Source organism: Ruditapes philippinarum, unplaced genomic scaffold (assembly GCF_026571515.1).
Source record: "Ruditapes philippinarum isolate M1 unplaced genomic scaffold, ASM2657151v2 ctg4402_1_1_1_1, whole genome shotgun sequence".
Taxonomy (NCBI): domain Eukaryota; kingdom Metazoa; phylum Mollusca; class Bivalvia; order Venerida; family Veneridae; genus Ruditapes; species Ruditapes philippinarum.
The window spans coordinates 1,920-64,248 of record NW_026862654.1 but is presented as its reverse complement, the minus strand read 5'-3'; the positions used below and the strand labels follow the sequence as shown (position 1 = coordinate 64,248).

The window sequence follows — 62,329 nt, the reverse complement described above, 5'->3', positions numbered from 1 at the left end:
AAATTATCACCAACGATCGTTAGATATACTGCAGTTGCAAGTAAAACAGTTATACTGTACGATATCCTTTCACCACATTCAGCAGGAATGACAAAAACAACGTTGCTTAGATACGCCAAAAATATAATCGGAAGAATGACGTTTACGATGGCGTACCGTGGCTTTCTTTCTATAGTTATGTATACAGTAAGCTCTGAAAAGAACGTAAACAAAGACACATTGATATGTGAATCAACCAATTTCCAGCCCCCATTTTCTAAGAAAAAATCTTGACCTACTTTCGTGTTTTCCACTTTTACAAGGACTTCGTCTGGTCTATGGCCGTTCGGTGTAAAACTTAATTGACAGGTATGAATATCATAAGGGTAAAATGTAACGTCGACATCGCACGCGCTTGAAAATAACTTCCCTGGATTATAGCTAACATACCCGTTGGATAAAAAGCGTATTTTCTGTTCGTCGGCTGCGATAGGTTCTATTCCACCGACACTGTTGGCTAAAGTAAGATCCGGTTTCCAGAAAGGACCAGACGCCGTAAGGAGAGAGTCTAACCCCCCGTATTCAGCCGGATTCCATCTCATTTCTTCATCTATCCAAGTAAGCGTAGGAAGACCAATAAACGAAAATTTCTGTTTTACTTCATCAAACTCTTGAATGTAAATGATTTCTAAAGTATAGCTCACTACCGTTGGTTTTGATTGGTCGAACGTTGGTCTCGTATTTTTATTATAGTCTGCAAGTTTGTCTCTTAGCAGCCTGTTTGTATCTCTTATTGTGTGACACGCAATGCAGCACATAAATAATGACGTCAGACATGACGTTAATACGAAGATCAGCATCTCTGTATGAAGATAATGACGATTCTTTTCACTTAGATAAATGTATTTTGTCACTTTTTAACTCTGTTAAATTATTACATAAATATTAAGGTTACATAAACTGAAAACAAGCTTCAAAACACAACATATACTTTCTTAAAGTGGTAGAAATGTGGATATAACTTTCGAAACAGATGAAATAATATCTTAATAATATACCTAAATGTCATTTGTCAGTATTTGAAAACTTGGATTACATCTCGTCATTTTATGGACCAAAAGCGGTGCCATTTTAAAAGCTAACTGGTAATACTTTAATGTCGGAAAACTATTATTCGTGAAATATTATAAGCCTTTTTTTAACAAGTAATCATTATCATTATTCGTTGTTTTTCGGACATATTCTGGTCAGTCTTAAAAAGATTCAATAAAAAGCTTACCTTTAACAGCAGAACTTTCGTGGAATTTGATCTTTAATTATTTATTATACATTACTAAGCAATGTGAATAAGAATCTCGGCATCAGCTGGTTTGTATGCAGGTATTCTCGACTATCTATCTACAACGAATTTAATATACATATATACAAGTACTTATATACTAGTTGGTTATACTAAAATCAATACATGAAAGTAATGTGTTATATTACTGACACTTTCTAAAGCCCAATACAGTATTCATTATTATGTCTACCAACTGACAAATACCACAGACAAACGCAAGACCCACCATGACAATAGAAACCTTTTCTTTTTTAATTTGTCCAGCTATTAGCCTTCTTCAAATATTTACACAGTAGAGTTCATAAACTCGTAAAATTACAAAACACTTTAGTAGATAATGTATGCTTTTAAGGATACACTTAGTTCATCAATCGATTTACTTTACTAGTCACACTGACAATGAAAATAATTTTGAAAGTATTAATGTACCGGAAAACATCTGTATATCTCGATTGCGCTGTTTCAGACTAAACGGTTTACCAATTTGTACAAATGCATTCTATTTGAAAAATATGGTACTTTGTAATAAGCATAAAAATTAATAATGTTTCAATGTCAGTCCGGTATAAACAGTCATACATGCATATACCATTCCAATCCTTGAAAATGAAATCATCATACAAAGTCTTAGCTCATGTTACAACAGATTTGCTGCTTTTTTGAATTACACAGTTTCGTGATCAGGTATATTTCATAATTTTTTGTATTACACAAATCTTTTTTTCTGTTGAAAAAAAATTTCATTTTTACAAGTATTGTATTTTAGATGTTTGCTTAGGTTACAAAGAGACATAGACATGTAGAATATTGAAAAATAAACATAACCTAAATTTATTTCAGAGTATGATTACAGAATAATTGTATGAACATTTTCAATCTTCCGTACGTCGATATGTAATATACTTGATCATTTTCCTGTTCTAGTTTGTAGACAAATATACAAGCTGGCCATTATCGAATTATATCTGCAAGATTTTCAATGGGATATGAAATGATTTTTGCTGACAGAAACTCCATTACAAATAGGAGATACAAGCAAACTTATCCATGATTAATATAAGAACATTGGAGAAGTTATACAAATTGTAAAGAACATCAATAATCATATTAATTTGAATTTTAAAAGATTCATAAAGATGAAAATACATGTTTGTGTTATACAAACATAATGTAAAGACCCGCTAAATGTTAACGTTACACTATAGGCGCGTCTACGAAAGATGATTTTATTTCATATCAGATTTATCATACAATACAGAAAATGGTACGGAGCTTACTTTCATAACTTCAGTATCAAAATAAAAATTGCGATTTAAGTTAAGATTATTTAGCAGTTCCTTTCTAATCCGAATTAAATACTTATAATTGTACCGTTGAACAGGAATTAAAATATCGGCGTAATAATCAAGATAATATAATCCGCGGCATTTTAATTATGATTTACACAGATTACATGCGCAGTTAGTGTGTGTGTGTGTGTGCGTGTGTGCGCGCGTGCTTGTGTGCACACACACACACGTAGTAAGTGTCTAATGTTTTATTGTAATACATTATCTAAATAGCCTTTAATCATATGTTTTGTATAATAATATTTTATTTTATGATATTTTATATAATATGATTTTCATACTTATATTTGTTTTATTTAGTATATTCATGATGGATTATTATGATGCTTTTCTATAAGATAATCACAATATTTAACGGAGAGACCTATGGAAAAGACAATTTCAAAATGATAATACTATGATATAACCATTCGTAAAAAATGGCCTACTGAATTTTTGTCTATAGATTTATTAAGAGTGCAATTAATTGTTTGAATATGTTTGCATTTCATTTCCTGCAAAGTTCTCCAGTTCGTTATTTATTACCATAGCGCGACACGGATGACCGTTCCGTTAAACTAAAACTTCTTCTATAAATAGATTTTCGGACTTTCACAATGTTAAGGTCATCATTCAATTTATAGGTACAGCAGTAACATACATAATAACCCACATGATTAAAAAAACCAATTAGCGTGATTAATTGACGGATAAGATAATTTCATTTGAATATATTTGCATTGCGAAATTCTCCATATCGCTATTCATTGTACATATCGCGACATTTCATTTTTGATAATCAAACACCCTCATGTCAATCGGAATGATCGGCTTTTATGACAGATGAAAAGGCCCGGAAAGTTGCAATTGCCCTTTCACAAAATATATTTTTTATTCCATAAAGGGCCTCGCGCAACAATTAACAAAATATGTAATTGCCTTCTAGTGTATCGTTCATATACTCTATAAAATGTTCATTAATCTTTAAATAGGTTTCGTCGTAGGTTGTCCATTTTTTAGTTTGACTTTCTGTGAATTTCAAAGGGGGGGGGAGTACTGACGTAGGATATTTATTGGTCATTTTGCAATACATTTTTTTTTGCATTTAACTTAATCAATGAATTTCCTCAATATCTTCAGATATGTTTAGTTTTAGTACATCTACTTGACGCTTGGCTATAGCAAACATCTAAGCCTACTTACTCTTTCAGGATCTTCCATAGTAGGTGTTCTCTACGATAACCTAACATCAAATAAACCTTGCTTTTACGTATGCACAGACGTGGACGTTCGTTTACATTTAGCCGCGCGTTTTTCGTGCTTGAAGACCGTTCAGCGGTCGTTGAAATGAGTCGATAATGAGTCGCCATTGAGTCGTTCACTGCAAAGCAAACGATTAGTAACAACCAAGTAGCGATTGAGTAACAACTGGCTAACGACAGCAGAACGTGTGCAACGCTCGGCGAAAGTTAGTTTAACGTTCCATGAACATTCTTAAACGTTTTTCAGCGTTTGAGATTGAAACGTTGAAGAAAGCTGGTCTGAGTGAGAACTTTTGTGCATGTTCAAAACTTTTTCCGAACCAGCGTTCTACGCCGATTCCCGGCGATTACTGACGGTCACTGACGTTCACACAACGTTCTTCTGGCGCTATTCCAGCAACCATGTGCGACAACCAACGTTTCTTAAAACGTCGTAGAACGATGACCAGAACGTCATGCTGTGACGGGCCCATTAGGTAATCTAGACTTCTAAAGCCGAGGTCAAAACAGAACAAAACGTCCATGAGCATTACCGCTTGATATATCTATCCCGGGAAAACACCTTTTTTATAAATATTCCAAAGTATTTCGTCTTATGAAAACAGAACTGAAGTCAGAATTTTTACTACTACACAACAAAATATTTCATCAAATCATTGTCAATTAACTTGATTAAAAAACATACTAGACAATCAAATAAAAATTACAAGCTATTGTTTTGACTGGAGTCATAAAGAAATGGAAATAATTAAGCAAAAATGACTTTCAGAGTTATAGGCCTTTAGCAGTCATATTTTGATATTGAACAGGTATTCACAGTTTAAAATGAATATGTGTGTTAGATTTTGAGAAATATATTATGCGAAATGTTAATAAGTTAACCGAGAAAAACAAGAAAAACAATATCGAAAATGAGCATGAGCATAACTGGGCTAAAAGGAATCATAACGGTGACTGTTCTTTTAAAATTCGTTTCAGTTTTTATAATAAAAGTTTAAAGCAAACACTTTTCATATTTATCTTTGGGGAAAATATCTTTAGTCGAAAAGGGAGAATTACATTACAAAAATAGTTACAAACTTATCTACACTTTTAAAAAAAAGTGTCAGATATTAATAGTAAGCATGCATAAAAAGTTCGAAGTGAATAATTCTGATCCCAATTACTTGTTATTGTAACTAGATTGTGTTTACAGATACCAGTTCACAATCGTAACAGATGATTTTTATCACAAACGTTTGCGCTCGCAAACAATAATCAGAACATAAAAGATTGTTGCTGCTGAAAAAATAATAAAGAAACCTACAAAAAAGAGTTTATCCAAGGCAACGCTAACATCTTTCCATGTCAATGTTTTGTCGCTTTCATGTCTGCGAATTCCTCTGATTCCTTTTTCTGTGCCTTCTAGGTTAAATTGTTGTCTATCACTTAGACGCTTTTGCTGTTTAGAGCTAGGTAAATATAAATTATGTACAGACCTATTTCTATCATAATGCATATTTTCACGGTTACTTAAATTTTGAATACCTATTTTCACGTTTGTATTTTCAACTTCATTTTTCTTACGTTTCGTCTTCCTGCAAATTAAACAAGATGTGATCTTTTCCCAACACCCTGTAACTGGGTCGGATGTAGTGTAATGGTAAATCCGCAGGTTGAAAATTGTTGCCAGGGTTATACAAATGCTTGTTATTAACAAAGCAAGTAGATAGTAACTGAAGTATGCCATTGGAAAAGACGTTTTAGGTAAATTATCACCAACGATTGTTAGATATACGGCAATTGCAAGTAAAACAGTTATACTGTACGATATCCTTTCACCACATTCAGCAGGAATGACAAAAACAACGTTGTTTAGATACGCCAAAAATATAATCGGAAGAATGACATTGACGATGGCGTACCGTGGCTTTCTTTCTATAGTTATGTATACAGTAAGCTCTGAATAGAACGTAAACAAAGACACATTGATATGTGAATCAATCAATTTCCAGTCCCCATTTTCTAAGAAAAACTTTTGACCTACTTTCGTGTTTTCCACATTAATAAGGACTTCGTCCGGTCTATGGCCGTGCGGTGTAAAAATTATGTGACAGGTATGAATATCAAAAGGGTAAAATGTTACGTCAACATCGCATGCGCTTGAAAATAACTTCCCTGGTTTATAGCTAACATACCCGTTGGGTAAAAAGCGTATTTTCTGTTCTTCATCTGAAATAGGTTCTAATCCACCGACACTGTTGGCTAAAGTAAGATCCGGTTTCCAGAAAGGACCAGACGCCGTAAGAAGAGAGTCTAATCCCCCGTATTCAGCCGGATTCCATCTCATTTCTTCATCTATCCAAGAAAGCCTAGGAAGACCATTAAACGAAAATTTCTGTTTTACTTCATCAAACTCTTGAATGTAAATGATTTCTAATCTATAGTTCACTACTGTTTGTTTTGATTGGTCGAACGTTGGTCTCGTATTTTTATTATAGTCTGCAAGTTTGTCTCTTAGCAGCCTGTTTGTATCTCTTATTGTGTGACACACAATGCAGCACATAAGTAATGACGTCAGACATGACGTAAATACGAAGATCAGCATCTCTGTATGAAGATAATGACGATTCTTTTCACTTAAATAAATGTATTTTGTCACTTTTTATCTCTGTTAAATTATTACATAGATATTAAGGTTACATTAATTGAAAACAAGCTACAAAACACAACATCTACTTTCTTTAAGTGGTAGAAATTACAGATTTAACTTTCGAAACAGATGAAATAATATCCTAATAATATACCTAAAATCATTTGTCAGCATTTGAAAACTTGGATTAATTCTCATCATTTTATGGACCAAAAAGAGGTGCCATTTTAAAAGCTAACTGTTAACACTTAATTGTCGGAAGATTATTATTCGTGAAATATTATAAGCCTTTTTAACAAGTAATTATTATCATTACTTATGTGTTTCTGACAAATTCTGGTCAGTCTTAAAAAGATTCAATAAAAAGCTTACCTTTAACAGCAGAACGTTCGTGGAATTTGATCTTTAGTTATTTCTTATACATTACTAAGCAATGTGAATAAGAATCTCGGCATCAGCTGGTTTGTATTCAGGCTACAGGGAATTTAATATACAGATATACAAGTACTTATATACTGGTTGGTTATACTAAAATCAATATATGAAAGTAATGTGTTATATTACTGACACTTTCTAAAGCCCAATACAGTATTCATTATTATGTCTACCAACTGACAAATACCACTGACAAACGCAAGACCCACCATGACAATAGAAACCTTTTCTTTTTTAATTTGTCCAGCTATTAGCCTTCTTCAAATATTTACACAGTAGAGTTCATAAACTCGTAAAATTACAAAACACTTTAGTAGATAATGTATGCTTTTAAGGATACACTTAGTTCATCAATCGATTTACTTTACTAGTCACACTGACAATGAAAATAATTTTGAAAGTATTAATGTACCGGAAAACATCTGTATATCTCGATTGCGCTGTTTCAGACTATATGGTTTAACAATTTGTACAAATGCATTCTATTTGAAAAATATGGTACTTTGTAATAAGCATAAAAATTAATAATGTTTCAATGTCAGTCCGGTTTAAACAGTCATACATGCATATACCATTCCAATCCTTGAAAATGAAATCATCATACAAAGTCTTAGCTCATGTTACAACAGATTTGCTGCTTTTTTGAATTACACAGTTTCGTGATCAGGTATATTTCATAATTTTTTGTATTACACAAATCTTTTTTTCTGTTGAAAAAAAATTTCATTTTTACAAGTATTGTATTTTAGATGTTTGCTTAGGTTACAAAGAGACATAGACATGTAGAATATTGAAAAAAAAACATAACATAAATTTTTTTATTTATGATTACAGAATAATTGTATGAACATTTTCAATCTTCTGTACGTCGATATGTAATAGACTTGATCATTTTCCTGTTCTAGTTTGTAGACAAATATACAAGCTTGCCATTATCGGTTTTTATCTGCAAGATTTTCAATGGGATATGAAATGAATTTTGCTGACAAAACACCATTACAATTCGGAGATACAAGCAAACTTATCCTTGATTAATATTAGAACATTGGAGAAGTTATACAAATGGTTAAGAACGTCAAGAATATATTTAATAAAATATTCATCAAGATAAAAATTCTAAGAAAATAAAAATGACTCTTCATTTCGTGGGAATTTATATGAACTTTAATCATCTTTATATTTATTCAAATCATGGGCAACCGAAATATGGGCATCTAAAATACGTGTTAAACAACAGTTTGGTCATACATCATGAGAAGTGAAGCTTTACCAATTGTCAGTTGTAACAATGTTCATGTTTATCATTTTATTTATTTTTGCACTCACTTTGAAATGATAAATAAAGTACAAATCTTTATACGGTTATTGTCCTTTTAAAAGTTGTTGCAATTGGTCTGTAATAACACACCTTTACCGATTTTACGACGCCGTATGGTATTGCAAGAGCGTGAATGTATTTTGACATACTGTTCTTTCCGTTATACAAACATAAGGTAAAGACCCGCTAAACGTTACACTATAGGCGCGTCTACGAAAGATGATTTTTTCACTTAAGATTTATCATACATGACAGAAAATGGTACGGAGATAACTCATAACTTCAGTATCAAAATAAAAATTGCGATTCAAGTAAAGATAATTTAGCAGTTCCTTTCTTATCCGAATTAAAGAATAATAATAGTTTCCGTTAAACAAGAATTAAAATATCGGCGTAATAATTAAGATAATGTAATCCGCGGCATCTAAATTATGATTTACACAGATTACCTGGCAGTAAGTGATCGCGTGCGTACTAATACTATGATATAACAATTCGTATAATGGCTTACTTGATTTTTTCTATAGATTTATTAAGAGTGCAAATAATTGTTTGAAAATGTTTGCATTTCATTTCCTGACCATTCCGTTAAACTAAAACTTCTTTTATAAATAGATTTTCGGACTTTCACAATGTAAAGGTCATCATTCAATTTAAAGGTACAGCAGTAACATATATAAGAATCCACATGATTAAAAAAAACAAATAGCGTGATTAATTTACGGATAGGATAATTTCATTTGAATATATTTGCATTGCGAAATTCTCCAGTTCGCTATTCATTGTACATATAGCAACATTTCATTTTTGATAATCAAACACCCACATGTCAATCGGAATGAACGGCTTTTATGACAGACGAAGAGGCCCGGAAAGATGCAATTGCCCTTTCACAAAATCTATTTCTATTCCATAAAGGGCGTCGCGCGTCGGTGCGGACGCCAACAATTTACAAAATATGTAATTGTCTTCTTGTGCATCGTTCATATACTCTATAAAATGTTCATTAATCTTTAAAAAGGTTTTGTCGTGGGTTGTCCATTTTTAAGTTTGACTCTCTGTGAATTTCAAAGGGGGGAAGTACTGACGTAGGATATTTATTGGTCATTTTGCAATACATTTTCTTGTATTTAACTTAATCTTGGGACTCTCATTGACCACTTTAAAATTAGTCAAACTTAATTCAGGTGTTTTTTCAACGCAACTCATATAATAATGTGTTATGAGTTTTAGGAATCAAACATTCTAATTTCATCACGTTGCAATTTAATGGTTACGTCAAATGTCTAAAAGAAGATTTATTGCATATTTATTTACACTTTCGGTCCGTCTATGTTCAATAGGGAAAATACATATCATGGAAGAATGTTAAACAATGCTTAGTGTATGTCTAATTAAATGGAGTAAGGACTCCATAAGTGTTCCTTAGGTCGGATTATATTCGACCTATTTAGTATGTTTGAATAAGTATTTAATAACTTTACCAAACGAAGGCTTTGTTTCAACAAGTAAAAATGCTCATTAATCGGTTGTTTTATAAGCAGTTAGAAAAAAGAAACATTTTCGTTAAGAGATTGTTTGTAGTCTCCCAGTGTTTTTGTTAAAGTGTATAATTTAAAAGCTGTATACATGTATCTGCTGCAGAAAAGTCTGAACTTTGTAAAATGATAAATCCTTATGAATTATATAAAAGTAATATGTTTGTATATTTTCTTAATTAACGTTAACTGCTGTTCACAATAAAATAAAACGCTAAGGAAGTTATATCTGCTTTCGCGCGTTTTTTTTAATATAAACAATAATCATATAGATATACTTTAGTAGCCTGATTTTATTGACCTGTCAATTATGAATACATTATAGCACATATTTAAATATTCCAGCTTGAAACCAGGAAATATCTTTAACAATGTTTTTATTGATATAAGATTGTATAGATTGGAGTCATTTGTAAAGTTTAAATATCAAAGTTTCATAAACGTTTTCACAATCATGTTATAATAAAAGTTTGGTTCATTCAATATGACTGATTTATCATTATGTACTACATACTAGTAATATGTTATAATTTGTTAACCCTTTTTCTAAATACATGGAATAATAAATATAACGTATGGTGCAAATAGTTTACCTATGGAAACAACTATCGTGACCATGACTAGTTTTGTTTCTTGTTTCATTTCGATTTCTAAAGGGTTCCTCACACCATAACATTCTGGTCAACGCTCTCTGAACATTTCAGTCGTTCAAGTTTTGAAGGGTCTTGAATGAGGTTGCCACATATATCGTGTGATTAACGTGCTTCTAGCGCAAAACTAGCATGTGTCTAACGCATGGGAAACTTGTAACAGCAACCATGTAAGATACGTCGAAAACACATAAGCGTGTGCTAATGTGCAACTGGCGCGGGGCGAATTATTTGTCAACGCCTGACGAGAGTATTGAGCGGCGTGTGACTAATGCGTGGATAACGACAGAATAGCGTCTTGATGGCGTGATACTTTTAGGGCTTAGAAGGCACAGAACGCTGGAAGTTTCTTAGTGAATTCAGTTTCCTTATGAGTTTGAATAGTTACCATCACGACGCCAAGAAACAAAGATTGGGGTGAGGGTTCCTACTATCTACATCTGTATTTCCAAATCCTTTCTGTCTTATATCCACGATTTAGTCCAACACTGTCGTCTTCGTCTGGGTCTTCTTCTCTATGGAATAGTGTCTACGCCGATTCCCGGCGATTACTACGGGTTTCCCTTTACTGGGGGCACACAAGTTCTTTGGCACACTCAGCAACCATGGGGGACTACCCAAAGTTTTTTTAAAGCGTCGTAGAACGCTGACCAGAACGTCATGGTGTGACGGGCCCATAAGGTAATCTAGACTGCTAAAGCCAAGATCAAAACAGAGAAACGTCGATGAGCATTATCGCTTGATATATCTACCCCAGAAAAACACACTTTTTATAAATATTCCAAAGTAGTCCGTCTCATGCAAAAAACTGAAGTCAGAAGAAATATGGTTCGGTTTTTACCACTACACAACACAATATTTCATCAAATCATTGTCAATTTGATTAAAAAACTAGATTTTTACATTTTTTATCAAAATAAAAATTACAAACTATTGTTTTGACTTGAGTCATAAAGAAATCGAAATGATAAGAGTTATAGGCATATCTTTTGATAGTGAAGAGGTAGGTATTCACAGTTAAATGAATATGTGTGTTAGATTTTGATAAATATATTATGAGAAATGTTGATAAGTAAACCGAGACATACAAGAAATGCAATATCGAAAATGAGCACGAGCATAACTGAGCTAAAATGAATCATAACGGTGACTGTTCTTTTAAAATGCGTTTAAGTTTTTACAATGAATGTTTGAAGCAAACACTTTGAATAGTTTTCGAGAAATGAATTTTCAAAAATAGGTTAACTTTGGGGAAAATATATTTTGTCGAAAAGGGGGAATTAAATTACAAAAATAGTTAAAAAATTTATCTACTCTTTTAACAAACTGTCACATTGATAGTAAGCATGCATAGAAAGTTCGAGGTGAATAACTTTGATTAATTGTTACTGGTACTGGTTTGTGTTTACAGATACCAATTCACAATCGTAACAGATTTCTATCACAAACGTGTACGCTCGCAAACAATAATCAGAGCGTAAAAGATTGTTGCTGCTGAAAGAATAATAAGGAAACCTACAAAAAAGAGTTTGTCCAATGCAACGCTAACATCTTTCCATGTCATTGTTTTGTCACTTTCATATCTGCGAATTTCTCTGATTCCTTTTTCCGTATCGTTTAGGTTAAATTGTTGTCTATCACTTGGATGCTTTTCCTGTTTAGAGCTAGGTAAATATAAATTATGTACATACCTTTTTCTACAATAATGCATATTTTCACGTTTACTTAAATTTTGAATACCTATTTTCACGTATGTATTTTCAACTTCATTATTCTTACGTATCGTCTTCCCGCAAATTAAACAAGATGTGATCTTTTCCCAACATCCTGTAACTGGGTCGGATGTATTGTAATGGTAAATCCGCAAGTTGAAATTGTTGCCAGGGTTATACAAATGCTTGTTATTAACAAAGCAAGTAGATAGTAACTGAAGTAAGCCATTGGAAAAGAGGTTTTAGGTAAATAATCACCAACGATTGTTAGATATACTGCAATTGCAAGTAAAACAGTAATGCTGTACGATATCCTTTCACCACATTCAGCAGGAATGACAAAAACAACGTTGCTTAGATACGCCAAAAATATAATTGGAAGAATGACGTTAACGATGGCGTACCGTGGCTTTCTTTCTATAGTTATGTATACAGTAAGCTCTGAATAGAACGTAAACAAAGACACATTGATATGTGAATCAATCAATTTCCAGTCCCCATTTTCTAAGAAAAACTTTTGACCTACTTTCGTGTTTTCCACATTAATAAGGAGTTCCTCCGGTCTATGGCCGTGCGGTGTAAAAATTATGTGACAGGTATGAATATCAAAAGGGTAAAATGTAACGTCGACATCGCATGCGCTTGAAAATAACTTCCCTGGTTTATAGCTAACATACCCGTTTGGTAAAAAGCGTATTTTCTGTTCGTCGGCTGCGATAGGTTCTATGCCACCGACACTGTTGGCTAACGATGGATCCGGTTTCTAGAAAGGACCAGACGCCGTAAGAAGAGAGTCTAATCCCCCGTATTCAGCCGGATTCCATTTCATTTCTTCATCAATCCAAGAAAGCCTAGGAAGACCATTAAACGAAAATTTCTGTTTTACTTCATCAAACTCTTGAATGTAAATGATTTCTAAAGTATAGCTCACTACCGTTGGTTTTGATTGGTCGAACGTTGGTCTCGTATTTTTATTATAGTCTGCAAGTTTGTCTCTTAGCAGCCTGTTTGTATCTCTTATTGTGTGACACGCAATGCAGCACATAAGTAATGACGTCAGACATGACGTTAATACGAAGATCAGCATCTCTGTATGAAGATAATGACGATTCTTTTCACTTAAATAAATGTATTTTGTCACTTTTTAACTCTGTTGAATAACAGATTCTAGTTTCCCGAATAACTGCACACCTGGAAATTATTACATAGATATTAAGGTTACATTAATTAAAAACAAGCTTCACAATACAACATCTACTTTCTTTAAGTGGTAGAAATTACAGATTTAACTTTCGAAACAGATGAAATAATATCCTAATAATATACCTAATATCATTTGTCAGCATTTGAAAACTTGGATTAATTCTCATCATTTTATGGACCAAAAGCGGTGCCATTTTAAAAGCTAACTGTTAACACTTAATTGTCGGAAGATTATTATTCGTGAAATATTATAAGCCTTTTTAACAAGTAATTATTATCATTACTTATGTGTCTCTGACAAATTCTGGTCAGTCTTAAAAATATTCAATAAAAAGCTTACCTTTAACAGCAGAACATCGTGGAATTTGATCTTTAGTTATTTCTTATACATTACTAAGCAATGTGAATAAGAATCTCGGCATCAGCTGGTTTGTATTCAGGCTACAGGGAATTTAATATACAGATATACAAGTACTTATATACTGGTTGGTTATACTAAAATCAATATATGAAAGTAATGTGTTATATTACTGACACTTTCTAAAGCCCAATACAGTATACATTATTATGTCTACCAACTGACAAATACCACTGACAAACGCAAGACCCACCATGACAATAGAAACCTTTTCTTTTTTAATTTGTCCAGCTATTAGCCTTCTTCAAATATTTACACAGTAGAGGTCATAAACTTGTGAAATTACGAAACACTTTAGTAGATAATGTACGCTTTTAAGGATACATTTAGTTCATCAATCGATTTACTTTTCTCGTCACACTGACAATGAAAATAATTTTGAATTTTTTAATGTACCGGAAAACATCTGTTTATCTTGATTGCGCTGTTTCATACTTTATTGTTTACCAATTTGTACAAATTGCATTCTATTTGAAAAATATGGTACTTTGTAATAAGCATATAAATTAATAATGTTTCAATGTCAGCCCGGTTTAAAAAGTCATACCTGCATATATCATTCCTATCCTTGAAAATGAAATCATCATACAAAGTCTTAGCTCATGTTACAACAGATTTGCTGTCTTTTTTGAGAATTACACAGTTTTGTCATCAGGTATATTTCATACATTTTTTGTATTAAACAAATCTTTTTTTCTGTTATAAAAAAACCATTTTATTTTTTACAATTATTGTATTTTAGACTTTTGCTTAGGTTACAAAGAGACATAGACATTTAGAATATTGAAAAAATACATAACATAAATTTATTTCTCAGAGTATGATTACAGAAAAATTGTATGAACATCTTCCGTACGTCGATATGTAATATACTTGATTATTTCCCTGTTCTAGTTTGTAGACAAATATACAAGCTGGCCATTATCGAATTATATATGCGAGATTTTTAATGGGATATGCAATGTTTTTTGCTGACAAAAACTCCATTATAAATAGGAGATACAAGCAAACTTATCCTTGATTAACATTAGAAAATTGGAGAAGTTATACAAATGGTAAAGAACATCAATAATCATATTAATTTTAATAAAAGATTCATAAAGATGAAAATACATGTTTGTGTTATACGAACATAATGTAAAGACCCGCTAAATGTTAACGTTACACTATAGGCGCGTCTACGAAAGATGATTTTATTTCATATCAGATTTATCATACATTACAGAAAATGGTACGGAGCTAACTTTCATAACTTCAGTATCAAAATAAAAATTGCGATCTAAGTTAAGATTATTTAGCAGTTCCTTTCTTATCTGAATTAAAGACTAATAATAGTTTCCGTTAAACAGAATATAACAGAACAGAACATATCTTTTATTTTCACCCAAGCATTTTTCAATACAATATGGGGGCATAACACAATTTTTATATAACAGAGAATGCATAGTTCCGGTACGAACAAAAAAGTATATAATCATTTAACACAGTACATTGCCAAAGAGGAAAAAAAAAAACACACACACACACACACACACACACACACACACACACACACACACAAAAAAACTTTACTAAATTACAAAAAAAAAAAAAAAAAAAAAAAAAAAAAATACAAACTATGGAATGATATATCGAGCAGGGGTTTGTTAACATTAAATCGATGTACACCATTAATTTATTATTCTACGTGTAACTACATTTGAAAAAAAAAATAAGGAGGTTGTCTATTGTTATAATTTAAACAGGTATACAACACAATACGCACCTGTATGTATGTATAGCACGATATAAGGTAAAAAAAACAACAAGCATTAGCACAAACATGTAGGAAATCTGCACGTGAAAGTGAAACAAGGATTAAAAACGTGAAACAAGGATTAAAATATCGGCGTAATAATCAAGATAATGTAATCCGCGGCATTTTAATTATGATTTACACAGATTACATGCGCAGTAAGTGTGTGTGTGTGCGTGTGTGCGCGCGTGCTCGAGCGCACGCGCGTGTATATGTGTGTGTGTGTGTGTGTGTGTGAGTGTGTGTGTGTGTGTGCACACACACACGTAGTAAGTGTCTACTGTTTTATTGTAATACATTATCTAAATAGCCTTTAATCATATGTTTTGTATTATAATATTTTATTTTATGATATTTTATATAATATGATTTTCATACTTATATTTGTTTTATTAAATATATTCATGATGGATTATTATGATGCTTTTCTATAAGATAATCACAATATTTAACGGAGAGACCTATGGAAAAGACAATTTCAAAATGATAATACTATGATATAACCATTCGTAAAAATGGCCTACTTAATTTTTGTCTATAGATTTATAGAGTGCAATTAATTGTTTGAATATGTTTTCATTTCACTTCCTGCAAAGTTCTCCAGTTCGTTATTTATTACCATAGGCGCGACACGGATGACCGTTCCGTTAAACTCTAAACTTCTTCTATAAATAGATTTTCGGACTTTCACAATGTTAAGGTCATCATTTCAATTTATAGGTACAGCAGTAACATACATAATAACCCACATGATTAAAAAACCAATTAGCGTGATTAATTGACGGATAAGATAATTTCATTTGAATATATTTGCATTGCGAAATTCTCCAGTTCGCTATTCATTGTACATTTCGCGACATTTCATTTTTGATAATCAAACACCCACATGTCAATCGGAATGATCGGCTTTTATGACAGATAAAAAGGCCCGGAAGTTGCAATTGCCCTTTCACAAAATATATTTTTATTCCATAAAGGGCCTCGCGCAACAATTAACAAAATATGTAATTGCCTTCTAGTGTATCGTTCATATACTCTATGAAATGTTCATTAATCTTTAAAAAGGTTTCGTCGTAGGTTGTCCATTTTGTAGTTTGACTTTCTGTGAATTTCAAAGGGGGGGGGGGGGGGGCGGGAGTACTGACGTAGGATATTTTTTGGTCATTTTGCAATACATTTTTTTTGTATTTAACTTAATCAATGAATTCCCTCAATATGTTCAGATATGTTTAGGTTTAGTACATCTGCTTGACGTTTGGCTATAGCAAACATCTAAGCCTACTCACTCTTTCAGGATCTTCCATAGTAGGTGTTCTCTACGATAACCTAACATCAAATAAACCTTGCTTTTACGTATGCACAGACATGGACGTTCGTTTACATTTAGCCACACGTTTTTCGCGCTTGAAGACCGTTCAGCGGTCGTTGAAAGGTCGCCAGTGAGTCGCCATTGAGTCGTTCACTGCAAAGCAAACGATTAGTAACAACCAAGTAGCGATTGAGTAACAACTGGCTAACGACAGAAGATTAACGTTCCATGAACATTCTTAAACGTTTTTCAGCGTTTGAGATTGAAACGTTTGAAGAAAAGCTAGGTCTGAGTGAGAACTTTTGTGCATGTTCAAAACTTTTTCCGAACCAGCGTTCTACGCCGATTCCCGGCGATTACTGACGTTCACTGACGTTCACACAACGTTCTTCTGGCGCTATTCCGGCACATGGGTGACTACCAACGTTTCTTAAAACGTCGTAGAACGATGACCAGAACGTCATGCTGTGACGGGCCCATAAGGTAATCTAGACTTCTAAAGCCGAGGTCAAAACAGAACAAAACGTCCATGAGCATTACCGCTTGATATATCTATCTCGGGAAAACACCTATTTTATAAATATTCCAAAGTATTTCGTCTTATGAAAACAGAACTGAAGTCAGAATTTTTACTACTACACAACAAAATATTTCATCAAATCATTGTCAATTAACTTGATTAAAAAACATACTAGATTCTTATAACACAATAAAAATTACAAGCTATTGTTTTGACTGGAGTCATAAAGAAATGGAAATAATTAAGCAAAAATGACTTTCAGAGTTATAGGCCTTTAGCAGTCATATTTTGATATTGAACAGGTATTCACAGTTTAAAATGAATATGTGTGTTAGATTTTGAGAAATATATTATGCGAAATGTTAATAAGTTAACCGAGAAAAACAAGAAAAACAATATCGAAAATGAGCATGAGCATAACTGGGCTAAAAGGAATCATAACGGTGACTGTTCTTTTTAAAATTCGTTTCAGTTTTTTATAATAAAAGTTTAAAGCAAACATAGTTTTCATATTTATCTTTGGGGAAAATATCTTTAGTCGAAAAGGGAGAATTACATTACAAAATAGTTACAAACTTATCTACACTTTTAAAAAAAAGTGTCAGATATTAATAGTAAGCATGCATAAAAAGTTCGAAGTGAATAATTCTGATCCAATTACTTGTTATTGTAACTAGATTGTGTTTACAGATACCAGTTCACAATCGTAACAGATGATTTTTATCACAAACGTTTGCGCTCGCAAACAATAATCAGAACATAAAAGATTGTTGCTGCTGAAAAAATAATAAAGAAACCTACAAAAAAGAGTTTATCCAAAGCAACGCTAACATCTTTCCATGTCATTGTTTTGTCGCTTTCATGTCTGCGAATTCCTCTGATTCCTTTTTCTGTGCCTTCTAGGTTAAATTGTTGTCTATCACTTAGACGCTTTTGCTGTTAGAGCTAGGTAAATATAAAATTCATGTACAGACCTATTTCTATTCACTAAGCATATTTTCACGGTTACTTAAATTTTGAATACCTATTTTCACGTTTGTATTTTCAACTTCATTTTTCTTACGTTTCGTCTTCCTGCAAATTAAACAAGATGTGATCTTTTCCCAACATCCCTGTAACTGGGTCGGATGTAGTGTAATGGTAAATCCGCAGGTTGAAAATTGTTGCCAGGGTTATACAAATGCTTGTTATTAACAAAGCAAGTAGATAGTAACTGAAGTATGCCATTGGAAAAGACGTTTTAGGTAAATTATCACCAACGATTGTTAGATATACGGCAATTGCAAGTAAAACAGTTATACTGTACGATATCCTTTCACCACATTCAGCAGGAATGACAAAAACAACGTTGTTTAGATACGCCAAAAATATAATCGGAAAGAATGACATTGACGATGGCGTACCGTGGCTTTCTTTCTATAGTTTATGTATACAGAAAGCTCTGAATAGAACGTAAACAAAGACACATTGATATGTGAATCAATCAATTTCCAGTCCCCATTTTCTAAGAAAAACTTTTGACCTACTTTTGTGTTTTCCACATTAATAAGGACTTCGTCCGGTCTATAACCGTGCGGTGTAAAAATTATGTGACAGGTATGAATATCAAAAGGGTAAAATGTTACGTCGGCATCGCACGCGCTTGAAAATAAATTCCCTGGTTTATAGCTAACATACCCGTTGGATAAAAAGCGTATTTTCTGTTCGTCGGCTGCGATAGGTTCTATTCCACCGACACTGTTGGCTAACGATAGATCCGGTTTCCAGAAAGGACCAGACGCCGTAAGAAGAGAGTCTAATCCCCCGTATTCAGCCGGATTCCATTTCATTTCTTCATCAATCCAAGAAAGCCTAGGAAGACCATTAAACGAAAATTTCTGTTTTACTTCATCAAACTCTTGAATGTAAATGATTTCTAATCTATAGTTCACTACTGTCGGTTTTGATTGGTCGAACGTTGGTCTCGTATTTTTATTATAGTCTGCAAGTTTTTCTCTTAGCAGTCTGTTTGTATCTCTTATTGTGTGACACTCAATGCAGCACATAAGTAATGACGTCAGACATGAAGTCAATACCAAGATCAACATCTCTGTATGAAGATAATGACGATTTTTTTCACTTTCTTAAATAAATGTTTTCTGTCCCTCTTTGACTCTTTTGATTCTAGCACAACTGCAAATTATTATATAAATATAAAGGTTACATAAATTGAAAACAAGCCTCAGAACACAACATCTTCTTTCTTAATTGTTAGAAATGACAGATTAACTTTCGAAACAGATGATAATATCCTAATAATATACCTAAAAATCATTTTTCCGTTTTTGAAACTTTGGATTAATTCTCATCATTTAATGGATCAAAAGCGGTGCAATTTTAAAAGCTAACTGGTAACAGTTCAATGTCGAAAGATTATTATACGTGACATATTATAAGCTTTTTTAACAAGTAATTATACTCATTACTTATGTGTTTCGGACATATTCTGGTCATTCCCAAAGAAAATTCAAAAAAAATTTTTCCCTTTAAACACAAATTTTCAGGGAATTTTAAAATTTTCAGTTATTTATTATACTTTACTAACCCAAAGTGAATAAGAATCTCGGCATCAGTTTGGGTTTGAAATGCGGGTTTTTCTCGACTACCCTTCTACAACAAATTTAAAAAATACTATAGAAGTACTTTTTAATATTAGTTGGTTATAAAAAATAAATACTAAAAGTCACTAGATTTTTTAGCTTCCCTTTCTAACCGAATTAAATACTTAAAATTGGGTCCCGTTAAAACAGGAAAAAAAATTTCGGCGTAAAATTCAAATAAAAATTAATCCGCGGCTTTTTCAATTTAATGTTTCCCAAGTTACTGGAAAGAAAGTGTGTGTGGCACCTGGTAAGTTTTTAAAATATTTTTTAAACTTATCAAAATTGCCTTTAATCATGATTTTGATTATAAAAAATTTTGGGTTTTAAATGATTTTTTATATTCATTTTTTTCATACTTTATTTTTTTTAATAGTAAATTCATGTTTGAATATTTGACGCTTTTCTAAAAAGGAATATTCAAAAATTTTTTAAAATTTTTTGTTTTTTATTTGTTTGTATCTAAAACTGTTTTTCGAAAAATGTTTTAAATGTGCAAAGGGATAATAAAGGGCTTCTTTAAAAACACTGTGCGTTTTTTAAAACAAAAAAATTTAAAAGTAAAAATTTGGGTTTTTAGGGCATAATGAAAACTGTAGCAAAAAAACGGTCTAACCAAAATTTGAAAATAAACCTAATATCAAAATAAACCTTATATATTCACACCAGGGATAGGTAATGGAAATATTTTTTTCAGTTTCAAAATGTTTTGTCTTGAGCATAAATGCACTTGTTTATAAGCCTTTTATTCTTCTTTCCTTAATTATACTTCGTGTAAAATATTCGATATATTAAATTTTATTGTCTTGTTTGCCAGACATTTAAACAAAGTATTACCACGTAGCATAATTGTCAATTAAATCATATCTTTATCGCCTTTGTTAAGTTTTGTCTCTTTTCTGTATAAGCATATTATTACATTAGGCCTAAATATTTTTTGAACATCATGCTTCATTTTCAATAGACAAATAATGTGTTTTGTGAATAATCCCTGGTCATTTACTGCTCTGACAATTTCTATTTTCAGATAAACCGTGAATCATTTGGAAAATTTCAAACATTGTCTCAAAGTATCTAGACATTTCAGGATTTTATTCGAAAAAAGTGTACTCATATGAACAGGTTGGTAGGTACTTTTTTGAATATGAACTTTCATCGCTGCTCTCAAACCTTTTGGCTATGTATTCAACTTATACACTGTTACAATCTTTACGATTGTTATACAATAAACGACACGTATAGCCTTTTGAACGATAAGCTGGCAAATTACAATCGGAAGGTACGACCAACAATTAACCAATCAAACCCAACTGAGGTGAGCTTTGGTTTTCAGCTGATTTCTATTCAGGATTTTGACGAGCTTCACGAAAAACTATCGATGGTAGCTGTCTTACATCTCAGTTGGTATGATGAAATGATCGAATGGGTCCCTAACACTTATGGTGGAATATACACACTTTTGACTGAAAGCGAATCACTTTGGACGCCAAATTTTGTTTTAGCAAATACAGCGGCAAAGTTGGACAAAATTGGCGACGATTGGCAGTCAATTCGACTGCTCTTCAATGGGACAGCTTATTACTTTCCTCTTGGAATTTACGCTAGTGCTTGCAGTGCTGATATTACTCTTTACCCTTGGGACATCAACATCTGCACTTTACAATTCACTCCTCAAGGTCACTTAAGCACTGAGTTAACCATCAAGATACCAGACAACCAAGTTATTTTAGACGACTTCAGTGAAAACGGAGCTTGGAAATTACTCGACACTAGAGTTCAATTACAAAATATGAACAATTACATGGCTGTGGATATTTCATTTATAATTGAACGGAGACCAAGATATGCAGTGATAAACATCTTATTACCAGTTATTTTTATGGCATTCTTAGGCAATGTTGTGTTTTTAATACCAACAGAAAGTGGGGAGAGAATTTCATATAGCATAACAATGCTCTTGGCGATTGCTGTGTTTTTAACATTAGTTGGAGACAATCTACCAAAGACATCCACTCCTATGCCATATTTTAGTTACTTTCTTATATCGTTGCTGGTTACTGGCATCTGTGTAAGTTGTGCAACCATCTTTAATGTGCGGATCTATCATAAAGATGACACTACAAAAGCTAAAGGCAAGTGGGCAAAATTAGTAATATATCTGGACTGTTCGAATAGAAGAAAAAGTAAAGGGAGCAAGGTATCTTTTAATGATATGAAACTAAGCAAGTGCGACGAGGCATTGGTCGACTGCATGCCAGAAACACAGAATTTTAAAACCGGAAAAAATAGTGGACAAAATTTATCTCCCCGAAATGAGCATCTACCTAAGCAAAACCAAGTGAATCCGCTAATTATTGAAGATTGTATGAAGAAAACATCGATTGAAAAAGAATGTCATGACATAAAAATTGCATGGAAGGATGTCAGTGAAGCATTGGATAAAATTTTCTTTGTACTTTTCAATGTTATTATACTTATAACTTCGCTTGTCTTCTTTCTTTTGATTTTAACAAGTGAACGTGTAACGATCGAAATGTCATAACTGTATAGGACTGAACACGTAAGGATAATATTTGTTGCAAATACAAGTAGTACCCACAATTTTGATAGTTATAAAAGTGATTTTATGCGATGACTGGTCGCATAAAGTGTAACCTCCCAACAACGGCAAGAAGTCGGAAAATCCAAAATTTGCAATTGTAAAGTTAGAGCTGACAGTGGCTCGGAGAGTAAATATCACGGATAAGATTTTTATTAGTTTTTTTATTGAACTATATTTTTGTGTTTGTTTTGTTTCACAGCACACCAACACAGTATAAGTTATTTTGGCGCCAAAACAGGAAAGATGAGCTGTTTAATGTTTTAAAATGTATACTTGATGATCAGAGTCTTATATATATACACATAAAAGGGGAGGATTGAAAACCAGGGAAATGTGTGTGTTAAACTAATGTATCATGAAAGGTCAAAGGTCAAAAGTGCAATGGGGAGCGGTGGCCTAGTGGATAAGGTGTCTGCCTCTCAACCCAGGGATTATTGATTCGAGCCCTACTTCGGGGTCATGACCATGTTTATTATGGCACCAGTACTGGTTGGTTCCAGGATGTGGACTCGAAAGTGATTAATAAAAGTTGCAAGAACTTGTTTCGCAATCGAGCTTAAATAAATATGTTTAAACCAAAAGTGCAATGGTTAAACACGAAATAATATCGAAATTTCCCAGTCGTCGTACTTTCGATTTTCACCATCATGGTTTCGTTTATCGTTATTTCGACTGAACACGATGGTAATTTCTTGTTTCTGCTGATTTGAATTATGTGTGTGTCGCGATTGCCTTAACAAGACACAGCATGATTCAGTCTGTTTAACTAAAATTCTAATGTTTGAAATACTTTGCGTCAATGACAAATCTTGTTCCTATTTAATATTATCTTCTTCATTACAAAAATTAGAATATCTCTCTATTTATTGCATGTACAAACGGGTTAATACCATGCAAGTAGAACTGTTCAAATTAAAAGATATTGTTTGAATTGCAATGTTCATGAAGGAGAAAACGAATATCATTTTATTTTTATTTGATCTTGATGTATTATAATGATTAAAGAAAATAATATGTATAACTTTACTATCATAAAAGACCTAGAAAGTTTAAATTCGTTGATTTGCTTAAATTATAAACATATACTGGTTAATTCATACCTATATAAAAGTGTTGCTTTGTTACATAGAACCACCTTGATATCATAGAAACAACATAACTATATTAATGATTCATTGTCTATATATGATTTTATGTGACAGTGTTTGATTATTGTGATTTATATTTATATTTTTTGTTATTTTGTTCATATTTTACTTGCGCACGTTCAAAATAAAATAATAAACAAAAGCTGTTTTAAGGCCAATCCTTTCTCGAGCATTATAGGTTATAAATTTCTCTTTAACTAATATTGTCTTTAAATATTTCGGTGAGGTGAAAAGAAAGTGAAATATCATCAACGTTTCCGATTTGCTGTTAGGAAAATACAACAAAATATTTAACTAGGAACAACATTTACATGTTCGTAAATTAATAGTTAGTGAATGATGACTGAAATGACAAAATATAGAAATAATCGGTGATGTTGTAGAGCTAATATACACTTGCGAGAGAGGGAGGAAAAAATTGAAAATGATACATGTTCCGAAGATATATCGATATTTCAAAATTGACTTCATTTGTTTACTCTTAATAAAATATACATGTTTAAATATTTACAAAAAAAGAAGATAACAGTGATGATGCAAAATAAATTTAGATAACATATACTAAGAGCTACACTAAGAATAATTCTGAATAAATTATGAAATAATTCATGACGTACTATGGACTATAAAGCACTAAAAATCAATATTAACTTGCAGATGACGCTTGAATCTGTGAAAATAAATATAAACAACGACATGTACTGGAATATAAGACCTCTTTGATGCAGAAAAGGACTGGTAACAGTCTAATATTTACAAAATCAAAACTTGAACATGTCCAAATAACATTTCTATCAAGTGGACAATCATACCTGAAACAAAAATATTAATATTGTCCATTAACTTAGTATTATAAAACAAGGGACAAGACTGAAATAACGTCTCTAGTGTAATTCAGCATCTCTTTATCAACAGCTTGAAATCCTTGTTTCATTGTATCATCATTGTCTTTTATAAGTCCTTAAAATGCCACTGAATGTTTTTTCCCATTTTTAAGCGTTTGATTTCGGACAATGGAACACTACTTCCGTGAAAACGTTATAGAGAAGATATAAATTGTCATGATAAGGTCGTCATTTTTTCAATGTTACAACCAATTTGCTCGCTTTAACCATCTGTGCAAACACCTCACGTTCCGTTGATAAATAAATATAGCTTTTAACAACTTATCTACATTATCAATTCGGTTGATGCACACTATTTTGGTCGCTTTCTTTTTCCAAGCCAAATGGTTTAGGCACTCAGAATAAGCATACAAATTAAATTTAATCAAATTTTAAAGGATTAATGGATATATTTCAATATCAAAGTACATGCCCACAATTAAATGTACCAACATCAAATGCTTAGACTGAAAACACGGATAACCAGGTTGGCCTTGGTCTATACTAATGGCAAAAAGGCTGATCACTTTCGGATCCAGTAAGGATTAAGTACGGACTTATATTTTGGGAATGGCATACATGTATTTCACAATTGATTGCGGAAAAAGGAAGAGAGTTTTCGAAATATAGACTATGTCTTTGGAGAGTGCTGGTTTGTGTGCGCGAAAACGATGCAAAGTATTGCGTTACGTACACATTGTGCGTTGCAGCTGACAAATGCTGCTTCAAATACAAGAAGTCAAATGCAACGATCTTAAAAGGAAGAAAGTAAGTATCTAAAAGTGATAATAAGGGAAATATTTACACAGAAAATCAATTCTGCTATTATTTAGAAAATTAAATACATGTAACATGTTTTTCTTTTAACTTAATTATCAATATCTTAATGCACAGAAGAGTCGATGCTTTACGTTGTTTAATGACAACACAAGGCTTCTGCAGTCCCATCGACAGTTTAAGGTTGAAGTGTTTTTTTTATTAAACAGATATTTGACGAAGTTTCTCGTTCTTGACACAAGTTATATATTCGCAAATTGAAACAGTAGAAAATTACTGCACATGTTATATTAGCTTAATAACATCTTTTGAGCTAGGATTTATAAATAAAGTATACTCAAAGGAGACAGCGAAGCTCGATAAATTAAATACTGGACGCAGTAAGGAAGAAAGAATTATGAAAGAAAAAATAATTATAATATAAATATCTCCCTGTATCAGCATCAAGAAAGCACTCAAATGTTCTATATTTTTGCACAACATAATATGCATATGACCTTGTCAATAAATGTTAAACAGAAATTTCTATGCTTTAATGGAAAAGACAGCAATTTGAAATCTGAAGTCAATCCCTTCAAAAACAAAAATGATAAGAGCAAAAAAAATTAAAGTTTTTAAAGTAGCATTATAAGGTCAAAGAGGAAATTTCACTTGAAAAAAGTTGCTAGAGTTATGAACCTTGTCATGCATGATGTGAGTAATAACAAAGAACAATTATTGGTTGATACCATTTATAATTAAAAATCAATTAACAAATGAATTCTAGGTTCAAAAATTAAATGGAGATATTTCTGGGAATACAGGATCTTGCGTTTTATAACTCTTATCCATATGACAAGAAGTTATAGTAAAAATAACATTTGTTAACATAAATTCCAAGTTCAAGGGGGGAATAATTCTGGAAATTGTCACGCTAGAGTTATGAATCTTGTCACACAGCATGTGTGTAATGATAAGAAATATATATATTTGAAGTAACTACATTAAAAAGTAAAGTAGTTATTTCTTAAAGAAAATTCTAAGTTCAAAGGGAGATAAATCTGAAAATATTGTTTCAAGAGTTATGGACCTTGTCACATTAGATGTGGTTGGTGATAAGGAATATGTATTTGGAGTTTGAGAGATACCTTTAAAACTAAAGAAGTTATAGTAAAAATAACATTTTTCGAGTAAAAGAATCTAAGTTCACGGGGAGATAATTATTGCATTATTGCTGCTAGAGTTGTGAACCTTGTCACATAAAATGCGGCTAATGATAAGGAACATATATTTGAAGTATGAAGTTGATCCCATAAGAAATAAAGAAGTAACTGTTAAAATAATATTTTTAAGGAAAGTTATTAGTTAAGTGGAGATATATCTAAAACTATTAGTGCTAGATTTATGAACCTTGACACATAAGATGTGTTTAAGGACAAGGAACATATATTTGAAGTATGAAGTTGATCCCTTAAGAAATAAAGAAGTGACAGTAAAATATTATATTTTTTTAAGAAAAATTCTAAGTTCAAGGGGAGATTAATCTGAAAATATTGGTGCTAGAGTAATCAACCGCATTAGATATGGTTGATGATGAGGAATATATATTTTAAGTTTGCAGTTGATACCTTAAGAATTGAAAAAGTTGTAGTTAAAAATATTTTACTGCACCAAAATTTTAATCTGAAATCTGGACGCGGACGCCGACGCCGAGGCGAGTAGGACAGTTCTCCATATACTTCGTATAGTCAAGCTAAAAAGCGTTTTACCGCTGCCAGGAACAAGCCATGTTCGATTTATAACTGGAAAACACTTGTCAAATGTGTCCGTTGCTTTTACAAACGATGTCTCAATAACACATATTAGACAGCCGTTTAGTCGATTTAGCAATACAAAGGGCAATTGTATTGACACTATGTTTACAAGTATTGATTTCAGCAATAACATTCTAACAAACAGTTTAAATTGTTGACAATGAAGGATGGTGATTTTTATTGATGAAAACATTACAATTAAACTCTATACTACATATCTTCCGAATCTTCTAGTGTTAATATATTAATGTTAAGACACCTCGCAATTAGTCCTTTAATTGTTATACAAATAAATAAAAATGGTGAGAGTCACAGAAAAAAAATCGATGTTGCTAGCTTAATATATATAATTCTGATCAAATTAATCTTTTAAATTCATTCTCTGTTTTGTGCAATTGTTCATACATGTTTTACAATTTTGTGTTACTGGGTTTAATATTTAACTCATAAGTATTACCTACACGATAAGCACAGCACATTATTTATAAAGCTTGAAAAATAATCGACAACATTATTTAGTTTGTAAATCCGAAGACTTTTATCAGTTTTTTAGCCCATACCCTGCTGAAATTGAAATAGGGTGAAATTTGCCTCCAGTACGGAGTAGGTATTTTTTTTAGCTGTCCGAGTTGATTTTCCCTATTCCACGCCTTGAATTTGTAGTAGTGACGTCACAATTGTGAATTGACATTATATCCATACGCTTTTCCTAGGGAAAAATAATCACGTCGGTTTTGTTAAGATCTTCCTGCTTTTTTATGCATCTATAACATAAGTGTGCTAATCTGGTTGACTTGCTTCACTCGTTCATTGCATAAAATTGTATTCTTTTTTTAGTTCTGCGGGTTCACAAGAATACATGTTTGCACACCAAGCTTGAACTTTACAACCCATTAGAATAGCACAAACACAAACAGTATTCACTATAAACTATCATTTTTTGCGCTCTGATGCGATAATTGCCACGAAAACAACCGTGGCTACTGTAAGAAAGATAATGAAAAACACAAAAAATATTTTGTCAATCGCAACGCTAACATCTTTCCAAGAAAATTGTTCGACGTTGTTTATTTTATCAGTTGATGATGTCATTTCCCGTCTGTCTAATATGTCTAAATTCCGTCCATTTCGTACTTGCAGTCTCGCAGTATGTACATTTGGCTTGTATGCATCTCTTACAACTACATATGGGTTGTTGTTTGCATTAACAATACCATTCTGTCGTACTTGTCTGTGGTCCGCATCGGTGTAATTCACATATTTCTTCTGTTTATTACCTTTCCTACACTTAAAGCAAGCAGCAAGTTTTGCCCAAACTCCTGTAACAGGCTCGGACTCGTCATTGTGATAAATGCGAAGACTGAAAATAGTTGCCATGGTAACTAAGATACTTGTTACTAACATCGCAAGTAAATAATAACTGAAGTAAGCCATTGGTTTAGAGGTTTTAGGTAAATTATCACCAACTATTGTTAGATATACGGCAATTGCAAGCAAAACAGTTATACTGTACGATATCCTTTCACCACAATCAGCAGGAATGACAAAAACAACATTGCTTAGATACGCCAAAAATATTATTGGAAGAATGACGTTTACGATGACGTAAAGAGGCTTTCTCTCTAAGGTAAGCGAGATAATCATTTCGCTATAGTATGTAGTATGAATTGTTTGAATATTTGAATCCTTAAAATACCAACCACCATTTTCTATATAATAGGTTGTCCCGACTTTGTTATTTTCGACTGATATATACACTTCAGACTCTCCATATCCTTGGGGTGTAAAACTTAATTCACATGTGTGTCTATCATACGGGTAATATGTTACATCAACACCGCATGCGCTTGAATATGCAGTCGATGGACTAAAATAGGCCTGACCATTTGAAAAATAGCGGATCATTTGCCAGTCATTACCTATCGGCTTTATATCACCTACGCTGTTGGATAATACAATGTTAGGTATCCAGAATGGACCACTAGTTGTAATTAATGAGGCCAATCCTCCGTAATCTGCCGGATTCCATTGCATTTGTTCATCGATCCAGCTTATTGTTGGAACAGAAATAAATGTTACCTTTTGTTGAACTTCATCAAACTCTTGAAAATAAACTACATCCAAACTGAAGCTCACAACGGTTGGTTCTGATTGGTTGAAGGTTGGTCTCGTGCTTTTATTATAGTCAGCTAGCTTCTCTTTAAGCAACCGGTTTGTGTCGTTCAAAGTGTGGCAGTTACCCAGGGAAACTCTGAACACCAGAAAGATTAATAAGAATAGGACCATTTTAGTTTGTCGCATAAATGGATACCTAATGTTGGAGGTCGCCATGGTGCCAACGTTGTTTCGATCAAACTGTCAGATGTAAAACTGAAATAGATTATATGTGACAATTGTAAGGAATAAACCTAAATAATATTAACTTATTAGTTAATCAATAAGCTAAATGAATTCGTTTTATGTAAATCTAAAAACTGGACTATTCACAGAAGATATGATTGCCCTAACTGCTCACCGTATATGTTTTACATAAATAGTTCATTCCGGTCGAGTTTCAAAATCTGACCAGCAATTATGTCTTTTCATAATTTAACTATGACATCCAACATGTTCAGCAGACCGAAACGACGTTAGCTCTACTTTTAGGGACCATCAACAAAATGTCGTTCAAAGTTTATTTATTTTACTTTGTCTTTTTGACAGCTATCATGTTGAGCAGGACTTTAAGAGGATAAGACAGTTGTCGTTTTAGCTAATTTTTCTCTGGCGGTCATCTTGTTTGCCTAGAAGTCTGTAAGTTGATTTTTGTAGAGGACCATCCAAGAATTAGCCCAGGGGTTTAGGAGATGTCGCTGGAATTTAATTGTTAAAACGGAAACGGGGTAGTCAAGAATGTAAACAGAATAAATCAAATCCATATGAAAATCATTTACATTATATACATGTAAACGCTCTTTTGTGTTCTAGATATAATAACAAAATATACATTATATAATCATGCTTAATCATGCTGTGTTCAATAGTCAAATATTTTGTCATTACAAATTCAAATAAAGCAAGTTTTTATTCCAAATATATCAACGGATATAAAGAAGTTTTTCTGCATCACCCTTTAATTAATAGATTCAATCATATTTTACGATTTATATTGCAACAAAATGTACTTCATTTAAAGTACATGTATATAATTAGTTTAATATTGTCGTAGGAAAATTTCGACATATGAAAATAGTAAGAGACGATCTCTTTTCATTAAACTAACTTACAAAAAAATAGAAATGAGCCACGTCATGACAAAACAAACATAGTGTGTGGATCCAGACCAGCCTGTGCATCCGCACAGTCTGATCAGGATCCATGCTGTTCGCTTACCAGCCCTTTTACAAGTAGAGAAACTGATAGCGAACAGCATGGACCCTGATCAGACTGCGCGGAAGCGCAGGCTGGTCTGGATCCATGCTGGTCGCAAACGCACTATGTTGGTTTTGTCGTGACATGTCTCAAATGTATCATCGAACCATACAAAAAAGGTTCGTTTAGAAAGAAAATGTAAGTGAAAAATGGTAAAATTCATACATGTTTACACACTCGTGAAAACATTTTTCATTTCAATCATTTGGGGCATAATTCATATACATTCTACATAACCCATTATATCTTCTCCGGTATAATCAATATATTTAAACGGGAAGTACAATTACACGAACATGATCAGGTTGGGGGTCTCTACCTCCCTTTTGTTATTTCTTTCGGTTCGCCTTTCATATCGTGTATTTTACTGTCATTAAGTTTACTGTAATTTCGCTTCGGTGATCACACATAAACATTGAATAACCGTATTGTAAATGAATGTAAAATGTATAAGTATTTATAGATATAATATACATGTATAATATGTTTAAAACATAGGAACATATGTTTTTGCATGTTTTGTTTTGTTCAAAAATAAAAACTACAAATGTATATTTAATTCGCGTCTCAGAAAGCTTGCATTCTGAAAAGATTTAGTCTTTGAATATTAGCACAGACGGAGTATTATACACTGGTTTAACGGGATAGTATTAAATGACCAATTGTTGCAGATTAAACAAACTTAATGTACAACTGATTTGGATAAACAAAATAAAACGATATCATTAAATATGATATCATAAAATATAATTTCAGCCCCTTAATTAGGGTCAAGAGCTATGGAATTGTGTCACGGAGGTCCAGCAGGTTCAAAGCACGACGAGGCTGCTCATTTTTCTCTACCTGTGACACATTTGAGAACAATACACACTAATTTCGGGATTAAACTTTTAAGAAATTTATAGTTAATATAGCTGCAATAAAGATATATATATATGAAACATCAGAAAGTAAAAAAATAATATTAAATAGATGTGGTTCATCAGACTGTGGTAATATCATATCTAATTTATATAAAATTAATATTTGAACAAAGTAAGAATATCTTAAAATACTGAAACTACTCACCCGAATATATGCGTGTTTTCCTTATTTAAATTTATACAATCCTTCATTTATTCATAAAGATATGCAAATTTTTCAATGGTGTATTAAAGGTTTGAAGTACTCATTTATCTACATGTATCTCTTATGAAACAAAAATTTAGTTCGGTTTAAAGAGAACAAATACAAGACTGGTCATTTTTTTATGCATTGTTAATTTATAGATCATCTTGTACAGTTATTTAAACATTACTTCTATTCAGTCCAGTAGTCGTCCGTCATTATCTATCTTATATTCAATAGCGAGTAAAATGTGCACTTTTATTCAACCAAAAAAGTTTAATCCGGGTCACAGCAGTGAGCGTACAACCAAATTTATTTTTCTATCCCACGACACTTAACTACAGTACTTGTATAATAGGTAGGTTTCTCAATAGAAAAATAGACGATCAAATCACCTTAAACCCCTTTAAGTAAATAGATATTTAAACAACCTTGGAGTTGTTATTATAAGAAATATAAGTCAAATTTCAAAGATCGCATTAAAATTATGATTAACAAACAAAAAGAGAAAAAAAACGCTATTCTACAAAAGTAATCACATGATGAGTGACCTAATTATATGCGCGTACGTTATGTATTTTAAGAGCTAAAAAGATTTTCTATCCCATTCCTATAGAAACACTGGTAGACAAAATGCAAATTACTTTAAGTTTCTTATTATTTGGTTTACTGGTTAATTTGCTTATAAGCCGGTGCTAGAGTGGCATGGACGGTAGCTTGCATCATTTACCATTATCGCCCATTGAGCAGGCTTAATCAAACCGAGCCTGCAGTATTTTCAATTTTGCGGTTTTCTTGTGCGTTTTTTAAGGATTCCGGTTTTTAAATGTATTCATTGTTTACATAATCATATACCTTGAATTCTAAAATACCGACAATTAAAGAAATATTATTTTAAGGACGGTTTATGGATTTACATGATGATGTCCTGTCATGTGCGAATCTCAAATACAATATTAGTACCTGTTCTGTTCTTAAATGGATATTACACATGACAATCTTATTTGAATTTGGTTTTTAATCATACAAACATTTGTCAGGTCACTATTAGACAAATGATGCCAAACTATCTTTATCTCAGAACATTCATACCGACATATGTATTATAAGAACAAGAGTGCATTTTACGTTAACCTTTAGCCGTCCGGTTAGTACAGCGTTGGGCAGTGAATCGGGCGACCCGGGTCCTATTCCGGGAAGGCGCAGGTCACTTCCGTTGTGATTGATCACGAAAAACTTTCTACCGTCATTTCAATATACTTCTGCTCTGACATGTACAGAAGTTATCAGTTCTTTGCGAAAGTAAAGGCAACTGGTACTGGTAAACGGTTTGACATTTTAACAAGAAACGATGTCGTGGCTGCCCTGTGCTCTGGTAAATTAAATGTGATTCCCTGTCGTGGTCCGGAGGGTAAATTACCAACACCACTCTCACCACCATCAAGATAACCTTTACAGTCAGCTGGTTTATGGAGATGACCACTCTAATACTATAACCGTGCAACTCCTATACAGAAATTATGATAAACAAGATCAACAAGGAACGGCGGCGTTCAATGAAAGCAACCCCCACACGATCCAGCAACAAGAAGTGGTTTGTCCACCATTATACCGGTGTTAATTATGCCGGAAGCGTTGTGATATTTTGAAAGCATCAATATCTGTATACTTGAACTTTGAAAGTGTGTAAACCAACTAAACAGTTTTAGTAAAATTTATATTATACTGTTACTATATAAGATATATATGGGTGATGCTCCCTGAATAGGCTTTGGGCACGGAAAAAAGCGGCTGACTATGGGGAGCATAAATGAATTTTACAAGCAATCATATATTGCAGTAGTGAACAATGATATCTTTTTGGAATTGTTATATATGAAATGGGTTCGGAACTACGATGTTATAACATAAATTAAATGCACTTTCTGACTACAAAAGTTTTGAACATATTTCTCTACCATATACTTTGAAGCATATTTCATGTCAATTACATTTGGTTTATTTGCATCCGTTTCCATGTACAATAGACTTTTCAGACTTATTTTAAGACCATTGCAGCGAGCTCGGTTTCGAAAAGCTGCATCATGGCGGACAGAGTTGGTACTTCTAATTTTTACATTTTGACATTGAACACCCTTAAATTCCGAATGGGTTGTTCTAGATTCAAAACAGATCCGTAAGTAATGGGTCAAAACAATAAGGCTTACATGCGTTTTTATTTATATTAATAGGATTCAAGTCAAGTTAATCTTATTAATAAAGGCAGATACTTATAACAAACAAAACATAAGCCCTTGTGAATTTTTACACCGAATCCTGTACAAGGTTACAATTAATACATTGGATAAGGAAATAATATAAGAAAAACATAGTTATGACTAACATTACATTGGTAACTTCAGATAAAAAGTACAGTACTCCACTAACATTAATCCGAATCATGCAACACAAAGGAATTATACATATTAAGATCTAATATAAATAGATAATCCATTAAAATACTTAAATACAGACTACATAAAACATGTTGCATTTAAACAAGACATCAAGCATACAGTTTCATGGTAAAAAACATAAGAGCACAGGTTAATATTAACAAATTATGTATATAAAGAATGGTTAAGAAGCAATAACAGTTGCACAGAAGGTTAAGATGTGCAGTAACCAAACACACAACCACCTATTGATATACATAAATAAGATGATACATAGCTCATAATTGTAAACAAAAACATATAAAACATGAATCTTTGGGTGATGAGAGCCATGAGAATAAACCCAAACAAAAGATCAAAAGCCCAACTGCATAACATATGAAAACAGACTTGAAATATCCAAGTAGTAACAGCTACCCTTTACTGAAAATTACGCAAAAGCCATACTTTTTCTTTAAAAAAATCATAACGGTTTTTGATGTAACATTTTCCTTTATATTTCAATAGGAACTAAAAGAGTAGATGTACTTACAAATGGAGAGAAGAACTGTATCCAAATATTGTCACTCATTGCCTTTTCAGTTGAAGAGAATCTCTATAGACTTTGTAATCAATTAAGCTCTCTGGTTCAAATTTAACAACTCCCATTTTGGTATTGTGAAAGCTCTATTTTGGAATATAGGAGTATTGATTCATTAATAACCTATTTTATTGCTGGTATTGAACATATTTAATTGATGGATGGACTCAATTAATATTTGAACAATTTACGATAGGACAGCTTCATTTACGAACAAATGTTTCAAGATTACAAAGATAATCCTTCGTTTATAAATCATGGCACAATATTCAATTGAGCTTTATTGAATTATTGAATACAATTTGATTGGTTGATACAACATTTGTTTCTTTTGTGTTTATTCAATTGCATTCGGTCATGTATGATTAATTGTTGTTTTCATTATCATTATTATTGTCATTGTTGTTGCTTTTCAGTTGTTGTCATTCCTGTTGTTGTTGTTGTTGTTGTTGTTGTTATTATCATCATCATCATCATCATGATTATTATTATTATTATTATTTTTTTTTTTTTTATTATTATTATTATTATTATTATTATTATTATTATTATTATTATTTATCATCATTATTATTATTATTATCTACATTTAATAGTATGAATGTCAAAATTAATGTAATATGTTTTGTTGCGGTTAAATTAACTGCATTTAATAGTATGAATGTCAAAATGAATGTAATATGTTTTGTTATGGTTAAATTAACTACATTTAATAGCTTGAATGTCAAAATGAATGTTATATGTTTTGTTGCGGATAAATTAACTACATTTAATAGTATGAATGTGAAAATGAATGTAATATGTTTTGTTATGGTTAAATTAACTACATTTAATAGTATGAATGTCAAAATGAATGTTATATGTTTTGTTGCGGATAAATTAACTACATTTAATAGTATGAATGTCAAAATGAATGTAATATGTTTTGTTGTGGTTAAATTAACTACATTTAATAGTATGAATGTCAAAATGAATGTAATATGTTTTGTTGTGGTTAAATATACTACATTTAATAGTATGAATGTCAAAATGAATGTTATATGTTTTGTTGCTGTTGAATTTACTACATTTAATAGTATGAATGTCAAAATGAATGTAATATGTTTTGTTGTGGTTAAATTTACTACATTTGATAGTATGAATGTGAAAATGAATGTAATATGTTTTGTTGCAGTTAAATTTATTTCATTTGATAGTATTAATGTCAAAATATATGTAAAGTTTTTTTTGCTTGCGGTTAAAGTTACAACATTTAATAGTATGAATGATATGTTTTGCTTGCGGTTAGATTTGATAGTATGATTGTCAAATTTCAAATTGCCAAAATGTGAAAGTTATATATTTGCTTGTAGTTAAGTGTATTAGATTTGATAGCATGAAAATAAAAATGAATGTAATATTTTTTGCTTGTTATATTAATGTTAATTTGAATGTAATATATTTTGTCTTCAGTTAAATCTATTAGAGTTGATATTATGAATGTCAAAATGAATATCTATTTTGTTTGCGGTTGCATGTATTAGATTTGATGGTAGGAATGTCAAAAAAGTGTTGCTTGCAGTTTAAATTAATTAGATTTGAAATTATGAATGTAATATATAATGTTGAGTTGAAAGTATTAATGTCAAAATTAGATAGATATCTTTTATAATTTCTGTCTCATCCTCTTATTCCAAAATGTCACCTAAAATTTCCTTAATGACTCATTTCAGAAAAAGTAAATTTAATAATCATATGACAATTACTTAATAAAACAGACATCTTTCCTGTCATAATATTTTAACCTATAACATTTGGTTTTTTTCTCCAAATATTCACATCTCTAAATGGTATGTAAGAGTGTATGTTAGGTACCATTTTAATATTCTCTTTCTGATATGTCATGTTGAAATATGTTTCTTTGTTGTTGTTGTTGTTTCATTCATTTTTAAATCCTGATAGTAGATAAAAATGACGTAATGACTGTTTAACATTGATTAGCATTGAATATAGGTTATATTTGGTTTACTTATGATTTACTTTATAGCAATCATGCTTGAAATAAGACAAATTCAGACATACATATAATGTAACCAAGCAATTCCGATATTAATAAAAATAAATGTCATAGATCATTTACAATAGATAAAACATCAATTCAACAATATTTAGTCGTGGTCATGTAATTCACAACTTAATGCTCTTCGCAGCAAGACCTTTATACTTGCACAACTTTTAACTGCTTTGGTAGTATATAATTCTTCCACATCGATTCAATTTAATGTCTAAAACTACTATCTTTACTTATAATGTAAACGGAATATTTGGAAAAGACCATGGTTGAAAACACAGAAGGTTGACATAGACCTTCTCCAAGAAGTTCATTTCAAAGAGGCTGATAAAGAAAAGTGGGAAAAAGAATGGGATGGAGCAATTATCAATAGTGGAAATTCTAGTAATCAGTTAGGCGTATCAATTCTTTTCAGAAATGGTTTAAATATTCAAAGTCTAAATTCTTTTGAAATTGAAGTCGGACTTGTATTAGCAGTTCATGTAAGAATTGAAAACAAGGAGGTATTAACATAACTAGAACATCAATGGAATTATAATGAGAATAATAAGTTTTAAATTAGACATTGAAAAAATATTAAATTGCAAGATAACGTAGAGACTAGAAATGCTGAAAGTAAAATTATTTAAAATCTAAATGTCAACAGTAATGTTATGTCAAACCAAAATGAAATTCTGAATTAGCAAAAAAATATTATGAAAGTCTATACAATGAAAAGATACAAAGAGACTCAACATATGACTTTTATGATGAAAATAAAATCCCTAAGCTAAACGAGAACGAGTCAGTATTAATGAAGGAATTATTACAGAAGGAGAATGTATCGAAGCAATTAAAACCATGAACAATGGGAAAAGTTCTAGATCAAATGGTATAAATGTTCAATATTATAAAATGTTTTAAAATGAAATTGAAAATGATCGTATAAATTCTCTTTATTATTCATTCGAAACTGAATCTTAAAGTCAGTTGCAGGCACATAAATTAATTACCTTAATCCCAAAACCCCAACAAAGATTTGTCACTTCTTTCAAACTGACGGCCAATAAATTTATTAAACGTTGACTATAATATAGAACAGAACAGAACATAATATATTGAGTAAAGTAATTGCTAATAAAATTAAACGTGTACTAAATAACTTGATCGACAATAGCGAAACTAGATTTATTAAGGGCAATGTTTCATTGATACAAATATAAGATTAATATATGATGTAATCTAGTAAGCAGGACAAAACGAAAACATTGGAATATCATTTTTTGCTGATTTTGAAAAAGCTTTTGATAGTTTGATTCGTACACTTGATCTATTTAACTTTGGACCAAATCTAAAAATGTTGGTAAAATTGTTATACAAAAATCCAATAAACTGTATTCTTAACAATGGTTTTTTTGTAGGACTCATTCAATATCAGACAAGGAGTCCGACAAGGCTATCCTTTATCACATTACATTCTTATTTTAGCAATTGAACTTGAGCAAAATGAGAAAGTACAAATATGTAAGAATTTAATCTATTTGATATAGAGGTAAACTAGAAACGTGTCCATAGGACACGGGTGCCCCAACACTCTACTGTTTTGTCAATCTTATGACTCTAGGTCAAATATTTTTGGGCTGCATGTGCCACAAGTTGAAAACTAAAAATCTTTTACTAAGTAAAGGGCAAGAACTTTACAAATACTGAATAAATCCACAAGCAAACCCCAAGTTGCATAAGTACACGTGTCGACCATCATTCTTGTAAACTTTCGGCCTACAGGTCAAATACTTTTTTGATCTATGCATGAACTAAATTTCAAATTTATACTTAGTCAAGGGCAATAACTCTAACACAACTGAAAAAATCTCAGTGATGTTGATCATTATACCTGTAAAGTTGGTTGATTCTAAGTCAAGCACTCAAGGAACAAATAATACAACATAGTTGAACGTAGTTTTCACTAAGTCAAGGGCAATAACTCTAGAAATACTGGATTATTTCACAAGCGAAACCCCAGGTGCACAACTACACATGCTAACCAACAATCCTGTTAAGTTTCTAAATCTAGACCCCCTGCGACTCTATAGTGGGGGCACAAAAAACAGGATGTTTGCTGATGGTGCAATAATATTATAAGATGGTACAAATAACAATTTCAGAGAAATGTTAAATATATTTGAACAATTTTCATTTGTCTAAATCTTAATTATAGTAAATGTACAGCTCCAAGAATAGGCCCGCTGCGAAACCAGTACGACCTTATATTAGTTGTAGAAAAAAAATACAGTAATATTTCATGGACACCAGAAAGTGTAAAAACACTAGGAATAACATTTCAATAAAAAATAGACCAAAGTCTAATATCGGGTATGAAATGATGATGACAGATTATCTCAATTCCAAATAGACATAAACAGATGGAAAGCTAGAAATCTCACAACAATTGGTAATATCTCAGTATTGAAATTCCAAAATTAAATTTCCTGTTTTCTGTTTTACCCAATCCTGAAAGTAATAGTGTAAATACAATAAAACAACAATGTTATGAATTTATATGGAGCTCAAAAAGGGATAACGTCAAACGGGATGTGATACTACAGGAGTACAAAAAAACGGAGGTCTATATATGATTGGCATTCCTATATTTTTGAGCTCTATAAAATCTAACTGGATCAAAAGAATAATAAACGATTCGAATAATAGGTTGTGGAAGGGGCGTCCGTGGCCGAGTGGTTAAGGTCGTTGACTTCAAACCACTTGCCCCACACCGCTCTGGGTTCGAATCCCGACAGGGACTTTGGATTCTTTCAAGTGAGGAAGCTATCCAGCTAGCTTACGGAACGTCGGTGGTTCTACTCAGGTGCCCGTTCGTGCCTGAAATAATGCACGAAAGGGCACCTGAGGTCTTCCTCCACTAGTAAAGCTGGAACGTCGCCAAAAGACCTATACTGTGTCGGTGTGACGTAAAACCCAAAACAAACATGGTTGTGGAAAGAGATAATAAGAAAAAACTTAATCATTTAGGTGGAATATCTTTATTCAAAGCCATATAAACACAAAGGATATATTGAAATTTAAAATTAAAAATAAATTTATACACGAAGTATTAGTAGCTTGAAGTGAAATCAGTTTTAATGAAAATCCTCAAAATATATCAGAACAAATGTTTTGGCTAAATTCAAATATAAAAAATAACGATAATCTACTCTATTTCAGACATTGGAGAAACAAAAATATATACCGTGTAAAAGATATCTATGATACAAACACAAAAAAAATCAAACTTTTAATCAATTAAAAACTGAGTATATCATTCCTAATACTGAGTTTTTAAATTACCATAGACTTATCTCTTCAGTCCGAACATGTTGGAAAAGAAAATTAAATCATATAATACCATCTGTAACAACCGAGGAAATAAATGAGCCGCGTCATGACAAAACCAACATAATGGGTTTGCGACCAGCATGGATCCAGACCAGCCTGCGTATCCGCGCAGTCTGATCAGGATCCATGCTGTTCGCTATCAGTTTCTCTATTTGTTATAGGGTTTGTAAGCGAACAGCATGGATCCTGATCAGACTGCGCGGATGTGCAGGCTGGTCTGGATCCATGCTGGTCGCAAACCCACTATGTTGGTTTTGTCATGACACGGCTCAAATGTTCATGAGTTTTAAGAAAAAAAAACCCGAAACACATCTCTTAAATAGAAAATAAACACAGGTTCAAAAAGAAATAATGCTAAAATACCAGAATGAGAAATCAAAATCCAAGTAAAAATGGGACGCAGTATTTCCAGATAAAAATTTCAACTGGCAACAAATTTATTAAAAATGCGTTTGATATTTGGTACGATAATATTTTTCGATTTTTTTTTATTTTCACTACTTACATAGAAATATTGCAACTAACCAATTTCTCTATATAATTAGGTGTAAATTAGTTTAGCCTTTGTGATTTTTGTAATATGGAAAGAGATGTCATAGAACATATATTTTGGACCTGTCAACAAACATATTAATTTTTTTGGAATGAATTGTTTAAATGGTTTGTTGAAATTGGTTATACATGCAACCCAAGATAAATGTTTGTCATTTTTTCATTCACGAAATAAGATTTTATCATATATTCTCTTATTATATATATATTTTTGTAAAACAAAAAAGAAAATACCAAATACTCTTGTGTTTAAAAAGAAAATTGCTTTAAAGAATATCCTTAGAAAAAGTACAAAGCATTTCAAAATGATTCTATTGATGATTTCAACAGTAGAATAACTTTCTAATAATGATATAAGTACTGATTGATGATATATCAGAAGTATATTACCAAAGCTTTCTTTGTTAATATTATTTTTTTTATCTTACCGTAGTTTGTTGAAAAAAAAAAGTTTTTTGTTTACTATATTTTTTCCGCAGATTATCCTTTTATATTATTTAGCATCCCCCCAAATTTACATCATTTTTCCAATTGACTCAAGAAAATTTTACAATTGACTCAACAAAAAAGCTCTTTTAAAATGTCTACATGTATTAACTCAACAACATTTGTATGTAATTTTGTAATGAATGTTATGTGAAAATATTAATTGAAAACGTGAAATGAATGTATCATGTGAAAAAGAAAATATAAATAAAAGGGCCTTAAAGCAGCATGCATCTAGATTCATCATTTCATAAAAAAATTGAAAATGTATTTGAATGTGTAATATTGTGAAGTAACCAAAAGGAAGCAATTTACACAATGACACTTACAAACCACGTAAATTACCTAAAAGGGTTCAAAATATGCATAAATTGCCTTTACTGCGTTAGTAACGCAGAAGAAGTATAGTTGTAAATACTAAAAAATCAGACATTATTCGTTCATAATATGTAAAATATTATTTAAATTTAGAAATTTTTCACTTTTCCTTACATTTTTCTCAAGTTTAATTTTCTTGAAATATTTTGACTCATCTGGAGGCATAAAGCTGTAAACGTGGTTAAAAAAATAATACTCATTTTTTTTCAAATTCGAACAGCTAAGTTTGTTTTCTTTGTAATTCACCGTGTCATTGACTTACTTTCAACAAAATTGTTTCCTTCTTTTCATTATTTTTTTTATTTCTCAAATGTTAACATGCTTGCGAAAAGAATGTTATCTTCTTATATCGACATTTTGTTTTTTTTCCATATGGGTTAAATTCTTTTAGTTCAGCTAAAATGTTATCTATACTGTCCTTTTCGTGTTTTTTTTGTTTCACTTCCGGGAATTTTATCTATTTAATCATCTCAAGTTTAAATTCAATGCAATGTTTTATTTATCCTCATTATCCTCGTGTCGTATATTTTAAATGCTGGCTTACATAGATTTTATTTTTAAGTTGAAAGTTTAACAGGTGTTCTTACGTTTCGTTTATTTTATAGCGGTAAGTAGAACATGAACTTACTGATCAAGAGCTAGTACGGTGTACCTCTCCGCACCGTTTCCGATTTTTTTTACTATTCCTCACACGATCTACCTTTATCTGATGAGTATATTTAATAAAAAAGTTACTGGCAAATGATTCTTATAATTTCTTTATTCTTATGTATGACGTCAGTTATGACATAATAAAGGTTCGATAAACTTCGCCACTTTCCGTATCCTTTATTTATTTGGAAAATTTTGAGTTAAGAATACTTTTATCGTTCTTACTCATATCAATAATTAAATATTAAAAAAAACGTTTGTTTTAAAATCCATTCAATTGATACAATGCGCGAAGAAACGGTAGTCTTCCGTACAGATGGTTGAGAGATTGATCAGATGAAAGAATCCAATGTCCCTGGCGGGAAGGGACCACGTGACTACCAAAGTTCTTCAATCAAGTCGACCATGCTTAAAAAGTTACTTTTCAATTATTTCATTTTTCAACGAGTATTTAAATTAGTCTGTTACTTTGCTGCAAAGCAGTTTTTTTTATTTCAAAACACTGTCACCGTTTTGGAAACCACCTGAACTTAAAATGTATTTTGTATATTTAAGTATCAAAATAGCAACACTTCCTGATTTCAAATTACCTATTTATTATAATCGTACTTTTCAAAAATTAGTGTTCGTTTAAATGTGACGGGTTTTGAGTTTATACCTTAAACTATATCGATAAAAAGGTGAAAATATTACGCATTATTAAAATTGAAAATATTACAAATGGATATTTGATTTGAAAAGGGGTATATGAACAATTTCCTAACAAAACAAAAACAATGCATCGACAATTAATTTAATTTGTTGTTACGGAAGAAGGATTTTAAACTTTAATCTTTCATTTTATTGTATATAGATAAAAAAGAATAATAACTAACGTACTATAACTATTACAATTTACTATTTTGTACTCTGACACTTTTTCTACAAATAAGAACACGAATAACTTGGCAATAAGATGTCGACGTTGTGAAAATAAAGAGAAAAGATAAATAAAATTGTAATGATAGTCACATGAATGTGAAATGGAGTAAAAAACATTTACAAAAACGGATCGTCACAATTATAAATTGTATTTTAAGATGAATTAGTTGGTTGGAATAACTGCACGGGTTTAAAGAAACAAAAAGGTATGTTATATTTATTGTTGTTATGTTCATATAGATATATACATCACACATTTTTAATTGTCTTGTATCAATGCATATGACAAAATGGCAAAACATTAATGCTGAATTTTTTTTATTCTTGATTAGTATTTCTATACACTTTAAATAGGCTAACACAGATTCGTTATTTTACGTTGTAAGGATTTGAAATAAAACAGTAAAAACACAGTCGGAAATCTTCATTTTCGACATCTACTGTTGGGTATTTGGTGCACGTTTTAGCCCCGCGGAGAGAAAAAGGAGAGCTGGTCGAGTGGTTAATGTTAAGGTGTCTGCCTCTCAACTGAGGGACCCTGCCTGCGACACGACCATAATTATGTTCTCACGTGACACACATACATGGTTAAGTTTCAGTAAAGGAACTCGAGTGAGATTTATTATTTAATAAAATATTGGATAGTGTTAACTTGTTTCCCAACCGATTATATACATATGTTAATTAACTAACACAGCTGAAGCTCTCAAGTCTCGAGCAGATATCATGTCTTTGGATTAGCAGTTGTTGTTTGATGAACATATCAGTTACAACTTGAGTTCTTATATCAAAGTGTTACAAAGACAAATGAGCCGCGCCATGACAAAACCAACATAATGGTGCGACCAGCATGGATCCAGACCAGCCTTCGCATCCGCGCAGTCTGATCAGGATCCATGCTGTTCATCTTCAAACCCTATAACAAGTAGAGAAACTGATAGCGAACAACATGGATCCTGATCCGACTGCGCGGATGCGCAGGCTGGTCTGTATCCATGCTGGTCACTAACCCATAATGTTGGTTTTGTCATGGTGCGGCTCAAATAATTGTTTTCTGCTAGTCTTTATACTAGTGTATTTCCAAAACTTGAGTTCCAGTCATATACAATTTAATATTTTATGTTGGTACATGATAAATGACATAAGAAGGTGATGTACGATCTGTCAATTTCTGATCTGGGTTACAATGAATGAATAAAACATAATTTATAAAAACAAGTAACCATATTTTTTTAATTATTTTTTTTTTATGTAGATATATGAATTTATCAACAAATATTTTCGATTGTTTTGCAAAGCGAACAAAAGTGCTATGAATTTTAAATTGAACAGAAAATAAATTACTTTTAAATAAATAAGCAAAATTCTCGATTATTGAATAAACGTGAATTTTTTTTTATCAATTTATCAATTAGAAAAATATACATGTACCATTAATAATAATGGTATACGTGTTGCAATCGAGTGTTAGGGCACCAAAAGACCTGGGGGATGTAGCTAATATATAAAATAAAACAAAAAAATCTTTTTTTCACTTTATTCCAATTTGTTTATAAATATAAAAAAGTAAGAAAATGTCAAATGAAATGGAAAATTGACCAAAAAAACAAACAACAGTTAATATATAAATTAATAAATGGAAGTAATGAAGTTCAGTTCAATTTGAAAACTCACATCAGTATGGCGGCTGATTTATGCTACGTCGTATTTTCGTTCCGCAGGCGCCATGCAAAAACACGAACTAAGTGATTGAATACTTTGTCGTATTTTCGTTTTTTTTGTGATTTCGCCTTGCGCCCAAAAGTGTTCCCTATATCGTATTTTTGTGCTTTCTTCTGGCTTCCAGTGGAGCAAAAAAAAACGACATGGCACAAGTCGGCCACCATACAGCAGCAACAAAAGTCTTTGTCTCCCAAAGGATGCTTCTTTAATTAGGTCGTACTGTACTTGTAAATAAAATAGATTGACTAATTTACTGATGCCTCGATATTTTTATATATTTTTTTACACCTCATAATTTCATTCTTTGTACATATCTTTAGTCAATAAAGAGTTTTTTATTTTGGATTAAAAATCGAATAAAGTAAGAATAAATCAATAAATCTAGACATAGATCAAATCAAACAAATCAATCAAATAGAATATTAAGCAAGTAATAAAAAAATCAAAATAGAGAACTGACAGGTGATGTCTAATGAAACTACATACAATTGGAAATGTTAAATCTATTTCTTTTCTTGATATTGTATGAGATAGAGACGTCGGGTAGGAGCGGTGAGCTTGTAATTCATTTAAAATATCGTGTTTCACAATCACGTGTATTTTAGAAGAAAGAAACACGTGATCCTATTGTTAAGACACCTACCAATGAAAAAACTGGGTATATATGGTTGACTTTTTTCCTTAACAAGCCAAACTTCCTTATAGTTGACAATCCATACAAAATATTTGATAGGCTAGACTCGTTTTTCTTTAATATTAAACTGAATTTTTAACATAACTAGAGGTAACAAATTTTTATTTTTAATTTGCATTTATATGTTTTATTCATTAAGCAATATCTAAAGTATTAAAATGATTAAAAAAAATACAAAATGCATAAAACAATATGATTAACTTAATAATCATTTTGACGTTGTTGATTATTATTATTATTATTATTATTATTATTATTATTATTATTATTATTATTACTACTACTATTATCATTATCATTTTTATTATTAAAATTTTTATTCTTTATTAAATATACTACAGAAAAAATACTAGTAAACTTTTTTTTTAACTTTTAAAGCAGCACGCATCCATTTTCGTATTAATTTCATGAAAAAATAATTATTTTCTCAATTTTTTTATACCATTTGATGTGTCTCTACCAATAACTTGTGAGTAAAATTTTAAATCATTCGCTCAATCCGTTTTCAAGAATAATAATTTATTTTGTGCAAAGTGACCTGAGATAAAAAGCGTTTATAAAAACGCGTTTCATTCAATTTAGACTCAGAATCGCAAAACCCACACACTTAATACCGATTTTCAATCTAATTCTTAATATATTTATCATTTGAGCCGCGTCACGACAAAACCAACATAGTGCGTTTTCTACCAGCATGGATCCAGACCAGCCTGTGCATCCGCGCAGTCTGATCAGGATCCATGCTGTTCGCTATCAGTTTCTCTACTTGTAATAGAGTTGCTAAGCGAACAGCATGGATCCTGATCAGACTGCGCGGATGCGCAGGCTGGTCTGGATCAATGCTGGTCGCAAACGCATTACGTTGGTTTTGTCATGACGCGGCTCATTTCTTTATTTTTACGTATAAGTGTCCCAACTGATCCATGTAGGATGTTTCTAATTTTATGTTTTAGGTTCTCCTTTAAGGCACTCGCTGTCAATGACCTTTTAATTTGTCACAATGTGCAGTAAGTTTGAATTTGTAATTCCGTTAGTAACGGGTGATAAATGTTGTTAATTCTGTCAGATTGCAAACTCTCACCAGGATTTGACTGTACACACATTCTTTTAAAGATACTCTTACATTTTATATAGTTTTTTTTTTAATTTACTTTACTTTTCTGTTGGAGTGCAAATACAAATGTAGAATATATCCCGTATTTTAATTGTAAACGTTTCGATAATTTTTTTCTCTCTCAAAATATACGTTATTGCCAGTATGTTTCAAAAGTAATTATAAATAAAACTATTCAATGAAATTGATTTATACCAGAACTATGTAGTATACAAGAATTTAAATCACTTTTTCATTCATTCTCAGTCCATTTTGAATAAGAAGTTAATTTATTTAGCTATCCGAATGATTCATTAATTGTTGTCTCCGGAATAAAAAAAAAACTATCTGGTTGCTGATTTAATTTAACAAATGTTTTACATTTGGATATTAGAAAATATATATATACCGGTATATAAAAAAATGTGTGGACCAACTCATTATTTGGTGGTTAAATTACAAAATAAAATATAATATTGAAATGTATATAAACGGCATTTTAATCTCGAAATAAAATTATATAAATATACTTTAACAAACTAATCAAACTAGTTTTAACATGAAATGAAATTACGATCAAATATATAAAAAAAATATTATTAGATATGCATGTATTTATGAAAAATCAAACACAATATTTATGATTGATTTTCTTCAAAGCAAAATAAACTAATTTTGAAAGTGTTAGAATACCTTTATTGAATATATTATAAAAATGCACGATTGTAACGTCAGTTTTCATTGGATAATCGTGACGTTTATATTTATTTAGTTGAAATCAATGGACTTTATATCTTATCAATGAATTGTCAAAAAAAAAGGAAATGCATTTAAAACTTGCCATAGAAGTGAAGGCGGTGTTAAAAGTTATGAGGAAAACCCGGCTGTATAAATCCGATAACGCCATTTATTAAATGGATATTTAATGAGAATTCTATTTTATCCTTAAAGTATCAAATCACCCCGGTGATTTTTCAAGCTGATGTAATAATTTTAATAAGGGACAAATAACAAAGTTATTTACTCGTTTAGTTATATATATATCCGGTATAAGGTAATTTTATACATGTTGAAACAAAAAAATTCGTTCAAAGAACAATGAACACGCAATTTTATTATATTAGTACCTTTTGTGTACATATCAGTGTTCTAGGTAAAAACCAGTACGTTTGTGCACGAATTCAACACTTTTTTGATAGTATTAATTTGAATGTATGTGAAATTCAAAAATATATCGATATATCGCAAAAGAATAAATACATCAACGCGGCGAATTTTTTACATTATATATATTTACAAACAATTAACCATCAAGCGTTATTCTAAAACAAAATATGAATAAAGATAGGTTAATATCGTTGGCATTCTTAAAATCTATGCCATGGAGATAATCGATGCAATAAAGATAATCGATTATAAAATTTGTATAAACAGCTAGTAGTTTCTAAAGCATGTCATTTTTATTCACTACTATCATATTATGTATCAACATGTTAGATTGTCAAAAACATGTAGAATGACCTTTGTTTGTACATGATGTAATAAAATATTATATATCATGGCCTTTGTTCGTACATAACATCATATACTTTTAAATTTGTTATTTGTAGTGGATCAGTCAATTATTGGCATGACACTTTTTCAGTATCTGTAAATAATTTGAAAAGTGATATAAAAAAAACAGTGGAAATGAATTAGGATATTGTTTTGAAATATTTCTTGAAAAGAAAAATCTTGCGAGTTTTAAGTGATTTAGTATGGTTATTTTATGGAAGCTGGAATTGACTCCCCTAGATGCCATGTTCGTGATAACCCGTGTGTCGGCATATCGACATAATTATGTCGTCCACTCTCATTGTTTGATTTGATAATAAAGACATCTTGACAACGTCTGTATCAAGGCATGTTCAAATATATTTTGACCATTATGTAGTTGATGAGAATCAAGAAAAGATATGTCAACATATATGAGCCGCGTCATGACAAAACCAAAACCAACATAGTGCGTTTGCGACCAGCATGGATTCTGACCAGCCTGCGCATCCGCGCAGTCTGATCAGGATCCATGCTGTTCGCTATCAGTTTCTCTATTTGTAATTGGGTTGGTAAGCGAACAGCATGGATCCTGATCAGACTGCGCGGATGCGCAGGCTGGTCTGGATCCATGCTGGTCGCAAACGCACTATGTTGGTTTTGTTATGGCGCGGCTCATATCATTTCGACAAGCCCTATTATATTTCTGCTTCTTGGAAAAATCACCACGTCTTAACATAATGGACACCATCGGAAAGACCTTATTAATATTCGAAAACTAAATCATTCCCACCAAACAAGAGCTAAGTACATTGAATAGTTCATCCTTGAAAGAACTGTTCAGCTTTACCATTTGATAGACACTTCGAAAGGTCAGTTGAGTTTTCAAAGTAATATTGGGTACATATGTCCGTATCTAAAGTGCATTTTGCACATGCGTATTTATCTACCAGATATGTTCAGTAAGTGCTTGCTAAACAACCTAAATTATATACTTACACTCACCATGATAACGACGTTGGGATACTTTTGAAAGGACATTTCAATTAACAGTTAGTGTACTATTCTGTGAATAAGAATTGTACTTATGAAATTGATAGCTGAGTAAATGAATATCTGTTTGGTATATCAAGTTGTATACTTCATATGACACAATGCATTTCGTACACTTTGTAGGCTCCAAAAGCTACTGGTAACGGTAATATCTGGCAGTATCATAGTCATTATTGTATAGCTTCGACATCGTATGTCAGTTTCATACCCATGGACACTATCAAAAGACCATTTGACAACTTTAAAAAATGTTGTTTCGGTTAACAATCAAAGGAAACATTCTGTTTACATGTAAATTTGATTGGATGTTTTTTTGTTTTACCTGTTTTTTAAATAGGAGTACTTAAATATTTTTCATATTATGTCTAAAATTGTCCGCTTTTACATTTTAAAGGGATTCCATTGAGTGTTTTTGACATGACGGGACTGGAAACATTTTAATTAGGCTAGCACAAAAATACGGTTTTCGATTAATTACTGAGAAGATTTCTTACTTTTCTTATGCATTTATTTCTCTTTTAAGTGCCTCAGCTGATCTTTGTTAGAAATTCAAATTTCATGTTTTGAGGTTTTTTTTACCTTAGTGGAGTTCCTTATAGATGTGAGGACTTTTGTCCTTTTTCAAAATAGGCATAGCACATTAGAATGGTTACCAAACACTTTAAGAAAGGGGTTTAAATATCAAATTGTGTCCATCTGTAATGTAGGTTGGTATACAACATTAAAACAGCCGCAAAGCATATTTATATGACTGTTATACTGTAAGTCAATAAGTTACCATAGCCCTCGATGGTTGACATCCAAACAAAGTAAACATACAGGGAAAAGATGGAGGTCTAGGCTGATACATTCGGATGTACATCTTACAACGATGCAACTTTAAAGAAAACCACTTTTTCAAATGGTGCCTAACAGCATAATACTATATTGTTACTGTCTGCTCGCCAAAATCCGAATTATATTGTAAATTGTTTGGCAATACTGACCGGAGACTGATTAATTTACGGGTGGTTTTCCCTTAGTTTCGTATTTCATTACGATTTATTTATTAATTTTAATAATAGTAAAGTCCTTAATTTGCAATTACGACCCGGTGGCTCTGTGGTATGAAGGATAGCATTGCAATCGCGAAGTTGCGGAGTTGAATCCTGAATAAACTCTTTTTAGATTGTTTCACTATTGCTTTTAGTTATACAGCATTATTTGATTAACCATTTCACTTTTCCCCCCGGTGTATTTCCTCATAATTTCAATATGTTATGTCGTACAACGGGTGATTGGCACGCACAAAAACATAGTAATCAAGTTATGCAAAATACAGTAAAAACAAAATAAAAAAATAGAAGAAGAAAATATAAAAATATATATGTTTCACTAAACGTCGATGCAATTTGGGAAATGTTGTTACTAACTTTAAGTTATGCATAAAACAGACTGTTATTCCATACTTTTAAATTAATAAAATTCACTTCGGAATCCAATATTTACCGACAAATGAGCCGTGTCATGACAAAACCAACATAGTGCGTTTGCGACCAGCATGGATCCAGACCAGCCTGTGCATCCGCGCAGTCTGACCAGGATCCATGCTGTTCGCTTACCAACCGTATTATAAGTAGAGAAACTGATAGCGAACAGCATGGATCCTGATCAGACTGCGCGGATGCGCAGGCTGGTCTGGATCCATGCTGGTCGCAACGCACTATGTTGGTTTTGTCGTGACGCGGCTCAGATGGTCATTGAATACTCAAATGTCTCAGGTCGATATTGCCAAACAAAACTTCTGGCTGACATTTGCTCTTTAAGAATAAAATGTACTGCAAATGAATAGCATGTGTATTCAAATGATAAACAGGAAAGTACATTTCGCATGTATTTATTTTGCAAGGTTCTTCATATACAGTATACAAATACACAGAACATATGAATATTAGCTGAACTGTCCTTTCGAAGTTTTCCAGACTGTATGTGTTAATCACAATAATGCTGATATGGTATGACTGTTTTGCAATCAATATGTTTACGTTATCATAGTAAGATAATAACTGATAATAAAAGTACGAAATGCTCAGCAAATAGACACACTTATAAGTACATTTTATAGATTGTACTAAATTGGCCTTTCAAGATCGGAGAGGCCATCAGATAGACTTAATATAGCCGACATACTCTTTCTGAAATGTACTTTTCAAAGCGTTTATTTTAGTTTGTGTCTGATGGCAACGATAAATGCAATTCGTCATTAGTTTTTCTTGATGGGCGAGATTTAGTTTCCGAATATTAATTAGGCTGTCAACTTTTTATGGACAAAAGATATGCCTCAATGCTTTTATTCTGATGTTGCCAAAGTGATTTCATTTATTACATCAAAGCCATGAAAGAAGACATTATGTCGCGTTAATAAATATATGTCGACATGCCGACATTTAAATTATCACGCTAATGGCATCTATGGTGGTCAATTCAACCTTCCAAAATATAATTTATCTCTAGTCTTTTTTAACCTTGTCAATGATGATTTCATGAAATCAATATATTTTACAGAATACATATGTACATTTACCCAGCTTGTTCATATTTCCCATTCATGAAAATGAATTGGTCTATAATGGGCACATATTCCAAAAGACTTTCAAATATTGATTTAAACTTTTGGTTATTCTTTTAAAATAGTCCTTAAAGGCAAGTCTTAAGATTTATTATGAGCATTTATATGCTGAATAATAATATTTTGGTCTAGAACAATTTATCTGATGCGATATAAATATATTCGATATCGTATCATGTATCTCACATGTGCCAACAACATTTGAGCCGCGTCACGACAAAACCAACATAATGTGTTTTCGACCAGCATGGATCCAGACCAGCCTGCGCATCCGCGCAGTCTGATCAGGATCCATGCTGTTCGCTTTCCAACCCTATTACAAGTAGAGAAACTGATAGCGAACAGCGTGGATCCTGATCAGACTGCGCGGATGTGCATGCTGGTCTGGATCCATACTGGTCGCAAACCCATTATGTTGGTTTTGTCGTGACGCGGCTCATTTATATCTATAATTCATGATTTCTTAAATAGTGATTTGTTGTTATGTCTAATACTAAAAACTATCAATGCTATTATTTATTGTATTACATACCAATCCATTTTAAAGCCGTTCTTAAACAATGAGATAGCTGATAATATACATGTAGTTGTTATTTATATTTTCAGGCCAAATGAAACATACAACTTCAATTTGCCTATTGTTGCTGTTGATCTTAAAGTGCTCGTTGTCCCAACGTTTCTTTGAATTGACCGGCCCGTGTTTCACGAGCCGTCGTAGCTGTTCTGGGATCATGTTCGGACTTAATTTACCCGGACAAGTGACGTGTGAACGACGATGTCATTGTCTAGGATATACTGAAGGAAGCTGTGTGAGTGCAGATATAACGGACCTTTGTGCCACAGATAGCTCGTGGATTTGTGTTTGTTCAGGACACGGAATAAGACACCACAGAAGAAGAAGACTTTGTTGATATTCCTGACAACATTAACTTTAAACTTGTTTTTCAATGGGATCTTATATTTCCTAAAATATTGTGCACATGGCATGAATTAAATATTTAATGATCTTCTATGAATAAAGTCTTAAGGTCTTTGAAAAATTATCAGAGAAGAAAAAAAACAGGAATAAAAACAATAGACTTTCTGCGGAAATATTGAACTTCATTGAAAGTACATGGAAATCCATGTTGATGTTGGTTCTTTTTTTTTTCATTTTATTTATTTATTTATTTGTTATTATTATTCTTATTATTATTTTTTTCTCAAAATGCAATATTGTTGTTTGCTAAGTTTAAAGCTGGAGTGGCACCTTTAAGAGTCGAGACTGGCCGTTATGAGGGTCTACCCTTAGATTCACGCTGTTGTCCGTTTTGTGTCATTTCAGTAGACCCTTTTTAAGTGTTCATTATTTGATGATATAAGAAATGAGTTATTTATACATGCAGCTAGGTAAAATAATAACTTTTATAATTTGACAGAGGAACAGAAAATTTATGATTTTACTCTTTACGAATGATGATGCAATCAGATGTTGTGCAAGAGCCTGCTTTCTGATATAACAATGTAGACAGTTGTTTTTTAAGTAGATGATATGTAAAATAGTTTTTAATCCTGTGAATCAATTTTGGTTTTATCTTCCTAGGTCAAACTGTTTAAACTCTATTGCTAAAATACACTTGTTGATCTAAATATGTTTGATTTTATCAAACATATTATATTTTTTTTTCAACCATTTTGTATTGTGGAGTATATTGCCAAATTATTCCCCTTCTTTTTCTTTTACTCATTTTATAGCATTTTAAAAATAAATAAGAATAACAAGAGTATTCTAGTTCTTAGGTCAAATTATATGTGATAATGGTTACAAATGGCTCTTATAAATCTCAGATGGTTGATCTTACATGTATCTTTAATGTATATAAATTTTACGTACTGTATTTGTAAATGTGAGAAAAATACTTAAATTATCGAATTATACTATAATTCACAATTACTAATTGAGCCGCGTCACGACAGAACCAACATAATGAGTTTGCGACCAGCATGGATCCAGACCAGCCTGCGCATCCGCGCAGTCTGATCAGGATCCATGCTGTTCGCTATCAGTTTCTCTACTTGCTATATAGGGTTTGTAAGCGAACAGCATCCATGGATCCTGATCAGACTGCGTGGATGCGCAGGCTGGTCTGTTTCCATGCTGGTCGCAAACCCATTATGTTGGTTTCGTCGTGACGCGTCTCAATTACAATTTCCTAATATTCTATCTCTTTGCATTAAGGCTATTTATCCGAGTATTTTCAATATTATTTATATTCTTTTACTATTTCCTCTATTCTGATAAAGGTTTGCCATAAGGTAAAAGCTTTCTCCTCTGATAGATAACCAGATATGATATACACGCACATATGTTGTTCATTTTTATTTGGATTACTCTGTAAATATTTGTGTATTATACACTTATAAATGAAATAGTTATAAATATTGATGAAATGAAATGCTTATTTTCATTTTTCCGTATTTTCAACATAAACAATTTAGTTTTCACTGAAGTAAAACGCACTTTCCGTATTTTCACTTGTGTCTACCCGGACTACTTTTTTCTAAATTCAGCCAATAGACAAAATTCCAGGGGAAATCATTCAAATAGTTGTGTTTAAAATGTATATTATAAACATAAAATTCAAGTTTTTTCTATAAATACAGGATATATTTTTTGGTATGAAAACTATCAGATTTCACTCGTTGCTTTCCCCGATCCTATAATAGTTATATCATACATGTACCACTTGATGATTTATAGAAAAAAACTTGAATTTGTATGGTATTGTGTTGTTAATAAATTGAAAATATTTATTTAATAAATAAATGAATAAATGAATAAATAAATAAATAAATAAAAAAATAAAATAAAAATAAATAAAAAATAAATAAATAAATAAAAACATAATCGTATACACCAAGATTTTGCGGATGTAGAAATTCTTGAGGTAATGGCAATTCTGACGCAAAATCAAAGTACCTAAAATCAAATTGATTGGAAGAATAGAGACGGATTATTATTATACGGTCATTTGTTGATTTCACTGTTCGCTATTTGACCCTCTGGTTTATTACATATATACAAATATAAATAGAAATGATTTTAAACTGGATACAAAACCAGCGGGAAAACACCCTTAATCAGTGTAATAAGTTTAAAAGAGAAAGTGTTTTATACATATTTAACCATTCGATTAATATAAATTCACCAACTTCCTCATTGTTGCGGTTTTTATTAAAGATTAACGATAATATACTTTTGTATGTAGCAATCCCATACAAACATGCGTATATACCGCGTTTGTTTTTTTGTCATTATGACATAGTTTTTTTCCGCAGTTATAAACGCTTGAGAAACAAAGACACTTTTAAGAAGAAAAACCCACTGACTTTCGGTTGTTAAGTTTCTCTCTTGGAAGAAATTACGGTAAATTCACTTATATTCTAAAACGTATTAACTTGTCTAATGTAATTCTCATTTTCGAGGTTGGCTATATTGTACAAGATTCGAGGGTAATATTGTATCACTAAATTATAGACAATGAGTTTAATCGGAAATCATCGCCAATTATACATTACCAACGGAAAGGGCCGGAAAGATGTGATGTAAGGATTACGGGTTTACCGAAAAATGATAAATGATCTATATTATCACTTACTTTAAAAAAAAACCCAAACCAATCCCAAGTATTCGTAAGAAGTTTTTTCTTCTTCTTTTCAACTATTTTCGCTTCTTGTTATTTCTTGTATATTTAATAAGTTAAAATTGCCTAATTTTATAAATAGATATAAATTTTATGAGTATTACACGTGTTCATGCATCTTATCATTTAATCATAACTATATTAATTATACAGTGTACTATAATTATAATGTAAAACGTCGTTAGATGTCGTTTGAGGTGTTCAGTCAAGTCTTGAATCACCAGCGGCCGACACACTGTAACCTGTAATTTAAAAGTAGCGTTTGCTTAAACTAATAATTAAACAAAGAAAAAGAAAATAAATTACAGACAAGGCATTTATCTGCCCTAGCGAACGAGATATTCAATCTCCCACGCAGTGATCTCCCCTTACAGGATAAGTGGTCCTTGCATAACCGGTGCACGGAGTTTGCTATTGTCCCCATGTATTCATGTTAAGAATATAGTGAACCTAGTCCGTGGCCGAGTTGCTAAGGTCGTTGACTTCAAATCACCGTCCTCTCATCGCTGTGGGTTCGAATCACTTCCTTCGCTAATATTATGTGAAAGTTGCGCGAAAGTAATTATCTTCACTTAATTTATATGATTCAAAACAAACTCTTTTAAGGCATGAATGGTGACATGTGCGGGGTCCATAATCAACAGCGGAAGTTGCTTTTTGTGTTTTAACGGGCGGATAGATCCTCATTAAGCATGTTCTAGATAAATACATGTAGCGGACCAAATCAACTCAAGCAAATAAACAACATTTATCTTTGACGTGCAGTAGTCATTTCACGGATATAAGTCCTTTTCTGACATGACATTTTAATATTTTGTACTGTTGAAACTGTTGCACTATCGATGAGGTTTAAAGTTTTATTTAGTGAAAATAAAACATTTATTTATATTGTGAAATATTAACTACATGAAGTTTTGAAAGATCTATCCGTACATCAGAGGTCGTTGTCTACGTTTATTTAATTAACTAAGTATAAGCAAGATCGTGTCTATACACGTAAAAACTTGAATACATTACATTAAGAATTCTCGTATAGATGTATAGATATTGATTACATGTACACACACACACATATATATATTTATATGACAATTGATTTGTTATTGTTGTTGTTGTTGTGTTTTTCTTGTTGTTGCTGTTTTTGTTTTTTTTGTTATATTTTAACTATCTGAACGCTAGGTGCAATAATGACCTGTCTAATACATATAGGACTAAACCAGTCTGTATATACGTTCAGTTTGTTTGGACTCTTAGTTGTCGTCTGCTTTCTTTACAAATAGTAAAATACTATTTGTTGTTAAGAAGTTGTGATCTATTTGTGGAGATCACAACACTGGGTTGAGAACTTACACCGACTGATATTTAACTTAAATACAGAAGACGAAAGACACAGATGTCAGTATTTTTTTGTATTTTTTTTATTTATTTTTTTTTTGGGGGGGGGGTTGTTGTTGTTGTTGTTGTTTTTTTATAAATAAAAACCAAGATTATTATACATATGTAATTTGATTTTGAAAGTGTAGGTCAGAAACTTCTGCTGAGAATCTTGATAAGTCTCACCCGGTACATGTACACACTCATTCGGTGTAAATACTTACCGTTTATATAAAGTGATAAAAATGTTTACTGTCGAACATTGTTTTGTTCATTTTTAAATTTGTCCGGCAATATAAGTAAAAATCAATGGATTACTAGCTTATTTTGCAATCTGAATCAAGCGTTCTGATTGGTGGAGAAAAGCGGAAGAGACATGTTGTTATTTAAATGTTTCTACGAACGAAAATTTTATAAAGTTCTCTGGAGCGTGAACTAGACACTAGTTTCATTTTGTGCAGAGAATTTTAATATAAATTTCTAGCTTGTGTGAATGTGCGTAGTGGTTTAACTTTCATTTGTGTACGGTGTATACGTGAAATCCATTAATAAAGGTTAAAGAAAGAACACTTATATGAATATCTTCTGCTTCTAAGTAATTGTTTCAAGTGAAATGTCGGCGAGGGTCGTTTATTTAATTACTTATGCCGCGCTTATTATTGGACTGGCAAAAAACAAGGTATGTTAAAAAAGTATTTATAAATTGTTATTGATTAATATTTAATAATAATAATAATAATAATAATAATAATAATAATAATAATAATAATAATAATGCTAATATTAATAATGATAATAAAAATAATAATAATGATAAAAATAATAATAATGATAATAATAGTAATAATAATAGTGATAATAATAAAAAAAGAAATACAACAACAAATGGTCTAAATGTTCATAGATTTTGCTCTTCAAAAATGTTTTTTTAAAAAAAAGTCCTTAAATGCAATATTATGTGGTGCGATATAATATGAATGATATATTCATCTCCAAAGGAAAAGGTTAGCAGTGGCATTGTGGCTAGTCTGTCGACCAGTCCGATGAGAGAACGCCCACAGGTTATAGGGTATAAAGCTATATCGTATGAACTATGTTCATTTTTTTTTGGTTTTACGTCACATCGACACAGTATAGGTCATATCGCGACGTTCCAGCTTTACTGGTGGAGGAAGACCTCAGGTGCCCTTCCGTGCATTATTTCAATCACGAACGGGTACCTGAGTAGAACCATCGACGTTCCGTAAGCTAGCTGGATAGCTTCCTCACATGAAAGAACTATGTTCATTGTCTTTAGAAAGCATAAATTTATGTTATTACCACATTCTTAAAGTCTGTTCATAGCAACACTTTTTTTATTCAACAAGTTCGCAGAGATTCATTATACTGAACGGTGAAATGCATTAAAGAATGGTTGGTTATTAGTTTAAAGTTCGGTAAAATCATGCATTATGAAGATTGGATCGTATATAAATATCAACATCTGTTTAACATTCTGATTAAATTTGTTCAAACTGGTCTATATTAAATACAAGTTCAATTGATTTACGTGTCAAAATCATGCAATAAAATCTTTTAAAGTTGTTTTGAAATCGACCTCGCATGTAAGTGATTATAATCAACGTAAAGACGTTAAGTGTTATTAACGAAAATTGGGAGATTATTAATTAACCAGGCGGATAAACACTCTATGTCAAGTGTTATCAAGAGAGAATAAAATAAATAAGGATGTATCTCCTTCTGACAAGATTGTATGTTAAAGTGTCATACGTCTACATTAGTTCGAGATTCACGTGCTATCATCATTGAATTGAATCATTGTTAGCACAAGTGAATTTGCGGGAAAAAATAACAAAAAATAAAAATAAAACACACACACGCGCACACACACAAAAATAACAACACAAAAAACAGATATCAAATCATAAAGCGTTATATTTAATTATATTGCATTATTGTATGTACTCATATACATACTATACACGAGAATGATTAAGTGACCTTAAATTAGATAATACCTTACCATAGGTGTAAACATGGTTAATGAAAACCCCTTTTAACATGATGCAAACAATTCTTACATTTTTAATGTTAATATTCACTTGAAGTGCTTTTCTTTTTTAAAATTTACTTATTTATTTATTTATTCATTCATTCATTCATTCATTCATTTATTCATCATTCATTCATTCATTCATTCATTCATTTTCGATTGATTTAAGGTAAATGGAGTGAAAACACATTGCGATGTTTGTGAGTTAAAGCAGATTGACAGCTGCACTGAAGATGTGCCTTTGGATTGTAAAGGCGGGTCTCGAACACTGGTTGTCAAGGGAACCATCTGCATCCACAAAGTGTGTGGTTTACTCAAACCTGCAGAGTGTACAATAGGAGGCCGATGGGTCGGGTCGGATGGGAAAGAAGTGAAAAGCATTGAAGAAACGAAGTGTATGTACAAGTGTCATTAATCGACATTAATTTGTCTTAAACAATTGGACCTGACACAAACTTAACAGAAACAATCAAAATGTCATCGTCGGATACCCACGGCCGAACCATTAACATTTATGCATGTTATGTGACATGTTTATCAATCGTTTGTATCCGACGATGTCAAAATGTATATGATCATTGATAAGATTTATGCTAAAGAGATATTTGACGTTTTTGTATGAGGGAAAGGGTTATATTTTTTTAAGAATGAAAAATTCTACATGGTAACTTTAAGTCGATTTAAATCCAACTTTAGGTTCTCACGTTTCATTTTGAATGCATGCGAAAAACTTTTCATTTTAGTAAGGTTAACTACACGGAAGTATAGGTCATGACCTGATAGTGACCCTTCATCAATGACTTTAACACAATATAGTCTTTGTATACCAGAAAACAACAGACCATATACTTAGTATAATTACCAAAGAGGTTAGAGGATCATGCCACTTAATTTGCAAAATGGGGTTTTTATTCGAACATACATAAAAGACTTCTTCACTTTATCAATTACACTGCGAAGAGGTTGTCATTTACTAGTGGATATCGAATCCTGATCCTATAAATAAAGCGTGATAAAATGGTACCTAAAATAAAGTTGCACAATACATATGAAACATGCAGTTTGTTTACCAATTTAAAATGTGTTAACTGAAACGTAATGCTTTCAAAATAACGTATTTAAAGCTGCATGCCTCCAGATTAGTCAACATGTTTCAAGAAGAAGAAAAAAAAACAAATTTGAGAAAAATGCACAAACACTTTAAGAGAAGTAAAAAGTTCAAATTATAATTAACAAGTGTAATGTGAGATAAATGACTTATTTTGCAGTATTTATCTTATCAACATATCTAACGCAGTAAGGGTTATTTTTGCATATATTGAACTTTCTTTTTTTGTAATTTACGAGGATTGTAAATGCCGCCTGCAATCTGTTTCTTACAATTGTTGCAATTACTTTCTTTGTTCACTGCACAATATTTTACTTTTAAATACACTTCCAAAACTTTCATGCAAATATCAAGAATCTGAATGAATCACACTTTAAAGAAGCGGTTTATATATTCACATACCATGTTTTATACGTTTAAATCGCCTTTGTATTTATTTATACAGGCAACGACGAAGAGTTTCAGTTCGAGAAAGAAGAAAAGAAAGTTCGAGTTAAGAGGGGTTGGTTTCGCAGACGACGTCGATCCCCTCCTCCGCCTCCTCCGCGTTAGTTTTATCCAAATATTCTGTAACTGTAAACTGGTCTTTTCTTTAAAGGTACATTACGCCTCAGAAATCCATATATTTTTTCTTTCTTTATTTATTTTAGAAGTATCAAACATGTGTTTAATAATATATTAAAATGGATTAATAGCATGTTCGGTGTTTTACAACTGAAAACGTAACGCTGAACAAACAGTTATTTGTCGTTTAGGAATAAAGTTGTATTCTGACTTCCATACAAAATACTAATTCACTATAAACATACCAATTGCAAACAGATCTAAAGTTTTATCATTTTTAAATCCTTAGACTCTGAGCCTGTATATGATAGAATGACAGAATGATTGACTGCTGAAACGGTTCAAACGGGTAAAAAATCTAGTTTTGGAGATGGAAGTTGGTAGTTAACGGTATAATATTACTAAAGTCACTAACTTTAAAGTTTCCTTTCCTAACAACAGTGGTTACGGGAAAATGGATGCTACCCTACCATGACAGGTAAATATCATCACTGTTCACAGTTTCTAGAAACAACATAAACAAATATTAATCCAAACTTTCTTTTTTTATTTATTTTTCAGCCAATTGTGGACAGCCGGGTACCATTGCGCATACAAGTTTGAGTGTAACCAGTACTTCACAAGGGGGCGTGGCTACATACACGTGCCACTCTGGATACGGACATACAGGCGGCACATTGAGGCGTGTTTGTCAATCCAACGCTCGGTGGTCCGGTAGTCCTCCTACATGCTCATGTAAGTGAATTTAAACTGAAGCATTTTCTCAATCACACATAGTATCAATTCTAGAAATTCTAAAACTAGACATGAATTCATGATGAATTCATGATGTTAAACAATGTATTAACGCTATACATGTATACATGTTTTTGCAACCTTTGACACCCTATCTGCAGGGACCAACAAATGTCTGAAAAAATCTCTTCCTTTGCGGACTAGCAAGCAAATGGTAAGATCGACCATAAATGTCCCCATTCTGTGCTCAAATATTAGCACGAAAGCAATAGCATAACATCACTTGGCTGTGCGGTGAATGGCGGCTGATTTGTGCCATGTCGTATTTACGCTCCTCGGGGTGCCACATGAAAATACGACAACGTAACCACTTTGTCGTATTTTCGTAAGCGACGATGTGTTTTACGACTGGTTATGTCGTTTGTTTCGTTAAACGCCTTTTTAAAAAATCTTCTTATAATGCTTAAAATTACTGAGCTAATGACTATGTTTATTTTTGAATATAACATATTATAACATTGTTTATAAACGCTATCAAAGACTAGGGATTTTGTGACGTCATAGTTTTCACAGTTTTAAAACTCAAAATTTTAAACTTACGACTACATTTAGCAGTCTGATGCTAGATAACTTTGACGTATTAAGATAAAGGTTGTTTGTGCTATAAATTGTAAGTAAATATTTATTCTTTAAATCGTGAATTTTATCAATTTTTAAACAGATCAATAATCAAAACTTATTTGCCTGCTATGGTTAGTGCATTTATACAAACTTAGTAGATAAGATAGAAAATCAACAACTACAAAGGTAAATATACAGAATTTTGAAAGCGTACTTTTAACTTTAAGTCCATCAACTACTTCATACACAAATGATAATCTA

General features: G+C 31.8%; 5 protein-coding genes and 1 long non-coding RNA gene across 6 annotated transcripts in view; 3 read left to right on the top strand and 3 right to left on the bottom strand.

Annotated features, from left to right (window-relative positions):
* Positions 1-5,081: 5,081 nt before the first annotated feature.
* LOC132719738 (neuronal acetylcholine receptor subunit alpha-6-like) lies at positions 5,082-6,498 on the bottom strand. The gene has a single exon (XM_060703589.1). The coding sequence runs from the start codon at positions 6,496-6,498 to the stop codon at positions 5,140-5,142; it is 1,359 nt and encodes a 452-aa protein (XP_060559572.1). The 3' UTR covers positions 5,082-5,139.
* A 12,002-nt stretch (positions 6,499-18,500) lies between these two features.
* On the bottom strand, positions 18,501-19,528 carry LOC132719737 (5-hydroxytryptamine receptor 3A-like). Its single transcript, XM_060703588.1, has 2 exons — positions 19,067-19,528; positions 18,501-18,857 (listed from the first exon to the last, which is right to left on the bottom strand). The coding sequence occupies exons 1-2, from the start codon at positions 19,526-19,528 to the stop codon at positions 18,501-18,503; spliced, it is 819 nt and encodes a 272-aa protein (XP_060559571.1).
* Positions 19,529-21,314: 1,786 nt separating this feature from the next.
* LOC132719741 (neuronal acetylcholine receptor subunit alpha-6-like) lies at positions 21,315-22,622 on the top strand. Its single transcript, XM_060703593.1, has one exon. The coding sequence runs from the start codon at positions 21,459-21,461 to the stop codon at positions 22,620-22,622; it is 1,164 nt and encodes a 387-aa protein (XP_060559576.1). The 5' UTR covers positions 21,315-21,458.
* Positions 22,623-27,445: 4,823 nt separating this feature from the next.
* On the bottom strand, positions 27,446-32,123 carry LOC132719745 (acetylcholine receptor subunit alpha-1-B-like). The gene is made up of 2 exons (XM_060703595.1): positions 31,764-32,123; positions 27,446-29,654 (listed from the first exon to the last, which is right to left on the bottom strand). The coding sequence occupies exon 2, from the start codon at positions 29,613-29,615 to the stop codon at positions 28,218-28,220; it is 1,398 nt and encodes a 465-aa protein (XP_060559578.1). The 5' UTR covers positions 29,616-29,654; positions 31,764-32,123; the 3' UTR covers positions 27,446-28,217.
* Positions 32,124-45,527: 13,404 nt separating this feature from the next.
* Positions 45,528-54,365, top strand: LOC132719743 (uncharacterized). Its single transcript, XR_009624270.1, has 2 exons — positions 45,528-45,733; positions 52,537-54,365. It is a non-coding gene; the product is annotated as an uncharacterized LOC132719743 (long non-coding RNA).
* Positions 54,366-57,369: 3,004 nt separating this feature from the next.
* LOC132719742 (sushi, nidogen and EGF-like domain-containing protein 1) overlaps positions 57,370-62,329 on the top strand; it is a 6,510-nt gene continuing 1,550 nt past the window's right edge. Inside the window, exons 1-4 of the mRNA XM_060703594.1 lie at positions 57,370-57,666; positions 59,210-59,435; positions 60,594-60,695; positions 61,274-61,447. Coding sequence (XP_060559577.1) covers positions 57,601-57,666; positions 59,210-59,435; positions 60,594-60,695; positions 61,274-61,447 — 568 coding nt within the window. The 5' untranslated portion in view covers positions 57,370-57,600. The remainder of the gene's footprint in view (positions 57,667-59,209; positions 59,436-60,593; positions 60,696-61,273; positions 61,448-62,329) is intronic.

What these genes read in the sequence shown, in the direction of transcription:
- LOC132719738 (XM_060703589.1), bottom strand. Translation starts at nt 6,498, where the DNA reads ATGCTGATCTTCGTATTTACGTCATGTCTGACGTCATTACTTATGTGC.
- LOC132719737 (XM_060703588.1), bottom strand. Translation starts at nt 19,528, where the DNA reads ATGTTGATCTTGGTATTGACTTCATGTCTGACGTCATTACTTATGTGC. An exon ending in CAAGCGCGTGCGATGCCGAC is followed by an intron (nt 18,858 to 19,066) that starts GTAACATTTTAC and finishes CATAAACTATAG; the next exon opens with AAAGAAAGCCACGGTACGCC.
- LOC132719741 (XM_060703593.1), top strand. Translation starts at nt 21,459, where the DNA reads ATGGTAGCTGTCTTACATCTCAGTTGGTATGATGAAATGATCGAATGG.
- LOC132719745 (XM_060703595.1), bottom strand. Translation starts at nt 29,615, where the DNA reads ATGGCGACCTCCAACATTAGGTATCCATTTATGCGACAAACTAAAATG.